At 39.9% G+C, this 72,089-nt stretch overlaps 1 pseudogene; it reads left to right on the plus strand.

Annotated features, from left to right (window-relative positions):
• The first annotated feature begins 30,674 nt into the window (after positions 1-30,674).
• On the plus strand, positions 30,675-52,952 carry LOC138748039 (probable G-protein coupled receptor 139; annotated as a pseudogene).
• Positions 52,953-72,089: the final 19,137 nt, after the last annotated feature.

Raw genomic sequence — 72,089 nt, forward strand, 5'->3', positions numbered from 1 at the left:
TGCCCTGTGAGGAGACATGGGCAAGTAATAGAAGCAATCAGGTAATTATCTCTTATATGGGAATTTAATGGGTACCGATCAATCAGCAACATGAATTGGGCCAGAGGGGATGTCGAGATATTGCAGAGCCTTGTCTGAATGAGTTTGTTGCATTATTGAGAAATCCTAACTTTCCCGAAATATTAAGGGTTTGGGCCGGATGATGGGTGGAGAATTTCCCCCACCAAAATATAAGGCGCCAGGACCGTCTATTCAGGAACAAGAGTGGCGAATGATTGTGCAAGGTCAGTAATGAGCATTTGCAGTCCGTAAAACCGCGCTAAATTGAAGTAATTTATACTAAATAAGGAGAACATGTTTCAAAGCATCTTTATGATGGTCTTATTTTTGATCTCGTATGGATACGCGTCTGGAGAGTTATGGGAACTAAAATACGCCAGTATGCTCGATGGCGTGCAGGATCTTGTTACATTGATACCTATCACCTGGATAACTTCACGTTATACAAGTGGCGTCTATGTATGGATGCCTCAATCGTCTTATTCATCACGCATTCTTCTACATAAATACTGATGAAGTAGATGAGTGCCGCAATGCATTTACTTTAATATGGATCAGTCCACAGATCTGAAGACGATGTGTCTTCAGACCATCGACTTTCACCTCCTCAAATTCTGCCTGTGATTGAATGACTTCAGCATTGCTCCGTTATCAGACTTGCTACGCGGAGGGGTGAGAGGTGCATCGATAGGAATTGTCTTCAGCATGAGTCAGTGATGAAGGGGGCCTGCCGTGACAGAGGGAATTTTAAAAAAACGGTCTTTTTTGACATAAGTCCCCGTTAATTTGATAGCGGCGTCAATATATTTGGTTTATATGCTGTTTTTGGAGAATCATTCATCCAGCACTGGCATTTACTTTGCCTGCAATGGTACATCGTGTTCACTCGATAAAACTGATGTGAAGTCCGAAAGCAATATCACAAGCACAAGTTAAGATTTTATTCCCTGAATTGTAAAAAAAAAAGCAGAAGGGACAATTAATGAAAAATCTAACATTAAAATGAGTATGGATCAATGTTTTTCATCTCTTTTTTGAGCACTCACATTCCACCTTAAGTTACACCTTTCATACCACAGATCACCTAAGGCATCCAATTCATTTTGACAAGTGTGTCACCGCTTATTTTCCAGGTTTGCGAAATCAGGTTCATCACTTTCAGGTACCATGAAAAGTCCTCCATTATTACACAATCATCTTTGTTTTACAAATCTGTGCTACAACACTAATGTCACTATTCATAGAAAGAGGTGACGTTTGAGAAATAATTCAGTGATAAAAATATGTATTATTATTCCCTCACCGGATCAAATCTCATGACATATAATTCACATTGGGACATTTTTCTCCACATATCTATCGAAATAGCATGAAAGTAATTAATGGCCATGGGACCTAAAAAAGTCGATTACAACGTGACATAACCTGTAAACATTGTTAAATTTGTTCCGTAGTTTGAGGCTAATGCGAATGAAACTGCCACTCAATAGCTAAATTAAGTTATTACTGGGGAATATATGTTCCCTGAACTAATGTCAATTGGGCAGGAAGAACCTACCGTTGGTTCAGGCCAAAGATGGTTCATCCAGCCATTTTCCAGATAGAGAGAATTTACAACCCGTACTGGCAGCGGCCGGTTTCCGGTTAAGGAAAGAAATTCATGTGCATCTCTAATTGTCTTACGATTGTTGAAACATAGACACGATATCTCTTTCCTGAAAATTCTTCAGTTCATTTTAAAAAGAGTGTAAAAGGAAAAATGATGCCTTCAATTTTATAAAACTAATTTTGCACATTCAGAGGTGTGATGCCCGTTGATTAATTAAATAGTTTTAAATCTACTATTTTTTAACATTTAATATAAATCTAAGAATACAATTGAAATCTGATTGTATTAATCGCCACCAAGCCATGATGCCTGGACTTGAAGGGTGGAATGATGAGGGCAGTGAAATAGGTTTCCAGTTTATACACTTGAATGTCGAAACATCAGGTGTATAACCTGATGGAAGCATAAAAAATCAGGAGGGGAATAGATGGAGTAAGAGAAAGCAGACATTTTACACAGTGTTGGTTAAATGGAAAGACTTCACGCAGATTGTGGAGAACGTTGCCATATGCAGTCAAAAAAAACATGATAAATGACGACATTTAAGAATGGGTGGGAGAGGCGTGGGGCCCATGGTATAGGTGCACCATCCTCAATTGCTGAAATTAACTGTAGGGCTTTTTCAATCTCTCGTTAACTCTCTTCCAATGCTCCAGTTTTTCTCGGGTTATCTCCCACATTTTGAGCCTGTCTGAGACAAAGTCACCAGTGAGAGGGATTGTCTCCTCTTTACCATTTTCAGCTGCTTTAGATCCTCTGGTTGTTGTCTATTCTCATTTTCTGAATACCCGTAATTCCATACATTGGATATGTGACAACAACCACTTGTCCTTCAGAAAATTTAATAAATCCTTAAAATAACTGTCACATGGTATCTTCACTGGTATTCAACTACTTTTTCATTCATCTCTCATCCAGATTGGTAATTTATCTACCACATTCTGAGGTATGTCATGTTCCTGACCTGAAGATGGCCAATCTCCATCAAGACATTACAATATCCTGTTAGAAAGATGGTGTAAGCCTATATACCATTCGTGGCCTCTGGTATTATTAACGACCATGAAATCCTTTTTCGTACAAGCTGTAGAAATGTATATTTGTCACCAAATTTTATCTCTTGTAACCAAGTCGGCTCTTTGAATCATACATCCAGATTCAGAAGTTGATAACACTTTACGAATTCATGTGATTGTCCTCTCATGACGTGTTGCAAATAAATGTAAAAAATCCTCCGAGATTTGATTCATTTTTTCCGTACTGTTTTTAAAGCTTCTCGTAAACACTTCGAATTTAACACCATAAAAATTGGATTTTTTTTATCATGGGGAGAGGATATAGAGTGTGTAACTTAATTAATTAATTATTCAGCCAAATCATATTGTCTTGTCATCCCAAGGCTTATGTTACTTTGTCCACCTGGGTTTCTAATACTTGCCAGGAGTTAAGAGATGGTATTTGTCTCCCATCTTTGTCCAGTACGCCCATCATTGGTGTTTGATCTCTGGTTCTTTGGATCAACCCAGTTAATTCGGGATCTTGCAAATCGCGCATTTTCGGCGATGGTTCAGCTTACTCCTTTTCCCTGCCTGATCCAAGAACAACCCTGTCTTGTGGCGGTAGCACTGGCTAAACACCGAGACATAATATGCTCAGTCCTTGACCATGTGCTTCTTGGAGTTCTATCACTGGCTCAGCTTTGGTAATTTTTGGATTCTTTCCTTCTCAGCAGTCCTTCATCAAAACTTAACGCATTGAATAATTTACTTGGAGCAACAAATACCACTGAGCGTTTTAATGCTTATGACCTGGCCACATTAGCATTATCTTTGTCCAGTTCCAGTTGTTACTTTTGCTCCATTCTTAGTTGTTCCTCCTGTAGCACCTCTTCCTTCCATCACTTCGTGTCCTACAGCTCCTTTTCTTGTTCTTGCCACACCCGTGTTATTCTTAATCGCTCCTCCTTAACTTCTAAGTCCAATTTGAACTGAAACCTTTTCCACTTTAACAACAGTTGCAACTGCTTGAATCCTCAAATGCATAGAATCGAGGTCTGAATCTCTGGAGCCTGCCCTAAGAACTCGAAGAGTTATGTCCTATTAGGTTCTGTGCATCATGTATTGCTTCAATCTCTGATCATGTCTCTATTTTGGAATATCGTTCCTATCACCACTCTCTTGTGGTATTGCTTCAGCCGCTATTTGGAATTAAATCTCAAATTCAATTAGTGTTTTTTGCGATATTTGTGCAGGATGTGAATCACTAAAAACAATATTCTCTTTCTTGTCTTTATCCTCCCTCAGCCATTTCATTTCCCCTTATATCTAACTGCCGCCTTTGCAATTCATCAAAATGTTCGATTTTCTTCATCTTCTCGGCACATAGCTCCTGAACTGCTGCAGTTACTTCGTTGCACTAAACATGCACAACAATCTCTGCAAACCAAACAGTTCTTTTAGATAAAGTAGATTCAATGCCCCAAAGCGTATTCTACTGTGTAATAAACTTCTTCAATGGTATTAATTGTTGTTTGTTTGTCTCGTGCTCGATCTGCTCTAAACAGGGATCAATTAATACAGTTTTCTTCCAAATTCAATATTCAATTTTTTTTATCTTCGATTCTGTTATATTGACTAATATTTCAATCACCCGGCTTTCTTAAATATAATTGTTTTACTTGAAATCTCATTTTCAATTAATTAATTAGTTAATAAAGATTTATTTGACTAATATTGTGTACATTTCCATTTATAACCGCAGAACAAGTAGGAATTTTTGTTTTTTGACTCATGAAATAATGAAAAGTCCATTCCAAGTTAGCACTGATTTCATTCAATATTTATTCAACTATTGAAACTATAAACTATATATAAATCAATTAATAAATGAACAATAAGATATTAATGCATTCAAAATTAAATGTTCAAAACAATTATCTGAGCATTGCTGCATCCCAGCTTTTATGTTGGAGAACGGGATATATTTTATTTTCTTTACTATTATTTAATCACTGATTTCTACCTGCATCATGTCCTTCAAGTTTGTTTTAGACATGCAGTACGGTAACAGGCCTTTATGGCCCACCAGCCCATGCCAAACAAATACATCAAATAATGTTTTTTTCGAAGATAAGAGGAAATCTGGGCACCCAGAAGAAATCACGTGAAGAATGTATAAGCTCTTCACAGAGATGCCTTATTCCAAAACGTTTTGTGGTTATTATGTGCTGGATATTGTGTGTGCATGTGTGTGTACTTGAATCGAGAGCAAAGTTGTTTCATCTCGTTTAATAGGTACAGTCTATTGATAATAAATGGAATAGGAGCCGAAACCTGCTTGCACTCTTCCAAGTGAGGTCTCAATATTGCATTGTTGGTCTTATATTCAACATCTGCTGTGGGTGTAAATAGAAATAACATTAACATTAACAGGTGGAAGCCAGCTTTAAATATTTTTTTTTATTGCATCGCATAAAGAACATATCACAAAACAGATAATTATTCTTGCATGGTTAACTTGTTCACAAATCTCAAACAGATTGAGTTACCAGTTCCTGCCATTCCTTCACCAAATCTGCATCTCATTACACTCCACCAGAAATTTTACTGCAGTATTTATTTATGAAATCTAGTGGACGAGACTTTTAAATTTTCATCAAAATCACTTCCCTTGATATTAATGAAATATTTTGCAGTTTAATACGAATTCGATGGGGTCATTGGCATTCTAAATTGCTGCCACGCTGTATAAACATCTTCAACTAAAGAAGAAAAAACAAAATACTGCAACTCTGATACATACTAGAGTGAAAATGTTTGAAGGGATATGAAAAGAGAGCACTGCTCGCCGAGCGAAAGAAAGAGGAGTAGACAATGTGGAGTTGGGAAGTTGACAAGTACTTGCAGGCAGTAACTCGCTGGCCATTTGGGTGGGAATGGAAAGGTAATCCTTTACATTTCACGGATTGGTAACACAAATTGAGGCCTGTCCGTCCCAGTGCCAACAACCCTATGGAACCCCTCCTCCCATGTACATACTCTCTCGCTTCGGCATGGCAATTTATGCTACACCAGTGCATCATGGCAGTGGCCACATGGAGAGGGATGAGATGCTGTGCTCCAGCACTGGTTTCCTCCCACCCCTTCCACATTCCTCTCAATGACGGAATGATTTCTGTGTCCAGTTTACTCTGTTAATGCTGCTCACTCACTTCTCATTTTCGTTGTTGATGAAACCCTGCTAAGATTCTGTGCATTATATGAACACTTATCATTGGGATGAAATGGTGCCGGTGAGGTTTCACTCTTGTTAATGGTTTTCGATATGTCTGATCAGTCATCTTCATGAGTGGAATGGATTTGCACTGTTTTATTTCGCCATTCAATTATTGATAAGTAATTGGTTGACAACAATGAATTCTTGTGCCATGTTATCTACCACGCGCATTTATGAAACCAGACCACGGTCATTGAACATATTTTTAATTAAAGTTTCAAAAAGTATTAAATTCTCATCTTTAATGAATTTCGCACTATTCCCATCACGCGATCACAGCATGAAATATGAAGGCAATCAGCAGGGTCCTGTCACAAACTTTGTGGGTCGGGGGCTGAGAGCAGGTGGTGTGAGTTGGGTTGGTGGGCAACAGGCACATACCTGAGTCGCACTGGCAACCCCTGAGATTCACTCCCCTTACAAGATGGACATAATCGCAGAAAGGATGGCCTGGATTTATGGGGTTGGAGTTCGTTAAATTCCTAGCATTTGGGTGCAGGGGGATGTGCTGGAGCCAATGTCAACTCTGGCAAATTTTTCTCCTTGTTGAACTCACATATATTGTGCAGTAGACAACAGGCAAACACAACAACTGGGTCAAAAGCAGTAGCAACATCAAGACACTTTGACAAGCATCACCAGCAAGCTTTTAAATGGCCAAAGGCATGTTGCACCACTATCCTTGTTGTCACTCACAACCCAAGTATTCCCAACAGTGCCATCACTCTGACCCCAAGGATTCCCACCAAAGCTGTCACTCACTATGCAAGAATTTCCAACAATGCCATCACTCTGAACCCAAGGATTCCTACCAGTGCTGTCACTTATAACCCAAGGATTCCCACCAATGCCATCAATTAAAGGTCAAGGTCTTATACCTATGGCGCCATTTCATAATCCATTATCTCAATTCACCTGAAGGCAGCCAGTAATAATCCACGATGGACAAGACAATGAAATTAGGATATGATAGATTAAGGAAAGAGTTGTCAAGAGTCTCAATTTGCAGACCATTTAAAGGTTATCGGGAGCTGACGGCCGTCAAGCTGGGAGAATGGGCAACGCAGGAGCGCTTGATTCCGTTCCGGGTTCCCCACGGGTCCGCACGAGCGGTAGTGTTGCCGTACCAGTAGCTCCCGCTGCGCCGCCATTTTCCATGGCATCGGAGATCACTCATGAAGTATCGGTAGCTTGGGTTCATCGTGGCTTTGTAAATTGGATTCGACATTTGCTCATTGGGAGAAGCCTGATTGTGGTAGTACAATGCTGTCTTTCTGGCTGAAGCAATGTGATGAACACTGCGCTTGGGCATGACATCCATTCTTGTGTGTTATCCATGAGCGCAAATGATCTGGATGATTATTGATACATTGGATTAGCAAGTGGACAATGAGGAAGGTTTTAAAAGATTGTACATGGATCTGGACCGGCTGCTAAAATGTAAGCTATATGTTAATGCAGACATGTGTTAGATATTGTATTTTGAAAGGAGAAATCAGCATGCGATAAATGGCAGGGCCAGTCGATGTTGTTCCACCACGTCGTTAGGACCATCGACTGGCAGATGGCCCCCAGAGTGAACAACTTAATCCACGATCCCCAGAGGTAAGTAAATACCCGGCAGTAAAACGGCTTCTCCTCGGCATATTCGGCCTCTCCAGACCCTAGCGGGCCACCAGACCCATGCACTTGGACAGCCTAAGAGACAGGACAGAGCCACGCTCATGAATGAGATGCTCGCCCGGACAGAAGGCCACAAACCATGCCCCTTGTTTAAGCAGGCCTTCCTGGAACAAATGCCTGACGACATCCAACTATTGTTGGCAGATGAGGACTTCTCAGATTCCACCCCCACACGTCCACCAAATGCTCCCCAAAAGTGTAAGAAATAGAAAGATTAGAAAAAAGGAAAGCGAGGAAAGTCCCAGAAGCACTGTTCACAGCACACATAAATTCTCTATATTAACATTTGACTTTCCATAGAGGCATCCATTTTTTTCACATTTGTATCATATTCATCTCCTAGTATTCTGTATTAATTAAATAAATTTAATAAACTACCTCTTCCATTTATTAATGTTTATCAATTTATTATTACTTTATATCTGGCCATATCATCCTCCAATAATTCCAATATTACCTGGGTTCCTCCCAGCCTCTCATGTTCTTCTGAAATACTTCACCTAATTGAAATCCATCTGATATTTTTTATGACCAACTCTACAATCGATCTATATTGACAAAACATCCAAGCTTCTTTCTGGATGACTCAGAAGAAAATGTCCAGAAATTGGTTCATTTCTCGAAAGTGTGAAGTGATAAATTAAGAAAATAATTCTTGAATCGGGAGTAAATGGTTTGCATTTAGATTCATAGGATTCTGGAGACATACAGGAATCAGTCGTGTGTACCACCAACAAGCTAGCAACTGCAACTTCACTTGTGTTGTTTAAAGAGGGAGCGCAAATTCATTGAGGCCACATGCACCGCGTCGGGGATGAGAGGGATCGGAGACTTCACCACGTGCCTTACTAACAGTTTCTTAAAATAGGCACAGATACTGCTGAAGGATCAAAGGAACTGTTCACACTTAAGATCTGAAAGAATCATCTGTACAAAACAGTATCTATATATTTATTTATTTATTAACATTTATAGATATAGTACTTTTCCCTGCATATGTAATATTTGCCTGTACAGGCACCACGACCCACAGGTCGCTGTTCCATCTAGTTATACTTTTTTACCATCGGATGAAAATAAACTTGACTTGACTTGATTTGCAGGGTCTATGATTCCATCAAGCTATCATCAATATATTGGATAACCTTCCTTTAAAACACAGTCCAGGTAAACCTTATCGATCCATATCTGCACTATCTGCACAGGATGCATTTTGCATGGATTCACCAGCTGAACTGCTTGTAAAATCTACACTTCCTGAGGAGATTGATGAATGCAAGGTTTAAAAACCCCCATCTTGACAACATTTCACAGAGTGGCTCCTGCCGAGCTACATAATTGTGTGCTTATGGGGGCAGAAAAGCATTGGGGCGGAAGTAAATATTGCATCATGAAATCGATCAAAATAATCACTAGAGTCTTCTTTTCCTACATTGATATCGTTCACCTGTAGCATGGCTTTAATATGGATCAAAAAATTACTTGGGAGCCCAGCCTTGGATCATTCAGCGTTGTTGACCAATTTCCCAGAATAAAAGAACTACAGGAACATCGAAAACAGAACAACTATTCTTGGAGGCATGTTCTTCCCACAGACTATGAGATTAGAGAATGGCATCCTGTAAGAAAGTGAACAATTCAAAAAATATTTATTTATTCAATTATGCAGGGAAACTTCATGTATATATGTGATAATTGTTCTTTATTTACTATGTTTCTATGTCTGTGCACCGTAATGGTGAGAAATCGTATTTCTGTTGTATATATATTTATATTTGTCACAGAGTATATAGATGTTTTTGGGAGATAAAATGGGAAAAATTTGCTGCAGTAGGTTACATACAAACACTTCTAAACAGATCGTATTTTAAGTAATGGAGGTCTGCCCCATGCTATGCATATCGGTTCAGAGCTTTGGCAATATATTGAAGGGGCCTCAAGAGCCTTCACTAGTGGATTGTTGTTTACAAAAATCAACAGCTGAAATATCTCATCAGAGTAGCATAGAGTCAGAAGAAGAACTTGTTGTTTTAGGAAGGTGATGTGGATTTTTAACCAGACAGAGTCAAATTAGCTTTCTCAGAGAGAAAGCGAGAGTGAGAGAGAGAGAGAGAGAGAGAGAGTGAGAGAGTGTGTGAGTGAGAGAGAGAGAGAGAGAGAGAGAGAGAGAGAGAGATCATATGTACGGAGTTACACTCAGCAGACAGTGGCTGGCAAACTTGGAATTTGAAAGCAATCCCCGCTCTCAGCTCAATGTTTCACGTTGCGATAAATTTAAATTGTACTTCAAATCCCCATCACTTTGCTTTATGGTTCAAGCGACCGATGTGTAATCACCTCGCAGCTTCGTTGAGCATTACGTCACCTACAAATGTGTGAAATTAATCAGATGTGATTATATTTCTTAAAGGGGTTGTGTATAACTCCACCACGTAACTCAAGTATTTCTTGGTGGATCGGCGAGATATTAATTTGGATGTGAACCGCTCCGTTTTCTGCACTGTGCAGACCCGATTTGCAGGGGACACCGCGATGGGACTGGCTCCGATTCTGGCCATCAAGGACATTTTCTACCCGATTTTGTCCGCGTTTGGAATTCCTGGTAAGCCATATTCCTTCATTTAGCGCATTGCAGAGGGCTTCGTTTACTGACACCGATGCACTGAACTTCTCTCCCAACTGTTAACGCTTACTGACGGCGCTCTTTTGATTTTTGTCTGTCCTTCCCATCTTTGCAATGAGCGGTCTCGGCGTCCATACAGATATAAATTGATTATTCTTTTGTCTCCCTCTGGGCAAAGCTTTCTGTCCCAAATCGTATTTGTTACTCGTGGCAACTAGTACAATCGTTGAATTAAGGTCCAATTTAGAGCCCTGCAATTTAGCGTCTCCGGGACTTCTCTTCCGTAATATACAGCATGATCGGAATGAAAACTCCTTGTCTGTGGATTATGAGGTTCTATATTTTAATCAGAGTGGTATTCAGTAGCAAAAAGCGGCAGCGTCGCCTATTGGATCAATCCCGCACCCAGAAGGAAACTGATACTGCGAGGTGGAGAGTTGGGAGAAAGCGACACTGGCGGAAATACCCTGCCTCTGATTGTATATCATGAGTGGAACCTCTTCCATTTTATTACTAGAAGTAACGTGCTCTGAAGGAAGGTCAATTAATCCTGTTAACTCAGAACATACCTATTCTTATATTACAAATAAAACATGATTTAATTGTGTTAAGAGCCCAGAGGACCTCAAATCCAGCAGAAATTGATATTCACCAAGACTAATGGTTACTTGAAAAAGTTGATTTTAATAATATTTAAACATGAAGATAGGATCACACTGTCTTTGGCTAACTTAACTCTAACTTACTTAACCTAACTTATCCCCTTCTAATTCTAAGCGCACGTCATGTAACGTGTGAGTAAATTCAGAAAAGTTCTTTGCTTCACAGTCCAAACTCACTTCTTATACCTCCACGTTCACTGGTTGCAGGAAATTCTAATACTCTGCACAGAATTCAGCATTATAAAGTCACCAGGATTTAGTGACCAAAAGTTAAATATTTTCCGCTCAGAAAGGTTCTTGTTTGTTTTCAGAGAGAGATGAGCTTTTTCAGGATATCCACAACTCCAGTGACTTGACCATCAGGATTCTCCATATGATAACCCCTTTCTTTCAGGTCACTACAGACTTCCATTTTGTTTCCCTTATTCTAAGTGAAACATGAGACAGCCGTTCTTCTCGTTTTGCATGAACCACCAGGGCTTTGACTTGGCCGTCCTTCCAAACTGGGGCTTCCTGCCAGCTTGTCCTTTTCCAGTTACAGCTTCTCTTACTAGCGGTAACTCTGTCTGTCTGTCTGTCTGTGTCTGTGTCTGTCTCTGTCTGTCTATCTGTCTGTTTGTCTGTCTGTCTGTCTGTCTGTCTCTCTCTCTCTCTCAGAGAAAAGCCCGTTTGACACTCTCTTCTTACAAAACCACAAGACCCTCTTAAGAAAGAAAGATTTCCTGCAGAGAATATGTTGCTACAACAATCATTTTCATCTGTTGTATTTTGTAAACAACAATCCATTAGTGAAATCACTTGAGCAAAAGTTCTGAGAATGTCTAGGATTACCAGTACAAATAAGATCTGTTTTAAAGTGTTTCTATGTGACCTACTCTAACAAAATCTTCCTAATTTATCTCCCACCACATTTCTATATATTCGGTCACAATTTCCTTTGTGGGTGTTGCTGAGACCAAACTATGCTGTTGAAAAATTAAAAAAATAACAGCATAGTGGGTTGGCACACAGGAATATATATGCGTGCATGACGAAACGTGGGTCGGGTTTGAAAAATCAGCTGAATATCAAATCGGAGGTCAAGGATCTTCATGTTATGATGGAGCAGTGTGAATAAAAATATAATATCCGTTATATGATCAAGGAAAAGAAAGGCTTGTGGGGGCCGTGCTGCTTGAGAATTTGTGGCGGAACCTTTATGGAAGTTTAACATTCTGAGATACATGACGTGCATAAAACCGATGGATGACCGTTGCAACGTGCTGGAAATATCTGGAATTCAACCTTCTTTCGGCCAACGAAATGTTTGCAAATTTTTACTCTCAGATTAGGATTGGAAAATGTTCTTTTGTCAATGTATTGTGTTTTTACTTCATTTTCGTGGAGCATCACGGCCATTTTGCTCATGGACGACCCCGCTCAAATATAGCTGTGCAATTAATAACATAAAGATCCACGCACATCCTCTTCGTGAGGGGATGAATTGGAATTCCAGGAGGGACGCCGGGCGCAAATGGGGTGCATCTATAAACTTATTTAGGACCGTTGGAAAAGGTTCGCTGGAGCTGTAAAAGCGCCGTCTTCACCACTACGGTTGGAAGTGGAAAGTTATATAGCACTTGTAAATGATCGATAATCGTGAAGCTAAGTGGTAGAGCTCGTTTCTAGAATGTGATAAGAAGAAGGAGTAGTGTGTTTTCATCTTGCTCATCAGTGCACCTGTGCGGTTCAATATAGCACAGTTTTGAAAGCATTGACTTATTTCTCTGATTGCCAGAAGATGTGCATCACCAATGAGACCGTTGCCAACAGCGGTTGCAATTTCCTCTCTATTTGTGTTGGCGAGTGATTAAACAATAATTTCACTGCATCGTGTCCTTCCTGCAGTGAACATCCTGACGGCTGTGATCCTGTATCGGGGAAAGTGCGTGTTGTGCAGAGGAATCACGCGTTACATGGTGACAATGGCGATCTCTGACCTGCTGGTTCTCATCGCTCATGTGTTGCTCCGAGAAATCTACTTTACTAATCCCCGAACTCCTTCCTGTCCCGGAGCTCCGTGTGTCCTTCATATATACACCTCCGGATTGGCAGTTGCACTACCCCATCTGGTTAACCGTATCGTTCACTTTCGATCGTTTCCTTAGCATTTGCTGTGCGATGATCAGACACAGGTATTGCACGGATCGGGTGGCCGCCGTGGTTGTTGTATCCTTGTTTGCCCAGATAGGATTGAAATACATCCCCTTTCACTTTATGTACGAGCCTCGTTTCACGAAGGGTAACCTGAAATGGGGGTGCCGGCCACGAGCTGCCTACTTCACCTCCATCGGTTGGCTCATTTTCCAATGGTTGACGGTCACCTCACTCTCCTTATTCCCCTTTGCTCTCTTGTTGATTCTGAACGGGCTTACAGTCAGATATATCATGGCGGCCAGCAGGGTTCTGCGACAGCTAAAGAGAGGAGAAGGGAAGGACGGTGAGATGGATAATCGTCGCAAGTCCACCGTCTTACTGTTCACGGTCTCTGGCACTTCCATTGTACTCTGGATGACGGGAACTGTGACATACATCTGTACTCGAGACACGTTCAATTTTGTGGGCGTGGATTCCGAAATCCCTCGGCCGTGGCGAATGAGGTGGGGCTCTTACTGCTTCGCGCCAGTGCAGGTACCAACACGACAATCTACACAATAACCCAGTGCAAATTAAGACAGGAGGTGGTTAAAGTGTTCAAACGTTTAACTCGCATTATTAATCCCAATATGCTAATACCCCAATGATCCAAGTTCCCGAGTGGCAATATAACGGCGAACTTTTTGTTATCCTTGTCAAAATGCATGCTCTAATTTCCGGTCTGGATATATTTCACCGCCATCTCGTTCAATTCGATTACTAATGATGCTTCGCACCAAATTTGTTCTTCATTACAGTTCTGATAGTGCAACATTTGTCCTTTCATTGAGCCGCTTGCTTACACCCAGGGGCTACAACAGACCTTGCAAATGATGCAGAGACATACTGTCTACTCTTCTAAATTTCTGTATTGTGGCTGAAGCCCGCGGTTGCTGTTCTCCTTATTGGAGAGACAAACTACAGGCTGACACAGAAAGACACGCATTTGGGTGCGGAAAAGAGTCTGTTCTCCACTCAAGGCTCCAGCAACATTCAAAATGATCATGGATGACTAACATTAGATTTAATATTTTCTATTTACACAACTCTACTTTAATCATATCTGATGATTGAACCTCCGACTCACTCTCTATTTCGAAATGCACTACCGCTGAAACCATGGAGTACAGTTGTCCAATCTCCAGAACCCAGAACGCCCGTTACATCACTTGAGAATTTTCATTGCACATCCAACTCTCTGGAACATTCAAGGGGCATGTAGTTCCTGTGCGACACAACATACATAATTAATGGGTCTGTAGAGGGCACACAAAAAAGTTAATTTGGAATATTTGATATGCTGATCTCTCCTCCTGTTGAATGTGCTTTTGATATTATTAATCAAAGCAGATTTTAGGAAAGAACAAAGTACCCATCGACAGAAACGTAATAATCCCTGGTATTTATATGAAAAAAAAGGATTACAACATTAAGGGGAGAAAAAAGTGTCTACCAACCGTATCAAAATAATAATGGGGATGGGGCGAGAGTGAAAAATACAGAGAGAGAGAGAGAGAGAGAGAGAGAGAGAGAGAGAGAGAGAGAGAGAGAGAGAGAGAGAGAGAGAGAGAGAGTCTGAGATACGAGAGTGAGAGAAAAAAGAGAATGGGAAAAGAGAGAATAAGGGAGATAGATTATGTGTTTGTGTGTGTGTCTGTGTGTGTGTGTGTTTGTGTGTTTGTGTGTGTGCGTGTGTGTGTGTGTGTGTGTGTGTGTGTGTGTGTGTGTGTGAGAGAGAGAGAGAGATGTGTATAATGGGGAGTAAAATATTGAAGCTAGAGACTCAATCAGCAGTATGTGAAAGTTCAGATGTGAATCCTGATGATAGTATTTCCAAGGTGATAAGCTCAAGCAGATGTGGCTACCGTCTGTGCACTGCAACAGAGGTTAAGGAAAACATACGTGGTAGAGGGTAACGTAGATGAAATCAGGAACCAGCAACTGAGGCAAGAACCTGTTAGCAAAAAACAAAAACTGAAGTTACAAATGGCTAGTGATGGATTATTGAATGGAGGAAAGAAATGACCAGAAGTTGAGGAACAACACGCTATGAATATGGTCAAAGTGAATGTATTAGCTCAGGCTTTTGCAAGATTAGTCAATAAAAGTGACATCACCAAGCGGCTTCTGCCTAACATTTCAGAACACTCATGGGTACTGCAGCCATGAAAATATATATACTCGAGAAAGTGGTCATGGGTGCCGCTGTTAGTGCACAAATGATAATCACAATAGGAATATAGGAACATAGGAAGTAGGTACAAGAGTAGGCCAAAAATGGCCCATCGAGCCTGCTCTGCAATTCAATAAGATCATGGCTGATCTAATGTATGACCTAATTCCACCTACCTGTCTTCTCCCCATATAATACTATGGAAGGAGTTAGCGGCATTCAGTCACTCTGGAGGGCATAATATAACGATATTCCTGAAAGGAAAGTATTTCAAAATATCAACCATGCGATTTGGTCATCAACCTTTGGAGAAACAGTGACAAGTCAAGGATCTCCATCAATGCCAGCACTTACAACCCAAGGATCCCCATGAATGCCATCACGTGCAACCCAAGGATGCCCATCAAAGCCAGCACTTACAACCCTGGGATCACCATCAATGCCATCACTTACAAGCAAAGGATCCCCATCAATGCCATAATTTACATCCCAATGATCTCCACCAATGATAAAACGTACAACCCATGGATCCTCATCAATTCCATCAATTGCAACACAAGGATACTCATCAATGCCATCAGTTACTACTCAAGGTTCTACACCTATGGTACCAGTTCAATATCCTATTTGTCCAGTCACCTCATGGCAACCAGTCGCAAGAAAAGGTAAACAAGACAATGTAATGTCACTTGTAGCAAAATAAAATGAAACTCTGCTATGTTAGTGCAGCAACAATATTCATACAGTCTACTTAAGAAGGAAATTTTAATTTTAATGACGTTCAATGACAATATCTGATGTTAATGAAATCGTTAGAATATTACATTGAAGGTAATATTAAAAACGGTAAAGATCGTCTTTATTACTTGGAACAGCGTACTAGAGGACAGCCGAAGAAGTTAATCAAACTTGGTCAATATATGAATCCAGAACAAGGATTTAAATTGACAAAATAATTATTATTTCACAATTAGGGCGACAAACACAAAATCGAAATGGCCCACATAGACAAGATTTGTTCTAGGCCAGCGTTAAAATGAAAGGATACAAAGGCTACATAAGCATATACATTTTTTTTGTTTGAGAGGATTTTGTAACGCAATGGAAAGTAGTGTACATTTGTACGAGCTGAATTTGCTTGATAATTTGTCGATTATTATAAACAAATTATAACATGAAGGATTTATGGAATACCAAAATTCACAACTTTTGAGGATTTTGTACAATTTTTGGAATGGCATGTGCATGTAAATTCCATGCCAGTGCTTGTAAATATTAGGGATACTTCAATAGCTTTTAAAACATAAAGAAGCATAAGTCATTGTCTCAACAGAATATTGAACAGCCGATTGTGCCGAGTTGCATTGTAATTGTGTTGAAAACATAGAGAGAATATGCACAACTTTCCTTTCCGCTTCGTTTTGGCGACGTCGTCAAATAACATGTTTTGCACATCACCAAACCTTGCAGACTCTCCCATATCAGGTCTTGCCCATTCAGTACATGTACATATTGTACCATTGTTAAGAGCCCAAAGTACCCCAAAACCCAGCAGCAATAGATTGTAGCCGACTGCTACATAGAAACACACTCACTTAAGCTCTGAGATTTATTGAGGCTGGAAATACTCATTTTATATAGTTGAAGTTCCCGGCATTTGTTTAATTGGCTGACATCAGCCACATGCATAACAATAGCGGACGGGAACATTCTTGCATATGAGTACCCTTCTTCCCCAGCCTGCTATTGATCTGTTAGCTGGGCAGCTTTGCCAGTGTCATCTTAGGGCTACTGGTCTTGAACGGCTCCAACGTTTACCCCCACCGGTTCATTGTCCTGGGAGTCATTTTAGCAAACTATGTCTGTGTCTTCTGCTGCACGATGTGCCAGCCCAACCTCCACAATTGCGGGCCACGACAAGATATTCAATATGAAAAATGTTAACTTAAATAAAAATTGTTTTCAATGATCTTTTAACATGAAAATAGAATTTAAATATAACTTAACTATATTAACATAACAAAACCAACTTCACCTCCTCTAACTCTAAGTGCACGTGTAGCTCATGTGGGTGCAAATTTAAGAAAAGTTATTTGGTTCACAGTCCAATCTCACTTCTTATTCCCCGACGTTGTCTGCTTGCAATCATTTATTATACTCTCACAGAATTTAACATGTAAAAGGTTCACCAGGCTTTGGTCCTCGAAAGGTAAATGGTTACTGCTCAGCAAGGTTCTTTTGGTTTTGTAAAGAGAGATGTATGGTTCCTGTATTTCCACAAATGAGGTACCACCATTAGTCACTCAATGTCTTGCTGATGAAATTTTCCCCATCATGCATCTCCAGATGATAACCTGTTTCTTTCAGGCTGCCACAAATTTCCTTTCAGATAGAACTTCCAGCCACCCGCCACTCTGGAGCTCTATTTCAGTTCCAACAAGCTTATCCTGATTTATTATAGATTTTTGGCACACACAAAGACTCCATTCTGCCTCTCCTTCTATGTGAAATTCAAACGGACAGAATCATGTGTTTCTCTCTCACACTTGCAAACCCTCCCACCTTTCTCCAGAAAACAATAAGACTTAGTCTTCTGCTCCCATCTGTTATTTTAGATAAACCATTACCTCACAATGATCTCTAACTGAAAACTTTGCAGAAAGGTCCAAAACAGAAAACCTAGCTCCGGTTGTACTTCCAGGACAACAGTACATTCATTTCATTACATCATTTCAAGTAGCATATCATTCTTATTAGTTTCTGAAAAGTCACTGAATATTAATTCTTTAGTATTTCAAATAAGGTACTTTCTTAAGTATGTAGTTATTAGAGTATTGAACCTACTATAATTGTAATAATTTTTCTCCCAAAAACATTACATTCCTGCCCCCTAAAAGGAATTGTAACTCTTGATTCAGTAATAACTAAACTGTCTTTAAAATCTCTTTGGCTTGGCTTCGCGGACGAAGATTTATGGAGGGGGTAAATGTCCACGTCAGCTGCAGGCTCGTTTATGGCTGACAAGTCCGATGCAGGATAGGCAGACACGGTTGCAGCGGTTGCAGGGGAAAATTGGTTGGTTGGGGTTGGGTGTTGGGTTTTTCCTCCTTTGCCTTTTGTCAGTGAGGTGGGCTCTGTGGTCTTCTTCAAAGGAGGTTGCTGCCCGCCAAACTGTGAGGCGCCAAGATGCATGGTTTGAGGCGATATCAGCCCACTGGCGGTGGTCAATTTGGCAGGCACCAAGAGATTTCTTTAGGCAGTCCTTGTACCTTTTCTTTGGTGCACCTCTGTCACAGTGGCCAGTGGAGAGCTCGCCATATAACACGATCTTGGGAAGGCGATGGTCCTCCATTCTGGAGATGTGACCCACCCAGCGCAGCTGGATCTTCAGCAGCGTGGACTCGATGCTGTCGACCTCTACCATCTCGAGTACTTCGACGTTAGGGATGAAAGCACTCCAATGAATGTTGAGGATGGAGTGGATACAACGCTGGTGGAAGAGTTCTAGGAGTTGTAGGAGATGCCGTTAGAGGATCCATGATTCGGAGCCGAACAGGTGTGTGGGTATGACAACGGCTCTGTATACGCTTATCTTTGTGAGGTTTTTCAGTTGGTTGTTTTTCCAGACTCTTTTGTGTAGTCTTTCAAAGGCGCTATTTGCCTTGGCGAGTCTGTTGTCTATCTCGTTGTCGATCCTTGCATCTGATGAAATGGTGCAGCCGAGATAGGTAAACTGGTTGACCGTTTTGAGTTTTGTGTGCCCGATGGAGATGTGGTGGGGGGGGGGGGGGGTGGCTGGTAGTCATGGTGGGGAGCTGGCTGATGGAGGACCTCAGTTTTCTTCAGGATGACTTCCAGGCCAAACATTTTGGCAGTTTCCGCAAAACAGGACGTCAAGCGCTGACGAGCTGGCTCTGAATGGGCAACTAAAGCGGCATCGTCTGCAAAGAGTAGTTCACGGACTAGTTTCTCTTGTGTCTTGGTTTGAGCTTGCAGGCGCCTCAGATTGAAGAGACTGCCATCCGTGCGGTACCGGATGTAAACAGCGTCTTCATTGTTGAGGTCTTTCATGGTTTGGTTCAGCATCATGCTGAAGAAGATCGAAAAGAAGGTTGGTGCGAGAACACAGCCTTGCTTCACGCCATTGTTAATGGAGAAGGGTTCAGAGAGCTCATTGCTGTATCTGACCCGACCTTGTTGGTTTTCGTGCAGTTGGATAATCATGTTGAGGAACTTTGGGGGGCATCCGAGGCGCTCTAGTATTTGCAAAAGCCCTTTCCTGTTCACGGTGTCGAAGGCTTTGGTGAGGTCAACAAACGTGATGTTTTGTTCTCTGCACTTTTCTAGGAGCTGTCTGAGGGGAAAGAGATATGAATTCATAATATATATATGGTATAATAATTTAACAATTTTGAAAGCATTTTAGTAGCTGATCAATTTTATCTTTTTGACAAACAATCTGCTCTCATGCCATTTGAACCTCTGATATGAATAATCTGCATATTTTATTCTTGTAATATTAAACTCCTATTTAACAATTTTCTGTTTTTGTACTTCATTTTATTAAAACACTCCTGAGCTTTATGGTCATTAAACATCACAATTGGTTCCTGAGAGTTACCGAGATATACATCACAGAAAACACGAGAGAAAACTGTTCTCTTTCAGTAATAGAATGGTTCCTTTAATGAACATTGAGTTCCTTTGAAAATTAGGCAACTGGGTGGTCGATTCCATTATATTTTTGCAATAAAACTTCACCTGCTTCTCCCTCACTAGCATCCAATGCTACATAAAAATGTTTATTAAAATCAGGATATTAACACGGGATAATGACAGCATATCCTTTAAATTTTATAAAGCTCTCTGATACACTTTAGTCCACACGTATTCCTCACTTTTAATCAAAGGATTTGTTAAAGGAAGTGCAACCTCATCAAAATCTCTGCAGAACTTCCTATAATATCCTGCCATTCCTATAAACCTTATCATTGCTTTCTTGCCATTGTGAATAGAAAACTCAGAAACTTTGCTTAAATAGTTGCAACTTTGCAATGACCAACTACATGACGCAGTATGTTACCATGGCATTTGAAAATTCACTCTTTGCTAAATTAACAGTAAGGTTTGCTTTGGATAATCTTGCAAACAATTTTTCCAATTCCATCAAATGTTTTTTTTTCCCCATGTGTCACTTTTTTCTGACCAAGTCATCAATATAAGCATCAGTATGTGTTAAGCCTTCGATTACCGAATTCATCATCCTTTGAAATGTTGCAGGGGCATTTATCATGCCACAAGGTAACACAATATAAGTATATAAACCGGATGGAGTAACAGAATCCGAAATATTTTTTCCTCTCTCAGTTAAAGGCACACACAAGTAACCCATCAATAAATCCAACTTAGTAGGAAATAAAGCTTTTCGAATTTGTAAATGCATTCATCTATTATCAGAAAATGATAACCATCTGTTTTAATTGCTGAATTATGCTTCCTGTAATCTGTCCAAAAGCTAACAGTTCCATCTGGTTACGATACCAAAATTGAAGGAGAGCACCAATCTGAATTTGAACGTCTCATAATATCATTTCCCGACATACATTCCAACTCCAAATCCATGTTTGTACTTTTCTGAATGTTTGTTCTGTGTGGGTGCTGTTTAATGGGAATTGCTTCTCCTACATCTATGTCGTGATAAATTACTCATGTGCTCTTTGGACCATAATGGAACAAACTCATATATTTTCAATTTATTTCCTGCAACTGAATCTTTTCTTTTGAATTAAGATGACGTAAACTTTCCTCAAAAGTTTCCAAAATTGTTCAGTTAGACAGATGCATGGGAACCATAGTTTATTTAAGGTTACCTTCACAAGATTTTCCTCCCATAATCGTATGATCCATTATTTCCTCAACATTGTCAACAGCTAAAACATCTGATACAAATTGTTCTCAACTCATAATAAGGTTTGAAAATATCTATGTGAAAATCTGAGATTTATTCCTTCTGTTGGAGTGTTAACAACATAGTTAACATCATTCAATTTTGTTTTAACTATGTACGGTTATAATGGTTATAAAAACACTTTAATAACCGTGTTTTTTTAAAAAAATTTGCTTGTTTTGGGAATCAGCAGACATAAGTTAAATTCCACTGAGGGGCCAGAGATGCTGTTATCTGACGAAAGGACATCTGTGTACCAAGAACATTTAATCTTCCTGCTTGTTTTGGTCACAGACTGTCTGAAGCCTAGACTTGATGCAAAATAAACCATTGTATTCAAGGTGATAAGCTGGAAATTATGTTATTCGATAGAAGCCTAGCATGCGAGCTGGCTCTCTTGTTTTTCTTGCTGTGCTGGAAATAGGTGCTTGGGTAAACAGTTTTTGGGTAAAATAAGCCATGGTTCCGCTGCTGAAGTTGGAGACTCTCTGAGAGGTGGCAACATCTCTCAGCAAGAAGAAAAACTTCTAGAGTCCAGCCAACGTCACGGTTTGGGGAGATGGAGAAGCTGTTACTGGCACCCTGAGAATCTACTACAAGTGTGCAGTCGTTGCCTCGCTTTGGCAGTTGGGACGAGTCCAGGCGTTGATAAGTATAGTTGGGAAAGGCTTGCTTATTGTAGTTTGAAATCAGCTTTTGAATTTGTAATAAACATTTGTATAAATTGAACTGCTCTCGGTGTGTGTGTGTCTATTTTCTTTAGGTAGCTCAAACACTGTGACCAATCTAAAACGAACAAAATGAGAGGTATAAGTTTACCCAGGACAACGGTCCAGAAAATCTATCTCTCAAAGGATTGTCATGTATTAGAAAGAAAATGAAAACGTTACTTCCTTTCTTATAATTCCTCACATGAGCTTCCCTGTCAAATAAACACTTAATTTTTACATGAGCCATTAATAAATTCTCTTGAGCAAAAGTCAAGAAGTTTTGTAGACTCGCCTTAAATTTACAAACATAATCCAGCAAGTCCAACTGCACAACTTCATTAACCACAGTTCTTTTATCAACATTAAAGGCCCTCTAAACCTGACTTCAAATTTCAAAAGGCTGAAACCTAATGACACCTGCACAGCCTCCCTTGCTGCAAAAAAACAAACAAAAAATGAATATTTTCTTCGCAACCTTTTCCATTCTCCAGACAATAAATTCTTATCATATTTTTAAGAATATAAAGAAATGTTTCCAATCTTCCCTGAGTTTCAGTTTGGTATGCAGATGAAGTTATCAGTTTTATTCCCAACTCATAAATCAATTGTGGAAACAACCCAGGCATAATGTTAGATTCTTGTTCACTGTGAATTTCATTATGTAATCCAAAAAGTGTGAAAAATCATTCAAGAGCCTTTACCACTTTAATATTCCTTAATTTTATAACTTCTGAAAATCTAGATGCTGTACATATAATTGTTAGCAAGTACTGATTTCCATACATAATTTCTGGCAAGGGTCCTATACATTCTACAAAAACTCATGTGAAAGGTTCCCCAAAAACAGAAATACGTTGCAAAGGAGCCACTGGAGGACCCTGGTTAAGTTTCCCTACAACCTGAAAAAATGACATATCCGGCACCAATTTACAATATCCTTGCTCAAACCAGTCCAGAAAACTTCACCTGACGTCTTTCCTTCTTCTTTTCTTCCCATTGTTTTTGCTTTATCTTTCTTTGCTGCCATTTTCTCCACACTTGTATTTTTCATTTTTTATGGTTTCTGTGTTTGTAGCTTAGATTTTTCTTTATTTTTTTACTTTTCTGGAGAGGGCTGGTATTTTATTACCAGTCACTACTCCATTACGTGACTTCCTATTGTACAGGACTTACCTGCATTAGGAGGACCAACGTGGAGAGAGAAGCCTGCTCCCTGAGATCAGTGGAAACCCTGAACTCAGGACTACAAAAATGGCTCACGGAGCCAAACAAAAGTGCGCAACCATGCAGGCGTGAATCCCCACGCATGCGCGATGCACAAGACAAAAACAACACTGATGGGAGGGGGGACCAGCTGAGGAGGAAATCTGAACAGCTGAATCAGACAAATATAACACGACAACAAGACTCCCAACAGGAAAACATAGAAAATAACGTGAAGAAGAAGGAAGAGAATAAAAATAGCAAATCAGAGAAACAACAGATAACCAACCCAGAGGAGAAGACCAACAGCAAGACACCATTAATAAAAAATAATAAAAAACAAAACTAGCCAACAAAATAAAATAAACAACCCAACAAGAAAATCAGAAGAGACAGAGGTAAAGGACACAGATCCTGGAGTGGAGACAGAAGAAGTGGAGGGACAACATCAAACTCTACACAGTGAAATGGAAGGGAGATTACATGGATAAAAAAAAATTAAGAATATATGGAAACATTAAAAGAACACACAATAATTCAATGAAATAAAAAGAAGAATAAAAGATACAGAAAAAAAAGTGAATAGATTAGAGATGGTCATGACAGAAATAGGAAAAAGGGTAGACAAGGGGGAAGAACAAGAAACAGCCATAGAAATGGAGGTAGATGACTTAAAAAATAAATTAGAAAAATCTGATAAAAAAAAGTTAAAGAAACACAGGAGCTGTTAGCTCAGAAGATCTTTGGCTTGGCTTCGCGGACGAAGATTTATGGAGGGGGTAAAAAGTCCACGTCAGCTGCAGGCTCGTTTGTGGCTGACAAGTCCGATGCGGGACAGGCAGACACGGTTGCAGCGGTTGCAGGGGAAAATTGGTTGGTTGGGGTTGGGTGTTGGGTTTTTCCTCCTTTGCCTTTTGTCAGTGAGGTGGGCTCTGCGGTCTTCTTCAAAGGAGGTTGCTGCCCGCCAAACTGTGAGGCGCCAAGATGCACGGTTTGAAGCGTTATCAGCCCACTGGCGGTGGTCAATGTGGCAGGCACCAAGAGATTTCTTTAGGCAGTCCTTGTACCTTTTCTTTGGTGCACCTCTGTCACGGTGGCCAGTGGAGAGCTCGCCATATAACACGATCTTGGGAAGGCGATGGTCCTCCATTCTGGAGGTGTGACCCATCCAGCGCAGCTGGATCTTCAGCAGCGTGGACTCGATGCTGTCGACCTCTGCCATCTCGAGTACTTCGACGTTAGGGATGAAAGCGCTCCAATGGATGTTGAGGATGGAGTGGAGACAACGCTGGTGGAAGTGTTCTAGGAGCCGTAGGTGGTGCCGGTAGAGGACGCATGATTCGGAGCCGAACAGGAGTGTGGGTATGACAACGGCTCTGTATACGCTTATCTTTGTGAGGTTTTTCAGTTGGTTGTTTTTCCAGACTCTTTTGTGTAGTCTTCCAAAGGCGCTATTTGCCTTGGCGAGTCTCTTGTCTATCTCATTGTCGATCCTTGCATCTGATGAAATGGTGCAGCCGAGATAGGTAAACTGGTTGACCGTTTTGAGTTTTGTGTGCCCGATGGAGATGTGGGGGGCTGGTAGTCATGGTGGGGAGCTGGCTGATGGAGGACCTCAGTTTTCTTCAGGCTGACTTCCAGGCCAAACATTTTGGCAGTTTCCGCAAAGCAGGACGTCAAGCGCTGAAGAGCTGGCTCTGAATGGGCAACTAAAGCGGCATCGTCTGCAAAGAGTAGTTCACGGACAAGTTTCTCTTGTGTCTTGGTGTGAGCTTGCAGGCGCCTCAGATTGAAGAGACTGCCATCCGTGCGGTACCGGATGTAAACAGCGTCTTCATTGTTGGGGTCTTTCATGGCTTGGTTCAGCATCATGCTGAAGAAAATTGAAAAGAGGGTTGGTGCGAGAACACAGCCTTGCTTCACGCCATTGTTAATGGAGAAGGGTTCAGAGAGCTCATTGCTGTATCTGACCCGACCTTGTTGGTTTTCGTGCAGTTGGATAATCATGTTGAGGAACTTTGGGGGACATCCGATGCACTCTAGTATTTGCCAAAGCCCTTTCCTGCTCACGGTGTCGAAGGCTTTGGTGAGGTCAACAAAGGTGATGTAGAGTCCTTTGTTTTGTTCTCTGCACTTTTCTTGGAGCTGTCTGAGGGCAAAGACCATGTCAGTAGTTCCTCTGTTTGCGCGAAAGCCGCACTGTGATTCTGGGAGAATATTCTTGGCGACACTAGGTATTATTCTATTTAGTAGAATCCTAGCGAAGATTTTGCCTGCAATGGAGAGCAACGTGATTCCCCTGTAGTTTGAGCAGTCTGATTTCTCGCCTTTGTTTTTGTACAGGGTGATGATGGTGGCATCACGAAGATCCTGAGGCAGTTTTCCTTGGTCCCAACAAAGCTTGAAAAACTCATGCAGTTTGGCATGCAGAGTTTTGCCACCAGCCTTCCAGACCTCTGGGGGGATTCCATCCATACCTGCTAGTAATCTAAATTAAGCAATCACTAAACCCCTCCCTAAACAAAGTAGAACTTACACTATTCTAGCCTGTATTTAAAAATGTTTTTTTAAATAAAAAATAAACTACAAAGAACCTCCCTACTTAACTGGGTGTGGAATGAAATAAAATCCCTCCCACTGGTGGTAGATGACTTCCGAAAGCTTCAGCAACCTCCATCCACCCAATCAGACTTATAAAGTTACAAGTGTAAATCACCTCACAAACCCAATGAATTCAATCTCAAAACTTGATCAGGATCATCAATATCAATCAAGATGTTTGACATATTATTCGGAGATGTTTTCCCGCTTCCATTTCCATTCTTCTTAACAGATGTCTTCCTCTTAGGTGAAGAATGCCTTTCAGTCCCCCTGTCTGGCAAAGAATTGGGAAAAATTAAAGCATCGTGATCACTCTCAAAGCACTGTGAATCGAAATTACCTTTAGGAATCTTCAAAACTTCAGGGTACCTAAAAGAACATTTATAACCCTTCTGCCAAAGCACATCTTTAGCAGAATTAAATTCTTAAGCCTTTTAACAATTTCTTGACTCAAATCTGGATAGTAAAATACCTTATTTCCATGTACCATCAAAGGGGATTGATATCAGCGTGCATTTTGGACAGTTACTCTCAAAATAGATTCCCTATATTGGTAGCATAGACAACTAATCTAAAGAGCTCGTGGAGGTTGAGCCGGATATGGTTTACTTCATAAGGTCTTATGTGCTCTATCTAATTCCAAACCTTCTGGAAAAAGTTCCAATCTCAGTGCTTCAGGAATCCACTTTTTAAATAATTTTATTGGATCCAAACCCTCAATTCCTTGAGGAATTCCTATTATTTTTACATTCCGACAGCTCTGATTTTCCAAAAAGTCTATTTTCTGCATTGTCCTTCTTCTCAATTTCCCATCCATGATATAATTGTTCTTTACAAACTCAAAAGGTACCCTCCATCTTCTTAAAATTGCCTTGAACTGTATCCACCATATTCAAGCATATATTAACATCAGCTTTAATAACAGAAATATCTTACTTCACAGAAGAAACTTCTTCACAGATATTATTCATTTTTTTTCCTTCATGTTCATAAATCCATGGTCAAAGTGAGTAGACGTTTGTATTGATATGTTACCCATTTATTGAGTTATAGATTCTAAAATTGAAACAACAGCATGAAATGTGGTATCACTAGTCTTTCCATGAGGCCTACCTCCTTTCCCTTAAATAGCAGTTAATGACTCTTCCTCTATTTCTTCAGTTTGGCACAAAGCTTTTCCTTGTTGTTCCTATGAATCTGCCATATTCATCACTTTGCTTCTGGTGTGCACACCTGCAGACCAAGACCCGACATGTACACGTCATTGCCTGCCAAATTCGTTGACAGCCCAGACTCTTTGGAGAAGCTTGCGCACTTGCGATGTACCACGCATGCGCAGCAGCGCCTGGCCCGACCCTGCAAGTCTTCCGACTCACTGTCTCGGGCCTCCGTGCCACTGGGATCTGCAGCGGCATCGCGCGTCGGGCCTGACTCTATTACCTCCGGCACTTCTAAAGCGCACCCGACATCGCGGACATGCTGATCAAGATAAGAGGAAACAATTGGAAGCCCTGCGCCATCTTGTGAGTGTGCCAGGGTAATATTTCAACGAGCTGGAGTGTGTTGCTGCTAAAGCGGCTGTCCAATCGATCCGTGCATTCCACTTGGTAAGTAGGCCTCTGTCACATTTGTGGCCCGAAATGTGAAGTTAATAAAACATTAAACACAAGTTTTATCAGGTAAAATTCTCTGTGGCTTTATTCTCCGGTTTCCTTTGTTCTCTTGCTTGTGTTCTTCTCTCTCTCATACCACGTGACTTCCGGTACATCTCATACATATTCATTATCATGACAGCCTCATTTCTTCTGTACTTTTAAGAAGAAGTTCTTCTGAATCTGTGCTTTCGACTTCTTTGTATTAGCAGCCTTTATAATCTTTTAAAATTCACACAACTTACGAGCAAACTTTACAGACTTTTGTTAAGTATATTAATTTGGATATTTATTAGTCCAACTGGGGGAAGACAGAATTACATTTCTTCTGGCCTAAGGGTAAACATTTACGTCCAAGCACGAAAGACTGGTAAACTTCATAAATGTTAAATACAGTATAAAAATTTCCTGAAACGAGTAAACATAGAGGAACAAGAAGTGAGATTGGACCTTAAATCAAAGAACATTTCTGAACTTACACACACACATTACACACACGTGCACTTAGAATTAGAAGGGAATCATGTTATGATAATAAAGTTCATCGTGAAAAGTTAAAATGTGTTACTGTTTTCATGTTTAAAGTTAATTAAAAGTAACTTTTGTTCCAGTAACCATTTGCTTTGTTCAATATCAATTGCTGCTGGGTTTTGCAGTCCTCTGGGCATGTAACATTCCACTTTCATGTATATATCTGGAAAGCCCTCCCAATTTCACATTATATTTCTTATCACGTTTATTCCTGATTGCCAGTTCTATTTCTTCCTATGTTTATTCCTGACATCCACTCTCTGTGTCAAAATCCTTCACCGCACATCCCTTTAAATAATTCCTCATCCTATTAAATGCATGTGTTTTTGTATGTGATGTTGCTAGCCTATTTAATATAGTCTAGCTGTCCTCTCTATTAATATCTCATGTAATTTTATAAACCCGTCAGGTCATCCCTTGGCCAAGAAATCTCCAGAGAAAACCAGATTTCCAAGCCTGTCCTTATAATTCATGTCATCTAATCCAGACAAAAATACTGTCAATTCATACTGCTTCTTTTCAAAAATTTATTTAGTCTTTTCATAGTGGAACCATAATTGTCCAAAAGCAAGGTGACCTTGCTTTGTTGTTAGTATCTAGACCAATGAATGCAAGTGTGAGAACTGACCAAACTTATCACCTTATATATTTGTGATGCCATTTAATAGAGCTTATCGACGTGGGGCCAGTGCACATCAATGCTTTTTTGAGTCCTCCCATTTACTGTAAAGTATCCAGATCCCCCAAAGAACAATATTGCTCACTTGTCAAGATTAAATTCAATTCATCTGTCCATGTACTGTATGTAACTGAACCATATTACATTTTGTTTGATGACTTTCTTCATTTTAGTGTTGTTCCTGAACTGACTAAATACCCAACGACAATTTTAGCCAGATTCTTTAAAAACGAAGTCACAAAAAAACTATCTAACTCAACATGTGTTGCACGACTTTGTAGTGGACTCTACAGGACAACATGATTACCTTCTTTATTATATTTAATAGTTGAATCTTTGTGTTATACTAGTAGCCTGCCAACGGAGGGCATCAATAATTAGATAGTTATATAGTTCTTTCTTTACATCTTTTCAATATAATGTCGGTTCAATACCATTTTATTAGCCAACTATTCTGCACTGAGCTATTATAGACCTCGGTGTTCATTTGTACACGTGGTCGAGTTGGTATACATGCTGTGGAGTCGAGTACAAGACTGACACCTCCAGGCTTGCATGCTGGGCATACACAAGTCATTCCTTCTGTCACTTGGACGGGACGTGACATCATCCATGAAACATCAGGTCAGATTACAAACCTGTGTTAGATGCAGGTCAATTTTGCTAGTTTTACACATGTCCGTGATTTATAAAAATATTTTATATATAACTTATTTAAACCACAATTATAATTATTAAACATAAATCTAAAAGACAATACATTTTTGTGTGTAACCCTTATGCCTACCTCCCCACCGCCAACCAACCCTAAACTCTAATATAATGGAAGAAAAGAGAATGACAAAAATATAAATATAACTAATTCAATAACTGCGGAGCTGAAAATTACCACTCAGATGGCTTATTCAGAGCTCTCAAACCAAAATAATGTACATTTGGGCTTCATATTACAATAAATTGTATTTATTGTGTAAGTTATGTTATATTTTTTCAAGTGGATTACTAGAACATAATTCAGCATGCCATCTCTGTATGCCTAAATCTACAGCTGATTTCCAAGTCATGGTTATGCATTTTCTGGAAATGTCTAAACATAGTTGTAAGAATTGAATTTGATACACAGGTAATCAGACTAATAATTTTAATATTACGCAACAAAAATAAAATTACGTCAAGCGTGAATTTTACATTCAATGTTTTTTCAAGAAATATTTTCATCTCTCTCCAGAAAGATAGAATAAAAATAAGAGCCACCTTCTTGACCAAATCTTAAACAAAAAGCTTATAATGTGGCGTCAAGTACTTTTAAAAAAAATTTTGAGTGGTTAAATATAATGACTCAAAAACATAATTAACATCTATATCTTACATTAATAATTTTTGATGTTGCGTCTTCAAATAACTGCTTCCATTCAAATCTATCTTTCTATCAAAATCAATTAAATCAAATCTAAATTTTGATTTATAAATACATAATTTAGGAGATTTTCTTTGAAGTAATTTATAAATTTTTGAAATAGATTTAATCATATTACATTTAGTAACCAATAATTCTAATTCATACTGTCTGTAATCTTAAATTTGACCTAATTTATCAATCACAAAAGCCTTAACTTGATAATACAACACAAGCATTATTCAGAACATTAAACTTTTCCTTTATTCATTGCAAAGTAATGAATTAAACAGCATCAAAACAATCTTCTATTTTTGAATCCCTATTTGATTCACAATCTTCAAAAATTGATTATTCATAGTAAAATGTAAAACATCAGACACAGTTATTGCACTGATCGGGTGGCCGCCGTGGTTGTTTTGTCCTTGTGTGTCCAGATCGGATTAAAATACATCCCCTTTCACTTTATTTACGAGCCTCGCTTTACGAAGGGTAAAGTGAAATGGGGGTGCCAGCCACCAGCCGCCTACTTCACCTCCATCGGTTGCCTCATTTTCCAATTGTTGATGGTCATCTCACTCGCCTTACTCCCTTTCGCTCTCAGGTTGATTCTGAACGGGCTTACAGTCAGATATATCGTGGAGGCCAGTTGGGTTCGGCGAGAGCTAAAGAGATGAGAAGGGAAGGACGGTGAGATGGAGAATAGTCGCAAGTCCACCGTCTTACTGTTCACGGTCTCTGGCACTTCCATTGTACTCTGGATGACGGGAACTGTGACATACATCTGTACTCGAGACACGATTAATTTTGTCAGCGTGGATCTCCGGAGCCCCTCGGCCGTGGCGAACGAGGTGGGGCTCTTACTCCTTCGCGCCAGTGCAGGTACCAATACACAATCTACGCAATGACCCAGCGCAAATTCAGACAGGAAGTGGTGAAAGTGTTTAAACGTTTAACTCGTATTACTAATCCCAAAATGCTAGTAGGGCAATGATCCATGTTCCCGAGTGACAATATACGGCGACTTTTTTGTTATCCCTCGTCAAAATGACCGGATGCATGCCCTAATTTCATGTCTAGATATATTTCACCGCCATCTCGTTGTTTCTTCGCACCAACTTCATTCTTCATTACAGTTCTGGTAGTGCAACACTTGTTCATTCATTGAGCCGCTTGCTTACACCCAGGGCAAAAACAGACCTTTCAAATGCTGCAGCGACTTACTGTCTACTCGTCTAAATTGCTGAACTGTGGCTGATGCCCTTGGTCGCTGTTCTCCATGTTGGAGAGACATACTACAGGCTGACACAGAAAGACACTCATTTGAGGGCGGGAAGAAGTCTGTTTTCCACTCAAGGCTGCAGCAACATTCAAAATGAATATGGCTGACTAACATTTGATGTAATATTTTCTCTTTGCACAACTCTACTTTAATCACATCTGAAGATCGAACCTCCGACTGACTCTGTATCTCGAAACGCACTACCGCTGAAACCACGGAGGACAGTTCCTCAATCTCCAGAACCCAGAACGCACGTTGCACCACCTGAGGATTTTCATTGCACATCCAACTCTCTGAAACATTCAAGGGATGTAGTTCATGTGTGACTCAACAGACATATTTAATGGGTCGGGAGAGGACACACAGAAAAAGTTAATTTGGAATATTTGATTTGCTGATCTCTCCCCCTGTCCAATGTGCATTTGATATTGTTAATCAATGCAGATTTTACGAAAGCAAAAAGTACCCATCGACAGAAACGCAATAATCACTGGTATTTATATGGAAAAACGGATTACAACATTAAAGCGAGAAAAAGTGACTACCAACCGCATGGAAATAATAGTGGGGATGGGGCGAGAGAGAGAGAGAGAGAGAGAGAGAGAGAGAGAGAGAGAGAGAGAGAGAGAGAGAGAGAGGGAGAGAGAGAGAGAGAGAGAGAGAGAATGGAAAAGAGAGAAAGAGAGATAGATTATATGTGTGTGTGTGCGTGATGGGCATATTGGGGAGTAAAATACAGAACGTAGAGACTCAATACACGGAATGTGAAAGTTCAGATGTGAATCCTGTTGATAATATTTCCAAGATTATATGTTAATTTTGCAAAGAGTGAATTTTCAAATGCCATCGTAACATTCTTGAATCATGTAGTTGGTCATTGCAAAGTTGCAACTATTCAAGCAAAGTTTCTGAGTTTCCTATTCCCAATGGCAGGTAAGCAGTGACAAGGTTTATGGGAATGGCAGGAAGTTCTGCAGAGATTTTGATGAGTTTACTCTTCCTTTAACAAAACCTTTGATTAAAAATGAGAGATACGTTTGGACTAAAGTGTATCAGACAGCTTTAAATCTTGATTTTCATCAACCTTTTTCTGTAGCAGTGGATGTTAGTGAGGGAGAAGAAGGTGAAGTTTTATTGAAAAAATATAATGGAATCGACCACCCAGTTGTCAAAGTTTGCTTTGGATAATCTTGCAAACAATTTGTCAAATTCCTTCAAATGTTCTTCCCATGTGTCACTCTGACCATTTGTATGTGTTAACCGTTCGATTACCGAATTCATCATCCTTTGAAATGTTGCAGGGGCATTTATCATGCCACAAGGTAACACATTATAATTATTTAAACCGGATGGAGTAACAGAAGCAAAAATATTCTTTCCTCTCTCAGTTAAAGGCACATACCAGTAACCCATCAACAAATCCAACTTAGTAAGAGTATGCTACATGATTATTGCAGTTGTTGGAGTTGTTGATGAGTATATGTCAGCGATTTACATTTAATCTCTAATTCACATATGGAATCCCGCCCCCGTGCTCTGAACTTTCTTGAATTCACTTCCAAATCAGAGAACACACAATATTTTTTTACCAACAATGCTGTTCTATTATTATGCGTATAAAACCCCATTTGCACCTGTTTCCATTCACTGAGCGGAGAATACAACTATTGTTCTAATTGTCATTACTGAATAATTCTTGATTTTTAAAATTATTTCAAACCTATCAAACGGCAGAAATGTTATCTTTGTAATACTGTGCAGACCAACATGTTTCATTTTCGAGAACGTTCATTTCGATGAAAAGAGAAAGTTTGAGGGGATTGACAAGGGAATGATGAATGGAGCAGTAGATGCATGGTAAGACGTTCCAGCTGTTCTGGTAGAAGCAGGTAAAATACTAACGTTTCAGATACTTCCAGATATCGAAGCTTTGCAATCATGCCCATGACATGCAAGCGAAAGAACTTAAGTTAATTAGGGCATTTATGCTCGGCAGAAAATGTGTCCGAAATATTTTGTTCCAGTACCGGAAACTTCTATAACCGTATAACCATTAAAAAATTACAGTACAGTAACATGCCATCTCGTCCCATCTAGAGCGATCACCTATTTAATAGAACTCCACTAGTCCTATCTACCTGCTCCATGTCCATAACTCTTCAATACCCTCACATCCACGCACTCATCCAACTTTCTCCTAAATGAGAAAATGTTACCTCTAAACTTTTGCCCCTAAAAATTAACTTTCCAATCTCACCAACCCTAAAGGGGAAGAGCCTTTTTACGTCTCCTCTATCTAGCCCCCTCATAATTTTATACACCTCTAACAAATCCCCCCTCAATCTTCCAAGCTCCAATGAATAAAGTCCCATCTACTCAATCGTTCTTTGTATTCTAGATACTGCAATCCAGAAAACATTTTAGTAAATCTTCTCTGGACCCTCTCTGCTTTATTAACATCCTTCCTATAATTTGGGGTTCAGAACTACACACAGTACTCCATATTTAGCTTCACCAATGCCTTGAACAGTCTCAACATCACCTCCCAGCTCCTATATTCAATGCTTCTATATATAAAGGCCATCATAAGAAAAACCTTCTTTTCCACCCTATCTACAGGAGAATCCACTTTCAAAGAATGACGTCCATTATTCCAAGATTCCTCTCTTTCTCTTCATTCTTCAACGTCCTCCACTTCACTCTACATGTTATATCATTTTGTGGTTATTCACTCAGATTTTTTTTCAATGACCAGCTAAATATATTTTAATAACTATTCCATTGATAGTTGCCCTGAAATGACTAATGTTTTCAGATTACTTTAGTTGATGACATATATAAAGAGTATCGCATTTCTCCCTTCTTCTCATTACCATGAAGTTTCTGATACCACGCTCGGATTCTTTCCCTCAGAATCAAGGAGCATTCTCCAATAACTTCATACAGTCCGTCCATTGGGCGTCATTCAAGCAAAGGACTGAAAACTGCTGAAAATATTCTGGACAGAAACGGGAGGAGGAGGCTGCAGAGGCAGATTCTGTAATCATGGGGATGGTGCGTTTCGTGTCGTTGAATCAAAATTCATGAAGGCTTCGGCTTGAGACATTTGTGTTTATGACAACCATGTACCAACTTTTCTAATAATACAAACATTTAGTTCATATCTTTCTCTTACTGGCGCTGAAATTCCTGTTGAATTTTAAATATTACTAATCACTAAAGTCGAGTTGAATGTAAAATAAACAAACTAAGGGAAGTCAGTGGAAATAACATATTCAAAACCTTCATGGATAATGCAGAGAAAACTGCGATTGAAAGCATTGCCATTGTTTCAATCACGGACAGGTATTTTAAAGAGTATTTGTCAGTTGGGAAAAAAAAATTCCTTCGATCTGTGGATTTGTATTTTCAGTGTATAGTTTAACCAAAATAAGTTCAACGGGAAGTTCTAGTTCAAGTTTATGATTATCTGAACGCTCATAAATAATTGGATGAAACGGCCTTTCTCTCAACAATGGTCCACATAAAGACCTAAAGATATCATGTGTTTCTAACGAATTCAGAACATGACAATCACATTCACAAATTAAACTATAATGTAAAATAAATATGAAAAGTGATTTATTCTCTTTCATTCATAAGAAGGAAGCCATAGCGGTATTGGCTCTTTAATATGCTGGCAATATTCATAAGACTGGGGTTGTGGTTGCAGACAGATTCTGTGGAGGAGAGCTTGGATAATGTGATGGCCTGAAATGCATTTATTTTTTTAATGAAATGTCAAGCAGTTTTGGGCATTGCGGTTCACATCCGACTCGCTTCCACATGTGTCCAAAACGTCGCGAGTGTTTATTCCCGATTGCGTCGAAATCAGCAATGACAACTTTATTCATCTCTATCAAATTTATGAAAACATAAGCATTGCTGTTGATGCACCCGTTAACGTGGGTTCCAGATGTGATGTGATTTATTTCAAATCTCCCCTCAGATTACAGCCAGTATTCACCCATGTCACTGCTTATCGCAGATTTGAGAGGGAGGACGGTTTGTCAGCAATCTGCAATTTAGTTTTCTATTTGTCCAGTTAATCTCCTGGCGATTGTGGTCCTATCCGGGCAAAGTGCGGACTCTCCACCTGCACCACTCGTTACCACGTGTTCATGGCTGCAGCAGATCTAATGGCCGTGATTTCCGCTGTGATATTGAGGCGGATGCATTTCTATTTCTCTGGAACCTTTCTCGATATATATCCGTACTGCAACATTATATTTGTCTTGATGTGCGCCACGAGAGACAGTTCTGTTTGGTTCACTGTCAACTTCACCTTTGACCGGTTTGTCCTCATCTGTTGACGGAAACTGAAAACCAGGTATTGCAGAGGGAAAACTGCGACTATGGTTCTGTCAACAACGCGAGTTCTGATGTCCTTAAAAAACGCAATGTTCTATTTTACATCTGAAGCGCGAATGATAATTGACAACGTGCCTTGGTTCTATGATAGAAAGACATCCTATTTAACAGATCCTGGGTGGCTGCAATATAGCCGATTTGACAAGGTAGTCGTTCCCTTGGTCCCTTTTGCTGTAATATAACTTTTCAATGTTCTGTCTGTGAGGCACATTCTACTGGCCAGTCGCGTCCGAATGGCCTTGAAGGGTCAGAACAAGGAGGAGAATTTTAAAAACACAGATCTGGAGAGCAGGAGGAGGTCTGTGGTCTTACTCTACACAATCTCCGGCAGATTCATTCTCCTGTGGTTAACGACTCTTGTTGATTATTTATATTACAACGTTGCAGTCAAAAATACCAATTATTACAAACCTTATGAATACATCTTTGGACAAGTCAGATATTTATTACAAAAGGTAAGCTTATGTACAAATTATTTTATTTATGGCGTGACTCAGTCAAAGTTTCGGCAAGAATTTGTGAGTGTGGTAAAATATCCAGTGATGGCTGTTGTTCTCCTCATTCGGAAATTAAACAATAAATTAACTCATGAATGGTACAAAAGTCGGAGAGTCTTTGCATTGAAACTCCAAACGAAACATTAAAAGGACATTCTAGGACTGCAAGAGATTAGAGACAATTGATAAATTGGATGATGCTCTTGACACGTGTCCAATAAGGAGAGTGGGTTGGAGCATGTACAAATTGTGGAAACAAGTCCGAAATCCAGAGAAATCTTTGAACAACTGATGATCATTTTAACAGACACTGTTGGGTTAACAGTGATTCAGCGCCTTTGTTCGGCTTTCAGCGAATGGCATTAATTCATAGAGAAATAATTGTACATGTCATGTCCTAGGAAGTTCAGGGTGAAACCAACAGGGCAGAACGTGTACTGTTGTTGGACCAAATTACAACCAGAAAGGAAGTATGAATGTCATGAAAGACTATTCTAACACACCCAGGAACTATCTGAGCTCGAAACTAAATGGTGAGGAAAACATTTTCCCGAGATTCCAATGACCATAATAACTGTATACAGTACTTCTTACAATCCAAAATTATATTTTGACATTTGATGCGTCCTTTCTTCTCAGACAGCACGTAAACACAATTTGGAATCTTGCGAACGCTTTAAAATATTTGGTGCCGATTAATGAACTTTGATTACATCGATTAATTGTACATCAACACCTGTAACATTTCTGCAAAGATGTCACTTACTGAACTTTTCCCTTCTTTACATGCTTCTGTCATTAAGTTCCTGGAATATTCATTCCCCTCGGTTTTTCAATTCGTGAATTATTCAAACTTCGATCTGTTCCTGCTCAATCATCACACTTAATTCCATGTTCACCTATGAAGACAACATCATTTGCTCTCCATGAGTGACATGACTTTAAAATATATACAGGTTATCTACACATTTTAACATTATTGCTTTCACAATTTTCTCCATGCCGAGGCAGATCATGATTAATATATATGGTTTTAAATTTGAACATTCCACTCTTGCATTTCGTTAGTTCCTACAAATGTTCACTTGAATTAGACAACTTTAAGTCGATTCTACAGATCCATTATTTGATGTTCGCTGTTTCAATGCCGTTTCTAAAACACCCATCGTATTTTAAAACATAATACATAGAACTCTGAATATTAACTACTGTCGTTTCAAACCAAGATGCTCCAGCGATCTCTTTAATCCTCAGATCTGCGATAATAACTTAATCCTCAATTTTATGATAGTCAGTGTTCATATATTTGTTAATGTCTCTGATGTACCAGACAGGACCACGACCTTGGCTACGATTTCAGGGAACCTACCATTCATTTTTATATAACCTTACTCTAAGAACTAATTTCCATTTAATTCCACTCACCTTAAACCGATGTCCAAAGGAATTCGCTATTTTAGCGGCAGGGGTAAGGTACTGACTGTCGAATCCATAGACCTTTCATGATATTGTCTACCATTCACTCTGGCTGCTCCGGAAAAAAAGGATCTGGGAGCTCACCATATATATTCTCTTCCTATTCATATCCACACTGACGTAGTCACCTCTAATATTCATCGCTCCAAAGTGGGTAAAATACAAGCTTCCCACTGGCAGTGAGGATGCTGAATACTAAACGATCGGCTCAGACTATCAGAGAATTTCAATTTCATAAAACAATGTTTATTTATTTACTGTGTAGATGAAGTACTTTCCTCGCATGGGTATTGTTTAACTACTGTTACGAGCCCAAACGACCCCAAAATCCAGCAACAATAGATATTCACAACGACAAATGGATATTTATACAAAAGTTGTTTTAATTGTCTTTTAACATGAAAACAGAATCAAACATTAACTTATCTCTATTAACTTACCTACCCCAAATTAACCCCCTTCAAATCCTAAGGGCATGTGTATTATGAGTGTGTACATTTAAGAAAACCTCTTTGCATCACAGTTCAATCTCACTTCGCTTTCTTCCAAGTAGTATAGTTGGAGGCAATTCTTATACTGTGCACAGAATTTAACATGTATAAAGTTCACCAGGTTTTAGTGTTCGAAGGGTAAATGTTTACCGCTCTGGAAGTTTCTCGTAGTGCTTACAGAGCGAGATCAGTTGTTCCAATATTTAAACAATTGAGGTACCAACATTAATTACATCAATATCTTGCTGATCAATCTTGCCCCATCTGGGTTCTCCAGATGATAACATATTTCTATCAGGCTATCACAAGGTTCCTTTCTGTTCTGCTTATTCCAAGAGAAATATCAGGCAGATAGCACTTCCAGCCATCCTCCGCTCTGGAGCTTCTCTTTACTTACAACATTCCTGGCTTGCACTGTTCATCTGTCTTTCAGTTTCACATACACACACTGGCTGAGAGAACTTGTTTTACCGCTCTCTCTCTCTCTCTCTCTCTCTCTCTCTCTCTCTCTCTCTCTCTCTCTCTCTCTCTCTCTCTCTCTCTCTCTCTCTCTTCCTCCCTCTCTCTATCTCTCTATCTCTCTCTCTATTTATCTCTCTCTCTTTATCTCTCTCTCTCTCTCTTTTTCTCTCTCTCTTTATCTCTCTCTCCTCTCTCTCTCTCTCTCTCCTCTCTCTATCTCTCTCTCTATGTATCTCTCTCTCTCTTTATCTCTCGCTCTCTCTCTCTTTTTCTCTCTCTCTTTATCTCTCCCTCTCTCTCCCTCTCTCTCTCTTTATCTCTCTCTCTCCAACTGCTATACATCACTTGCCTAAAAATCCCAGCTTCTCCTGAAAACATTAGGAGTTAGTCTTTTGTTTGCATCTGTTGTCGTGTGTAAACAAAACTTCTCATGAGTGAGCTTTCTGTGCATTTTACAGAAAGATCAGAAGCCTTGTAAAAATGTTCAAACACAGACGACGTGTCTCCAGTCGATTCATTTGATGTTATCATTTTAATTAGCAGCTACCTCTGAAATATGCATAGCACTCTCCATAGTTTCTGTAAAGTCCCTGAATATGAATTCTTCAGTATTTCAAATAATTTTTTTTTAAATGTGTGTATGTGTGTAACCTACTCTAATTTAACCAAATTATCTCCCAAAGATTCCAGTTCACTCTATATTCATTAGGCATGTTCTCGCATGCAGCCAACATCCTCCTGAATCATCGATGCATACTCTCCGAAGTATAACATGCGTTCTTTCAATCGGTAAACAAATCTGCATACATTATTGCAAATGTAATTTCACTCAGTGTTTAAAGTTTAGGTCTATTAATTACTCAAGGCGCATCGAGGCAATCCACCAATGAATGGATAATTGAATACTTATTAACGAACAAATACCTTTATTAAAACAGTGCAATAAACTAATTTTCCATCTTCTATATTCAATTCAGACCTCACACGCATATGCTTCATGTCAGAAATACATATTCTCACACATGAGTCTCTTTAAAATTGATGACACGACAAGCTTTATTTACAAGTCTGCAGAGTTGGACTCAACTGGCTTCTCGCCAAGTCAAGCCCCGATACATACAGTGCATTGATTTTTATACCTTTTTTGTTTGTCCTTCCCCTTCTTTTTAACACTGTTTTAATTGGTTAGTTTTTGCAAAATCATCCTAAGTACACTTGCCTTTGTAATTATCATGTTTGTTACGTACACTACGAACTCTACACACACTAAATTCTGTTTCTCACTCTTTTTATCAATCTTTGGCTCCTACATGTCTCTCTGTGACCATGAAAATCTCTGTTTGTTATAACATTGTCTAACTGAACTTTTATGGTAAGCTCCCTGTCTATTCTGGCTTCCCCTTTTATGATTAATCATCACATTTTAACTTAAGCCCTTTTTAACCTAAATTCTCTATCTATAACAATCCACCCCTTTCTTTCTTTAAAATGTGTGTATTATTTCTGAATGGGGACCTTAACCCAGGGAAGAGAACCATCTTCTGATAAATCAATTTCGTGCTGAAGTTGACCTCCCATGAAACTCGTCCTCATTACCTTCTTATTAATTCTTGTGCAGATGTGGCAGTTCTGCACCTCCTGTTGGGCCAAGGTGTAGATCCCCTTACACACATATTCTCGAAGCACTGTGTCGCACAAGGCCTGGGTGCCCCAGTGGCTCTGATGATGCAGGTGTTTTAAAATATTGCGAGTTATTTCCTTATTTAGAACCATTCTTCCATCCGGTGTCTTCCATGATCCATCAGGCAGCTGGTTTGCGCCCAGCTGAGCCATGTCCTTTTCTTCCTTAGCAGTGAAAATGGGAGCCTTTTTTATACCTTGTCTTATTGGGATTAAGGTCAGCAAACGGACTTCTTGTTGCATGGCTGCCCTTTTGGCCTCTTCATCAGCCAGTCTGTTCCCAATTGCGGTCGGGGTATCTCCCCTCTGATGGCCTGGTATGTAGACCACTGCTATTTCCCGGGGTAATGTCAGTGCTTCCAAAGTCATAGTAATCATCTGTTCGTGTGCCAATTCCTTTCCTCTTGATGTAATCAGACCGCTCTCCTTCCAGATCTTACCAAAGGTATGCACTACCCCGTATGCGTATTTGGAGTCAGTGTAAATTGTTCCAGTTTTCCCTGCTAGTACTCTGAGGGCTCTTTGCAAGGCATATAGTTGACAGGACTGTGCCGACCAGCTTCCGGGTAGCTTCGCAGATTCTACCACTTTCCAAGCATTTCCTTCTATTATGGCATACCCGCTTCTCCTCATTCTGTCAACACATCTGGCGGAGCCGTCAATGTAGAATTCATATTCCTCTCCCAGAGGAGTATCGCAAAGGTCCTCTCGGGTCTTGGTCTGAAGGTCCGTCAACTCGACACAGTCGTGCTCCACTTCTTCCCCTGTTTCACTGCCGTATAAAAACTGAGCTGGGTGCAACTATTATTCTTAGCAAACTGTAGATCTTCACCAACCATTAAAATGGTCTCGTACTTTAATATGCGGGAATCAGTCAGCCATCGATGGGCGGTTTGTGTTAATAGAACACTCACAGAATGGGAGGTGTACACAGTCATCCTTCCTCCAAAAGTAAGTTTACGTGCCTCCTCCACCAACAGAGCAGCAGCCGCTACTCCCTGGATACACGTCGGCCATCCGCGAGACACTGGGTCCATAATTTTGGATAGGAAAGCCACTGGGTGTCGCTGACCGCCTTTTTCCTGCGTTAAAACTCCCACAGCTGTTCCTTGGTTATGAGTGACAAATAGCTGGAAGGGTTGTTTTAAAGAGGGCAGAGTGAGTACTGGGGCTCGCGTCAGGCGATGCTTCAAGTCCTCAAACCATCCCTTCTCCTCCTGGGTCCATTTCAATGGATATTCATCTTCATTTGTCAGCTTTTCATACATAAACTTCACCAACGCTGAGTAGTCCTCTATCCATAACCTACAGTAACTTAAGAGTCCCAGGAATTGTCTTATTTCCTTCTAATTACGGGGTAACGGCATTCTAGTGATTCCCGCACTCCGTTCAGGGGTAATCCGTCTCTGTCCTTTACTTATCTGGTGTCCCAGATATACCACAGTCCTCTCAACGAACTGTAACTTGTTCCTGGACACTCGCAGACCATTTTTCCCCAGATAATTCAAGAGTCTAATTGTATCTCCCCTCATTTCCTGTTCTTTGGGTCCTGATAACAGTAAATCGTCCACATACTGCATCAGTTGGGAATCATCGGATCGTGGATAGTCCGCCAGGATTTGTTCTAGCATTTGTCCAAACAGGTTCGGAGATTCAGTGAACCCTTGGGGCAATACAGTCCACCGAAGCTGCCTCCGTCTACCTGTCCATGGATTCTCCCATTCAAACGCGAACATATCTCTACTTCCCTCTTCTAGTGGACACGTCCAGAAGGCGTCCTTCAGGTCGATAACACTAAACCACTCATGGTCTGGGGGAATCCGACTCATAATAGTATAAGGATTAGGCACCACTGGGTGGCGGGTCTGAACAATAGCATTCAAACTTCTTAGATCCTGAACTAGACGATAGGATCCATCTGACTTTTTCACTGGGAGTATAGGGGTGTTATAGGGTGACATGCATTCCTCCAATTGTCCGTCTCGTATTAGGGTCTCAATTACCGGCTGTAGCCCCTTCCTCCCTTCCAAAGAAAGAGGATACTGACGTTTCCTTACCGGCTGATGACCTGGTATTAATGTGACATGTAAAGGTGGGATGTCCAGACCTCCTCGATTTCCCTTCTTATACCAGATTCTCTCGTCAATCTGCCGTTCATCCTCCTCCTTCAGAGCACAGAGGTGGACTCGCACTTCTCCGTCCACGGGGAGAGCACCCAAACCTAGGAGAGCCTGTAAATCTCTTCCTAGGAGGTTAAATCCGGCCGACGGTAACAACAAGAGGTCCTGTACCCCTTCTCTCCCTTCCAGCTTCACTGTCACTTGGGGAATTATCGATACCATTCTGGGAGTTCCTTCTATCCCAGAAATTTTCAAATTGCTTTTTACAGGCTCGGTCCCGATCGGCACAGTTATTACACTACTTCCTTCCACTCCCGTGTCCACCATAAACACCACCTCTTCTCCCTGGGGACCAATTTTTAGTTTTACCGAGAGTTCCCTCTTATACCTGGTCCCCAACATTCGGAACCCCTGACCCCCCTAATCTTCTTCCATGAGTTCGAGGGTACGCACTTCCCTCTTATATTGGGGGAATTCCCTCTTGAAGTGTCCTTCCTCGTTGCAGTAATAGCACTTAACGGGTCTCCGGGGTCTTCCATCTCTTGGATATCTTGGGTTGCTTAGAGGAAGGTTTTGTTTCCTTTCCCTTCTGGACTCAGCATTTATCTGTCAGATAGTCTGTACCATAATCTTCGCTGCCCTCTTTTGACCTTCCTCTTCCCTCTGCACATATACTCTTTGCGCCTTTTTCAACAGGTCGCTCAGGGGTTTTTCATTCCAGCCCTCCTCCTTTTCTAGTTTCTTTCTAATGTCCTGCCACGATTTGGAAACAAATTCAATTCGAATAAGCTGTTCACCCATTGGTGTACTAGGGTCCACACCCGCATACTGTTGGACATTCTTTCTCACCCTCTCCAAGAAATCAGTAGGGGACTCATCTTTCCCCTGGTGGTTCCCAAATGCCTTGGTGAAATTGTGACCCTTTGGCACAGCCTCCCGTATCCCTTCTATCGTCCACTCTCTATATTGTCTCATACTTGCCAATACCTCGGGTGTTCGTTTGTCCCACCTGGGTTCATTCAAGGGATATTTTTGTTCATGGGGTCTGGGGTCCCCAGGTTGTTCACGTTCCCACATGAGGAGGGCAGCCTGTCGAATCATCTGCCTCTCCTGGGGTGAGAATAATGTTCCCATTATTACGTGCATCTCTTCCCAGGTATATGTGTTTGGTCCCAGGAACTGGTTGAACTGTTCGGCCAGTCCCATGGGATCTTCCAATAGATTTTTCATTTCCTTCTTAAATCCCCGCACCTCCGAACTAGTTAAGGGAACATTTACATATCCCGTTCCCCCTCCCGGTCCTCCCATAGGAACTTCCCTCAGGGGATTTAGGCTTACTGAAGACTTCGATGGTCCTGGACCAGTCTGGGATCTGGTCCAGGGTCGGTTTACCGGTGGAAGTTTAGGGTTCGACTCCCTTAATTCATCCCTTTGTTCCCGGCCCCTTCCGGGGCAATCAGATTCATCACCTTTCCCCTCCAGCAGCGAGCTTCCCTCGGGCGCAGTGGGCACCGGGGGAACATAAGGAGGGGGGAGGTTGTCCAGAGGTTCCCACTTCTTTTCTCCCGCTACCCTCAATTTAAAACATTTTGTTAAGGATCCTGGCCAGGGAACCCAACAAAATGCATATGCTGACTCTTCTTGACTCACCTTTTGTCTCGAATTTACATATATGTTTAATGCTTGTCTAACCCAATCCTCATCAGATCCAAATTTCGGCCACCAGACCGAGGAACCTTTGATAGGCTGTTTAGACCAAAGAAGACAATATTGAACCATCTTTTTCTTGCTTTTGTCTCGATATCGTTTACTATCCCAATTTTCAAACATTCTCCCCAAAGGGCTGTCAAGGGGAACTCCCGGGAAATGTCCTGATCTTTCAGACGAGCCCTTAGATTTTGATCCTCCAAGTTTTCCCACCTAGATCCGTTTATCGTTGCTGAGGACCCTCCCGTTCGGGACCCTACTCCCTTTCTTCTCAGACGCCTCGTCGGAGGTACTATCCCTCCGCCGGTTCATGCCAAGGTTTCCCTGGGGTCTATCCTAGGGTCCCACGACAGGGTCCTCACACCACGACAAAGGCTCTACACCTGATTTATCGTTTTATAGTTTTTTATCCCGTCATGACCGTTACCTGGGTGGTCTCATCCGTCAATCCCCACACCACAATCGTAAGTTGTCACTTACCGGTGTCTTCCTGGGGATTGAACCGTCACCCCTCTCCTTTTCGTCTTGTCGTGTCACCTTGTCCGGATACCACTCGGTCAAGCCGCCCGAGGCGACAAGCAAGGGACTAGGAGACGCTGAACTCAGCGGGGTGCACCACCTCCGATGTCCCTCTTTCTCGCCTCCTCCCACGGCTGGAGTGTAGATCCCGGACGAGTCCCCAATTGTCAGAAATACAAATTGTCACACGAGTCTCTTTAAAATTGATGACACGACAAGCTTTATTTACAAGTCTGCAGAGACCGCCAAGTCAAGCCCCGATACATACAGTGCATTGATTTTTATACCTTTTTTGTTTGTCCTTCCCCTTCTTTTTAACACTGTTTTAATTGGTTAGTTTTTGCAAATTATCATGTTTGGTATGTACACTACGAACTCTACACACACTAAATTCTGTTTCTCACTCTTTTTATCAATCTTTGGCTCCTACATGTCTCTCTGTGACCATGAAAATCTCTGTTTGTTATAACATTGTCTAACTGAACTTTTATGGTAAGCTCCCTGTCTATTCTGGCTTCCCCTTTTATGATTAATCATCACATTTTAACTTAAGCCCTTTTTAACCTAAATTCTCTATCTATAACACTTCATTACCAGCACCACAGTCCCGACACGTTTCGCCTCCACAAGAAACAATAACAGGATGACCCCTGTCCTTTTGTTACACCCCACCAGCTTCATTATCCAAAATAACGTTCCCTAGCATTTCTAACAAGGGCAAATTGATCCACCACCAAACCACTCCCTCCGTCTCTTTTTCTCGTTCACTCCTTTCTGAATCTATCATTTGCTTTATCAATCTTCTTATATAGCTGCCTTGCCTGTTGTGTCAATCACCGTTTCCTACGTATTTTCCACGTGTCAGTGGGACACACCTATACGGTACTTCAAATGTTAACGCTAAACACCCTCTACATTACTTCAGTGCATTCTTCTCAGAACTCCAGTTCCATTGATCCTCTCTGCCACTCTTGCAGTCCTGTGGATTGACCGCTGATCAGTGTACCTGCAAAATCCGTACCACACTGTGATGCAGCCAGGCAGAATGGTCAGAATATAGCGGCTACAGAAGATTTAATCCCCTTGGACCTATGGTATTCTTTAAACTCAGCAATCTAAACCTTCCCTGTTTCGCACACAAAACACTCTATGAGGTTCCATCCATGCTGTGTTTCAAATGTAACAATTGCAATGAACTCCACCACCGCAATGCCAACTCTTTATGCAACCGCTAAGCTTTGCTCCCCTCGCCTTAAACACAAATCTTCTATTTTAAACTACCGCACTGGACAAAATGCGTTCGCTGTCGCATCTATTTCAACATATCATTATCGTAACCTCCTCGATTAGGTCACTTCTCATCATTCCTCGCTCCACGGAGCGATCCATTTCTCTCTGTCCTGGCCTGTCAGAGATTGGACAAACGTGGGACATTTTGTCCGGATGCATTGTGGATGGGGGTGAGGGGTGACCGTTATGTAATTTTGGAAAACCACAAGACGAATTGTCAGGCTAGGCAACCAGAGATTTTCACAGGGAAGGATTTTCACACAGAAGTGAACATTCGTTAAAATATTTAATTTATAGAATTATCAGAGTTGCCGGGGTTAGGGGTCAAAATATGGAGGATTTCGGTGGCGCAGTCACGATCCTCGTTAGGTCGTCCCCAAACAAAGTCTTTGTGCCTTAGGATTCGAGAATAGCAAATGTCTTGTTTTGTATCGTCCAGGCGACGTGGTGGGCAAACTCTTAGTTATGATCTATAGGACCCGATTGATTAATATTCCAAGAAAAAATTACATTACATCACAGTGGTAGTAGGACTATTTTACAAAGGTCATGCCTCACGATTCAAATTGAGGTTTAGGAGGTGTTGACCGATGAAATTGAGGAAGGTAGGGCGGTTGATATGGTTCATGCGAATATATGGAAAAATATTTTAACGGCTTCTTAATTGCCATTAATTGAGAGAGTCCGGAGGCATGATGTCCGTTTAAACTTGTCTGTGTGGGTTAAAATTTACGGGTCCTCAAGGCTGATATCTTTAGTAGATGGGAGAATTTGTGGCTGTAGTTCCGTGACTTCCTCTATTACGCTTGGACCTCTTCTGGCACTCCCGATTTTTTGTGAATTATATAAATTACTTGAGGAAGTAGTGGAGAGGAGTGTCCGTTAGCTTGCAGATTAAACGGATTTTGGATAGGTTTTGGACAATCCAGAAGATTCAAAATTGAATTAGAGTTTAAAAAAAAGAATTAAGAAAGATGTAGTGCTGGGAAGATAAGGGGCGAAAGGAATTCATCCAAAATGTGTGAAGATAAACACCTTAGAATGCCCAGTATGAACGTGGAATGTCTGTTCAGCTCGATCCTGGGGTTCAATCCCTATATAATTCGACATAGCTGCGTAGGGTCACAGGTTATGCATGAATGTGCAAGGTGTGTTGGCTTTAGTAATCGAAGGATTTGAGTTCAAGGGTCACATAGAAATGTTGCTTGTCTATAAATATTTGTCAGGAAATTTTAGAGTGAGTATAGAAGAGATTTATCAATTTGGTACCGAGATTGGAGATAATGTTTTCAGGAGCAATGTTGGCACATAAATTCCTAAACGTGGCTGTGCAATTTCAGAGAATGTGTTGGAAGGTGTTTTCTGTGCTGAACATTAGTAGTCTTGGATTTGAGTTCAAAGGCCGCGAGAAATTTTGTTATGGGTTTTGTTATGGGAGACTTCCAGTTCGTTAATATTGACTGGTACCTCCTGAGGTAAAGAGTGATAGATATATCAGAATTTGTCAGGTGTGTCCAAGAGGGTTTCCTGACACAGAATGTGGAATGGCCGACTAGAGGGGAGCCCACACTGGATCTAGTACTGGGTAATCAATCTGGTCCGGCGGAAGAACTCTTACTGGGTGAGCATTTAGGAGATAGTGACCATAATTTCCTGAGCTTTAGTACAGCTTGATACAAAAATAAAACCACCAAAATGGTAAAATTATTAATTAGAGAATGGCTAATTGTAATGGGACGAGGCAGAATAGATACAGTAAAAAGGGGAAAGGGATTCACGGAAAAATACACGGAAGTGGTATGGAGGGTGTTTAGCAATAACTTGGGTGAGCTTCTGTATAGGCGTGTGCCACTGACACAGGGAATATATGCAAGGAAGACAGGGCCTTGCCTGGTACACAGGTGAAGCATCTACATAAGAAGATGAAGGAAGCAAATGTTTGATTCAGAAAGCTGGGCTCGAGAACTATGTGCTAGCTCGGAATGAACTCAGAAAATTACCTGCAAGAGCTCTAAGGAGATTGAGAAGTTCTTGTCGAATAATATTAAGCAGAACTCCAAGGTGTTCTATGTGTATGTGAATAACATAAGAATGAAGATAATGAAGACGAATACACCTATGTATAAAGGGGGCAACATGTGCCTGGAATCTAAAGAATGAGGCCATAATCTAATTGAAAACTTTGATTGGTCGGGGTGAGTTCAAAATAGTACAGGCTTGTGGCCTGGACCAAGTTGAGATTATGGAAGAGAAAGTATTTGATCTTCTTAAATGATTAAGATTGATCAGTGCCCTGGGCCGGACGCGAGATTCTGCAGGTTACCTTTTGAAAGGGGGAAGAGATAGGGCGTTGGCAACGATCATTGGAATTTCCATGGCCAGAAGGATGGTTTTGGTGACTTCTAGAATGAATAACGTACTATATTTGTTTCGAAATATGTAAGGGAGTTCCCTGGGAATCTGAGAATTATAGACTGATGAGTTGTACGTCAGTGATGTTCAGAGTAATGGAAAGGTTGCTGACGGATTGGATCTATAAGCATTTGGAGAGCAGAGTATGTCTTTATCAATATTTAAATTAACATTGAAATTTCACATCCAAAATACAGAGCACATAAGGATATTTTTTAACATTCAAAAAGATACATAAAACTTAAATCATATCATTTCATCGAAAATACTCCACATTTTAATCAAACGGATTATATTGAATTGATATTATATTATTTTATTATATTTTTAAAGAAATCTAAACTAACTGCCAACAAAGATTATGTTTGGCCATAAATAAAGAAAATAAAGAACGCTTCTCAGAGTGATAATTTACATCATTAGTCAACATACCTACCTTCATAACAAAGATGACAAAAGTAATTAAAAAGGTGTCAAAAATGTGGATGAAACTTTTCATCCAAATCAGAAATTGAGCATCCTGGTTAAGTACAGTCCACTCAGGGATAGTCCACGTGGCTTTATGAAGGGAAGGTCGTGCCTTATGAGTATAATTGAGATTTTAGGGGGAGGTAACAAAAGAAATTGATTAGGCTAAGGTGGTCGATGTAAACGATATGAATTTTAGTAAATCATCTGACAAGTTCCCCCACGAGAGATCATCCATCAAGTTACAAGGCACTGCATCAGCAGATCATTGGTTGTGTGGATAATAAGTCGGTTTGTCGGACAAAAGCGTAGAGTAATCGTGGAAGTAAAATATTCTGCCTGACGTTCAGTAATTATAGAAGTGCAACAAGGATCTGTTCTTGGACCCTTGCTCTTTTTTGTTTTATGAATGACCTGGATTAAGAGTCAGGATGTGTGAGGACGACACGAATATTGGAAGAGTTGTTGAATGTTATAAGAGGATATAGATAAGTTACATGGGCAGAAATGTTGCAGATGGACACAATTCCAGATAAGTGTGACGTGATACATTTAGGAAGAACAAACCAGAAGGCTGAGTACAAGGTTAACAGTCAGTTACTCTTGAGTGTGGATGAAGAGTGGAGCCTTAGGGTTCAATTCGAAATATCATTAGCCAGGCAGGTTGATAGGTTCTGGACACCTCATTATAGGAAGGACGTGGAAATTATGGAGACGGTGCATAGGAGATTTAGCAGGATGTTCCCTGCATGGCGAAGCAAGTCTTATGATGCAAGGTTAGAAAAGCTGTGATGCTTCTCACTCCGAGCTTTGAACGATGAGAGGAAACGTGATAGAGGTCTACAATATTGTGAGTGGCATAGATAGGGCGGACAGCCAGCACCAGTTTCCCAGAGCAGGATCCCAAGCACCAGAGGACATGTGTTCAAGTAGGTCGAGTTGGGGGCGGGGGTTAATGGAGACATCATGCTATATTTTTTACACAGCCTGGATTGACTTGCCGGCGACCCTGGTGCAGGCTGAAGGTAATCTAAGAAACTCTTTGAGACAGACACGTAGATGAAAGAAGAATAGAGGGTTATGGGGTAGGGAGGGTTTAGTATAGTTTTTAGGAAGGAATACATGGGTCGAGGGCCGAAGGTTATGTACTGTTCTTATTTGTTCCATGCTTTTTTATTTAGTATGGTGGATGTCAGTAGCTATTATAATACCTGCATTTTCTTCACTTTCGAGTTTGTACGTTCATCATTCCCTGAGGAAACTGCATAATCTATTGAATCCTGCCGGAAACTATATCGCACACGGTTATACCGTGTAAAATAATTTAGCGTCGACAAGAAAATTATAGTATTTTTGAGCACGTCCTGACGATGTATATGGCTCCGAAAACATACAAGCGTTGAAATGTTAAACAATAAAGCCTGAAGATGCTTGATTGAAATGTATGAAAAAAAGCTTCCATATAGATTTTGTCCATCTTGGTGATGTAGATCGATGTTTTGGAAGCTGTTCGCTGGAAGAAAGCGGATATTGGCAGATGTCTTCTCCTTGCTCTCTACAAAGGTACTGAATTATAAAAAAAATGGTGCCGGGAAAGTTGATCAAGACGTTGCCTGGCTCCGATGAAAGAAGTAATGGAGAGATATTCAACAAGCTTGTATTGTTTTCTCTGCAGCGCCGATGGCTATGGGTAGACAGATTGGAATGTTTTCAAAGTAATGAGCGGCGTTTGCAGGCTGTCAAGTCATAATCTGTGTTCATTTCATGGTGTAAAAGCATCACATACCTGAGAAATTGAATTTATGGGAGCGGTGGTGGAAAGGAGAAGGGCATTCAAAGTTGTTAGTCAGAGAGTGATTTGTGCATGGAACCGTATCCATTGCTTGTGCTGGAGGTAGATACAACAATAGAGTCTCCAATAGATATCATGACAGACAGATTAAAGTGAAGGGATTAAGTGAAAATCAGGTGTGAACGTCATAAAAAGTTTGTAATCCACATCATTCTCGGCTTAGACACGTGTGTCATGGAGATTGTCCACCTTTGATGTTACGGCTATGCAGTGGTCTGAGGGGTTTTGTGGTCTCAATTCAACCTTTAGGCTGGATGAAAACCTGGGAATTGTGAAACATGCAGAGAATAAAGACAGGGCTTAGATATAGAACAGTATTTGAAGCACGAGACCTATTGGGGACAATGTCAGATTCACCGCTGGTTTTAGATTAACTATAAATGACGTATAAAATCAAAGTAAGTTACAAATTCCGGGAATATTTTCTTCAAGTGAGACCAAACATTGAGAGCATGAAGTATGAAATTAGATATTGTTGGCACGGGCAACATAGCAGACAAAATAGGTAGACAATGGGGAAAGGATGCCATGATATTCCATCGTGCCTATTGTGGTGGTGGGCTATCGGTTCTGTGGGACATAACTTTAAGAAGTATTGGAATTTGATCCGACTGAAAAATTATTGCTGTATTGATCACCGATTGGCTATTCAAGATTATGTTTTTCCTACTGTTCAAGCATCACTTACATTACATGTACACACAACACTGTAGAGCAGGGGAGAGTCATATATGTTGTGTCAGAGTATCTAGATATATTTTAGGAGATACATTGGGAAAGGTTTGTTAGAGTATGTCACATACAAACGCTTTAAAACAGATCTTATTTGAAATACTGGAGCTCTGCCACATGCGAGACATATTGGGGCCAATGCAAGACATTGGGAAAATGATCTGGATAATTCATTAATGGATTATTGTTCACAACAATGCGACAGAAGAAAGAGCTTCTTGGAGCCGCAGACAGTCTACATGGACCTTCCTGTTCTAGAAGGACATCTAGTTTTGCAAACAGAGTTAAAAAAGCTTTACTGAGTGTGCGTGTGTGTGTGTGTGTGTGTGTGTGTGTGTGTGTGTGTGTGTGTGTGTGTGTGTGTGTGTGTGTGTGTGTGTGTGTGTGTGTGTGTGTGTGTGTGTGTGTGTGTGTGTGTGTGAGAGAGAGAGAGAGAGAGAGAGAGAGAGAGAGAAGAGAGGAGCAGACTGTCCGTTTAATGTTGCACTTGGAATAACAGAAACAAAAAGGAACACTGTGGTGACCTGAGAAAAAGAGGTTATCATCTGGAGAAAACTGAAGGGGGTACGTTTCATCAGCAAGACACTGGAGTGGCTGATTAAAAATGAAGCAGTTGTGGATGACCTGGAACAACAAATCTCTCTCTGAAAACCGACAAGAACATTCCTGAGTGGTAACAGTTACCTTTCAAGCACCGAAGCCTGGTGAACGTCATAAATGTTAAATACTGTGCACATTATAAGAATTGTCTATAACCTTAATTGGAGTAATGGGAAGTGAGTTTGGACTCTGAACCAAATAACTTTTCTGAACTTACACACACATTACATATTCGTGCGCTTAGAATTACAAGGGGGTTAAGTTAGGTTAATTAAGTCAATAGAGATGAGTTAAAGATTGAGTCTGCCTTTTTATGTTTAACGATACATCAAAGCAACTTTTGTTTCAGTAACCATTTGTCCTTGTGAATATCTATTGCTGGAGCGTTTATGGGTCCTCTGGGATCGTAACAATGGTGTCTTGAAATCTGAATTCCAGACGTTAAAAGGTGGAGTTGAGCGTAGATCGCTTTATGTGAAAACTAAATGTCGCAGGGGATTTGGTGAACAATTGCACTGAATTAAAAGGATAAATCACTATACAGTCCGCCTGGCTCGGAGGGTTGCGTTATTAAATGTATTTCTGAATGAAGCAGATGGAATATTTAACTGCGCTCTTCAACTCTTCCCTGAACTTTGACTGGGTTGCTGCATAAATAAACGTGTTCGTGCAGCAGTTTAGAGTTCGCAGCAAGTATCCGACAAAGTTAAAGACCATTTGTGATTCGTTTTCGTTTCCTCCAATGCCTGCGATTCGAAAATAAAGGCATTGTAAAACGTTCGCCATCCACAGCAAGAGAAAGCTGCCGGAGATTGTGAAGAGCAGAAGCACAGACTTCCTCCTGCCCTCCGTCTCGGGATCACTGCGGTTCCTCCACTTGTTCTGACCGATCAGTCCCTTGCGGACCCGACTGGCCACAAGAATGTGCCTGATTGTCAGGCCGTTGAACAGCAGGATTACAGTGAAAGGAAATAATGGATTTAAACACTTATCACACTAGTGAAATCCGATCCATCCAGGGTCAGTGTAAATGCTTAGCTTCACTTGACAGAGCCATGGCACATTATCAATAAACACCAACGGCTCGAAAAAAAAGTAGTAAGGGATGCTCTTCGGGAAGAGTGTAACGGCAATTGCTGCCAGAACAAACGCCGCAGTTCTACCAGTGCAATATTTAGCTTTTAGATCCAGGCAACAAATGGCGACAAATCTATCAAATGTGATAGAAACCGTAAACCAGACCGAATAGTCCGTTGCTACACGAGCAAGAACGAGTAAAACACCGCACACGGGGGTGATATCCAGGAAACACACGGGGAAATAAAGGAATTTAATCCGACTGAAAATTACTTCGGTAATGATCACCATCAGGTCCGCCATTGCCATGGCCACCAGGTAGCGAGTGGTGCATGTGGAGAGGCCGCACCTTCCCCGGGACAGGATGGCAATCGCCATCACATTCACTGGACAAAAAGACAAAAGACAGGTAATCAGAATGACATATTCAATACTCTTTCCACAAAAATGAAGTTAATGAAGCCTGATACATACCTATACTTCCACGTTCTCCGTAAAAAAATACTCAAATAATTAAAACGGGGATTAAGGGCGGTACTGGTGAAATTAGCAGACGAGCACACACAAAAAGCACAGTTAAAATTCCAAATATGCTTAGTGATAAGTTAAGAAGTTAAGTGATTAAGCAAAAAGTTCATACCCATTTCTGGCCTGTTCCCAAAACCTTGGGTAGATGTGACCAGATGATTCAATTTAGTAACAATGTCAACTCCCTTGCAATATTGTCCCCTGCTCTGATATTACCGAGAGCAGTGGATATGCCCTACGAAGAGCGATAGCGCTATTATCCTGGTCCGTTGACCAACAGAGATTTGAGTTCATATTATTTTTCAGTCTGCTTCCCGCCCATGACACTGAGCCGTTCGAACAAGTGACCAATTAAGCAACTGATCTGCTAATTTTTCGGAACAAAGGTTGAAACAGCAGCACTCAAAGGAAACCCGTGCAGTCAGATTTCAGATTCAGATTTCAGATTGCCACCAGAGGAGGAGAATTTTTAACAGCTAATAGCTTCAGATTCAAAACGGATCGCTCTCGCTCAAATAGCACTGGCCGAATCGTTGCTCTACGCCCGTGACAGTGAAGGTACTTCTTAAAAAAATAGCTACTTGCTTACATCATTACAGAGAAAAAAATGAAAAGAGTATTAATGAAATATCCATGCGCAAATGTATGTGATACAAAAATATTTTATAAATTTTCTCCCCATTACCCCCTCCCACCCCAAAGAAAGAAAAGAAAGAAACACAGACCATTTAATATACAATAATATTATTATCATTAATTGGTATTAAATTACTGATTATGAGGAGTGGATAAGATAGAAGTGGTGGACGGAAAACTATCCATAAAATCCATGATGGTTTCAAAATACTATAAACATGTTCAACTCGATTCCTTAAACTATACGTATTTTTTTCCAAAGATATACAATTTCACATCTCAAGATACTATCTACTTATATACACTCCTCTATCATCTTTCCATGTATCACAATACATTCCTTTGCAGTGGCTATTGCAATATTTTAAAATGTTCTCTTGGTATTTGTCCATTTTCAATTTTATATAATTTCATAAATATCTCCAAGTAAAAATATTATTTGATCCTTTTGTATCTTTATCTTAATAATTTACCTTAACAATACACTCAGTTCATTCCAAAAACTTTCCACATTTTTACAAGACATCACTAAATGCCGAAAATTCCCAATTCCTTTCGCACAGTGAAAACACATTTCAGTAATTAGGATTAAGTCCGTTTAAGTGAATGTCCGTTTAGTGAAGCTGAATAGTGATTTAGGAGATAAATGTTGAAAAACAGGTGTTGCTGAAAGCTATGTACGTATTACAAACAGCAGAAAATCAAGCAAAGGAAAATGAATAGAAGCAAAAGTCGGCCACTCAGCGCCTGTCATTCTATTTGCTCAAGTGTAATCCTCTGCACCGACTCAATGTTCAAATCCAGAATCCCTCCCTCTCTTTTGTATGCACTTCCTCCTCTCCTTCTCTTCCTCTCCCCTTTCTCTCCGTCTGTGTCAATTTTTTTCTTTCTTATACGTACACTCTCCCCCTCACTCTCGCTCTCTCTCTCTCTCTCTCTCTCTCTCTCTTTCATTTTACTGGATTTCATCGATATGGTTTCCACACAACTTTTTTCTTTATCAGGTTTCCATGTGTTTGACTTTTTTCGAGTTTCTAAATTATTTCTCTACTTCATTCATCCACTCCAGTGTTTGATGTGCCCACCAAGTATTCAACTTCTCGCGTCTTGTAAGATATCCAGAAAGATTTATGACCGTCTCCCGGGCTCTCAACACCGGAGTAACAAGACTCGTACAATATCCCGCTGTTGGCGGTTGCTTCCGAAATTGATGTGGAAAAAATCTATGAATATCACAGTTCCTGTCTGAGGAAATTAGCTGAAATCCAAAACACATGACAAGATCTGGTTTTGATGACTTGCAAAATGATTCTTTGCAGATAGCAAAGAACGTTCTTTAGAACGCATTCCTTTCTTACCTCCAATCACTCATAATAATTTCACATGGTACCATAAGGAAAGCAAATGTAAACCACAAATTACATTTGAAATACCTCTACCTCCAATTTAGTCCATTTGAAACTGCGGAATTTTAAATCATGATTTAAAAAGTTACATTTATACGTGCTGCGAGGTTAGAGACGTTTCTGTCCCACAAACACCACAAGTTAGCCTGCAGTTTCCGTGTGATTTTGATGGGTGGCTGGAAATCGGAGTACCAGGGTCGCCCACACAGACTCGAGTAAAATTAGAAGTACTTTAGAGCCGGCGCCGCCGTGCACTGTTATAGATTTGTACCAACGATGACGCTAACTGTGCCACACATGTTCATAAATGGCTGTCAAGAATTCATGTAAACTTTGCGGAACATCTCCGGCCACTTAAAATAAACGTGTTAAACTACCCTATGACACAAGAAACTATGAACAATGCCAACAATTTTTTTCTATTCTTTGAATAGCTACTACTTCAGAATTTCTGCTATCGATATACCAAAATTAAATTAAGTTGCACTGCCCTTCGTATTACTCAGAATTTCGGACAGGTGGTTTTCTGCGTTTCTGTTGAGAACGAAAAACAGCAGCAGGTCATACTGTTCTTTTTTTTCAGCTGTCCATCCCATGCGTCCGACTATGATTCGGGATTGGCATTGCTCTGCCAAAAAAGGCTCGGAATCCATGTCAACACCCAAAAGATCGACCCGACTTCAAAGGACGCAAGTATTCGTAGAGAGTTACCAAGAACTCCGAAGACAGCGATGATCATGTACAATATTTTCTCCACACTTAGATAACGCTCCCACATGTTCTATGCGAGGCGATGTGTTCCTTTTTGCCGAATTTACCTCCTCCAAATGGAGTTTAAAAGTCGCATATTACAGATCTCCGACGGGACATTTCTGTTTCAATTAAGTTCAAAATACATTTGAATAATGTGCATAAATTAATTACGTCAGCTGATCTAATCCCCGGCCGTGATATGTTGTGCTCTGTTCCGTAATTTAATTGAGAAACGCTGCAATGTGGCAAGTGCATGGTTTTAACTGGAAGCGGTGTTGCCTCAGCAATTGGATATCATTTCAAACAAACTCGTACTTGATAACTTGATATTAACCCATATTCTATTGTCAACACAAATCAAAAATGAGATAGTGGACAACCTTGTCGAGATTATCTTTCCAACGGAAAAAAATGTTATTTGCCTGTTTATAATTACTCTATCCTTTGGGAAATTATATAATGTACCGATTCAATTTATAAAATTTATTGGAATTCCAAAATATTCAATTCTTGAAATAAATAATCCCATTCTAATCTATCAAACTCATTTTCTGCTAATAAACCAAAGCTATTGGTGGTATTTTTTAAAATTTGTGCTATATTTAACAAACTTAAAAATCAGGTTATAATGAAAATATGGATAAAAGTGTGGTAATGAAAATGACTGAGATAGATTACACTAAACATAATAAAGTGACAAAATATAAGTGGCAGAGGGAGACGGTCAAATGTCTAGGAAATAATAATGATAAGAATATAATTAATTTATTTACATTAAATTACATACCTTCGTTGAAGAAAATTCAAGAAGACTTTATAAGATGGAAGGATTTTCCAATTTCTTTAATAGAAAGGATAAATAGTGTGAAACTTTGAAACATAGATAAATAGGTGCAGGATTACGCCATTTGGCCCTTCAAACCTACACCACCATTCAATATGATCATGGCTGAGCAGTACCCAATTCCTGCCTTCTTCCATTACCCCATGATCCCCTTAGCCACAAGGGCAAAATTTTGACAAGGAACCAGCCTCAACTACATCCTCTGGCAAAGGATTCCACAGATCCAACGCCTCTGGGAGAAGAATGTTTCGTTTTCTCAATCCTAAAATACTTCCCTGATCCTTAAGATGTGACTCCTGGTTCTGCATTTTCCCAGCAATCGAAACAAGCTATCTAAATCTAGTCTGTCTAAACCCTTACGATTCCCCTTCAATCTTCTAACTTCTGGAGATTATAAGCCTGATCTTTCCAACCGTCCATCCTTGCTATCAATCTAGTGAAACTTGTCTGCATATTATACTCAAATGCAATACCTATTACAATAATTATCAATTTTTTTACCAACAATATTTTTAGAAGATTTAAATAAAAGTCCAAGACGGTTTATTTGCTGAGAAAACATGCCTGGGATGTTTTGGAAAAACAAACCTGTAAATATGGTCGGGGGGACTACAATTGCCTAATTTTTAAAAATTATTGTAAAGCAGCTGAATTAGAAATTGTCGTCCTGTTATCAGACTGGTGAAGAGATAATGTGAACACAAATTGAAATTAGTAAAATAGGAAAAAATAAATGTGAGCATATTTTGTATAAATAGCATGAAAGACTGTTGAGAGGGCAAATTGATACACCAAGTTTGAAACATATATTTAAATCGTGGAATAGAATACATGTAGAAAGAGGAATGAAGAATTATCAGTTGTATCGAATGTTATTAAATAAAAATCTTTTGATTCCTTTTACGGTTAATAATGTCTATTTTGAAATGTGTTATAATTGCGAATTTCAATAAATGATAGTTTTTAAAGTTTTTTCTAGACTTTTGGCCAATTGAAAGATAAGTAATAAATTTAAGAAGGCAGGAACAGGGTACTTTTTTTCTTATTATCATCTTAAATTATATTTTAAAAGAAAGTTAGGGACGAATTTTAGACTATTTAATATTTAATCAATGTGAATATTAAATAATATTTAATAACGGATCCATTTATCAAAAGATTTATGACTACTATGAATATAGAATTGCAAGAGACTGCAGAAAGTGTCTATTTAAATCTAAATTGAGATGGGAAAGAGATTTAATTATACATATTCAAGAAGAAATATGAACAAAATTATTTCAGGAAAGTGTAACATACAATTAATGTTAGATACGAAATGGTGGAATTTAATTCTTTACATCAATTATATTATACGCCATGTAAATTGCATAGAATTAATTCAAATTGTTCTGATAAATGTTTAGATGTAATAAAGAAGTAGAAAATTTTCTCCATGCATTGGCAATTTTAAAAAGTAGGAAAATTTTGGGAAGATATAAGTATTTTTTGTGAGAAGTTATGAAGATGCACGTTTTGAAACATCCCAATTTTTTTTAATTAGGAGATATTTTTTGATAGAAATTCAATAATTTTCAGAAGAATTTTTGTGTGTGTAGTATTAGTAATAATAACGAAATGTATAGTTGTCACGTGGATATTAGACAATAATGTAGTGTTGAATAAATAGCAAAGAGAACTACTAAATTATATATCATGACAGAAAATAACATAAAATTTACAGAATCAACTTGAGAAAATTGATAAGATTTGGAAACCTTATATGGCTTTTATTGATATGACTTCATCTACTATGTCCACTATTCGCGCTACATCTCACCTTAGTCAATTCCTGGTTGATATGGTTATATGATTATCAGCCAGGATTTTATTTCTTTTCTTCAACCTTTCCAACTTTTTTGGGGAGGGGGGAGGGTTGTGGGGGAGAAATACGAAATTATGTATTCTTTCCATCATCATTTTAATTTTACTTACGATATTGATAAATACCGTACATGTATGGATGCAAATTAAAAGTAAAATTTTAAAAAATATCACACTTATGTCTTCAACTCACTTCTCAGGCTGACGCCTTTCAACATTTGAATTCAGCTTGGGTATTCCCAATTCAAAGGGGTTTTTCAAAGCAATAGACTTCGAGTAAATGCTATATGTTGGGCGTTCCTTGCTTACGTTCAAAACATACTAATGAACAACATTAATAAAGCACATGTCACCAGACCTGTCAGTGTTTCAAATAATGACCCATCTTCAAGTGATGCCAATTGCCAGACACAAGACAGTTCATCGGCATATTTTATTGTTTGCTAAGCACGCAATATTAATTTGATGCAGTCCTTCAGACAGACTCAGTTGCTCCTTCCATTTACAGCACAGGAAAAAATCTATCGGATTCTATTCGTGTCTGAGACAAATGATGACATTTGTATGCAGAGTATATGCAATATATGTATCTGCACATTGTAAAGGTAATCTCGTCAACAACAAAACATCAGGTGACTGACATCGTTAGGTGAACAAGGTAGCAAGAAAGATACTTCAACCTAGATATATACGGCTATTTAGTAATTTAGGTTGAAATAGAAATATATCTGAAGGATGTTGTTTCGCTAATTGTTACATCCTTTCCTCTGCAGTTAACCTTCTGACTGATAGATTTTCTCCAGCTTGGATTGGGAAGTCAGTCCTACGAGACAAGATTAGCAAGAAGGATGAGTGGTGATTTAATAGGTTAATACTGAGAGGCATAGAGAAGATGGACACAAGCTCATTTGCTAAAGGGAGGAATAGTAAACGCCAGAGGAAATATGTTAAATGTAAAGAGAGGACAGTTCAGGGAACACATCAGGGATACATCTCTATACAGAGAGATTATTAGGTCACTGAAATGCATTGATTAGAGGTTGCAACATTCGCGACATTAAACAAACTCTTAGACAGTCACGTGGAAGAAAGGAAAACAGAGGGATTATATTTTAACATCACTCCTTTCTGAAAATCATCAGGTTTTACAAAAATTATTATTCTTATTTTAATATATATCTTTTATTGAATATTTTATATTTATCGCCCATTCTGTCACTGAATTTTATTTCTTGTGATGCAGATAACCTTTTGATCAATGGATTGGGGTTATCTATTTGCGACCATAGAAAAAAATATTTTTTTACCTTGATTAAATTATTATTCATGTCACACTGCATTAATTCATACATATTTGCAACAATAAAAACTTTGTATTCTTCAACGGGGCACTTTTCAAGGTTGTTGTTTGATTTGATATCCAAAACATTAGCAATAGCTCTTCGGGAAAGTCGAGATTTTACGGCGATTTAGAGGAGGGGCACTGAGCATAAGTTTCCTTTTATGCAGATGATCTTTGGCTTTTTGAATCTAATCATGATATTTCTTTAACAAGCAGATTATCCTTGCAATCTCAGTTTTGTAAATTTGTATATAAACTGATTCAGCACAAGAGTGCACCTTTTCCTCTAAATAGTACATTAAAAATGTATTTAATTTTCCTTTGAAAATTATGAAGAATCAATTTGTTTATCTTGGTATTATAATTACTACGAGTTGTAAACTCGCTTATAAGGAATGCTTTTCTGTTTTATTTAAATATATTAAATTATTCATTCTTAGGTTGTCACCTTTATCTATTTCCATTATTGGCGAAAACAATTCAATTAAAATGAAAATTTTACCGAAATATTTATATTTATATCTGAACCAATTTGTATTCCTAAATCTTTTTTCTATTTACTGATTCATATAAACCTTATATATGGCAAGGAAAACGGCCCGGCTTACATAAATCTCATCTTACAAAAGCTAAAATGAATGGTGGCTTTGCGATTCCTAATTTTAGATTTTTATTATTGGGCGGTTAATATAAGTAACTTGAATCATTTGCTACAATTTGACAATCGGGTTGACAAGCTCACATGAGTAGAAATGGAACTGAATTTTGTTGAGAATGCTTCCGTGTTGGCAATTCTAGGCTCAGTGTGGTATTTATTTGACATACTTGGAAACAAAATAAAGGTTGCTGCTCACAACTTCAAGTTAGCATCCAAAGTGGTTGATTGGGAGTAGGAGCAGTTGTCAAAATATTCGGATCTTGGCTTATAAATGAGGGCATGAGGAGTAGGCAGCTAAATGATATCCTTTCAAACATACTCATAGAGGCATTCGGAAGGGAGTTTTTTTTCTAAGAAGCCTGATCTTGACAGCCAGCTTCGGTACACCACTCACGTTCGGTCATCATCCCATTTCCTTATTACCAAGCTAAAGGATCATCTATCTGTAAGGCTCGTGGGAGAATAAATTGGAATTACCGAGGGCAACGAATTAGAATCGTTGCGCACTGGTGCTTTTAAGTTATGAGTATGTGAGAAGTCAGGCTTCAGCTGCACAAGAAAGGATGCAAACCCATATTGTTATATCCACCTCATCTGCCGTCACTTTAGAAGACAGTCACAAGGAATTTTTGAAACTGGTGGAAGGGGCATTCAATGTTTTCAATGCGTCTCTCTCAAATTCGTCTAATATGAACCAGTAATTAGTACCTGAACTTTAATAAAATCTGAAGGCACCTTTTTTTTTTGAGTGGAGGAGATATGGCTCTTTTCTTGTTAATTGAAGGGGTAATGTTTTGTTCCTCGATGGCTAATATACGTTGCATTTGTAAGATATTTGTTTTCCTTATTTTGTTTCTGTTTGTCAGTAAAAACTTAAATGGAATATACTCGCTTTACTTTATAATGTGGATGGCAATTACCTATTTCGTTTTTAATTTATCTAGAGCAAGTAATCTAGTCTACGTAGTGTACTATCAGACCGTGAGGAACTGGGGTTGTGCACTGAGTTTACTAAGTGATCGTTGGAAAAAAAAGCTAATATTCGAATAATGCTCATGTGCATGGTCTATTAAAAATGTGAACTACATATATTAATCAAGTATAGGTTTTAGATATTGCGTTATTAATCTTGAAAAGTAATAATATTATTATTAGTATAAATAATATTATTGGGATGTTTTTATTTTGCTATTAATAATATGGTATCATTTTGAATGCTGGCCATCTGGATGTTTTGATGAATTTAAGGCATCTGCGTACATATTTTTTTTTCTTTTCTGCTGATAGTGTGAAGGGAATTGAGTTACAGGGAAAGATTAATAAGGTTAGGACACTTTTCCTTAGAGTGTAGAAAAATGAGGGGAGACTTGAAAGAATTTTACAAAATAATGAGAAGCAAATGCCAGTAGGAGGCTCTTTTCACTAACATAAGGAGGGATAAATACAAGAGGACATAGACTTAGGGTGAAAGATGAAATGTTTAAGAGGGACAGTATGGGGAAATTTTTCACTCAGATACTGGTGGGAATGTGCAGTGTTGCCATCTGACGTCGTAAATACAGGATCACTCTTAAGTTTTAAAAATTGTGATAGAATATATATATATATATATATATATATTATATTGGGGGAGATAAATAGAAAAATGTAGAATAGGATACATATATACACTTTAAACAGATCTAATTATAAAATACTGGACATTTGATGAACAGAGTACTTTGCAGAAACTGTGCAGAATCCCTATGGATTCCACAAGTGAGTTTTAATTGAATTGAAGTCATGAATGAATCGACTATTGTCTTTGAAGCCACAAAGCAGACAGGCTGCCCACTGATACATTTTCGCAAGGCCTTTTACAAGATTGCAAAGATGTCTTGAAGGGTACTTGTTTACCTAAAATAAACACAGAAGACTAACTCATATTGTTTGCAGGCAAAGGTTATGGGTTTTTCAAGTAAGAGTGGGAAGGACATAGGCTTTCTGGCAGGTAGGGTCTCAGAGTCTCAAAGAAAGAGAAATAGAAGTGAGTCTTTGACTCTGTGTGACACAGAAATCTGTAACAAGGTAGGAGAAACTTGTTGGAACTGAAAAGGAATCTCAAGAGTGGCGGGTGGCTGGAATGCAATCTGCCTCATCCTTTTCTTGGAATAAGTGGAACAGATAAAAATCTCTGTGATAGCCTGAAAGAATGAGGTGATTATCTGGAGAACCTTGAAGGGGGCTAGATTCATCAGTAAAACACTGAGGTGACTCATTTGTGGATGTCCTGAAACAACACATCTCTCTCTGTAAACATGCAAGAACCTTCCTGAGTGGTAACCCATCAAGCCCCAAATCCTAGTGAACTTTATACATGTTACATTCTGTACACATTTTAAGAATTCCCTGCAACCAGAGAACTTTGAAGAATGAGAAGTGAAATTGGACTGTGAACAAAAAATATTTCTTACATTTACACATACTTTACATACACGTGGGCTGAGAATTAAAAGGAGGTTATGCTAGGTTAGTTCAGTTAATTGTGATAATTTAAAGTTTGATTCTGTTTTCATGTTTAAAAATAATTTAAAACAACTTTTATTTAGGAAGCGATTTGTCATGGTGAATATCTATTGCTGCTAAGTTTTGGGGTCCTTTTGTCTCGTAAAAAGATAACTCGAGATATATATGGGAAAGATAGGTCTGGAGGGTTATGGAATTTGTTCAGGTCAGTGTGACTAGCGGTATGAAGTTTTCGCCACGTAATAGAAAGGCCGAATGGCCTGTTTTCAGGGATGTAGTGTTCAATGGAACACGACTTCATTATGATTTATGCTTGTATTGTATTTCTTTACTGCAGAATTTATAATTTTTACTTTGGTTATATTATTTAATATAATTATTTATTGTCTGGAGAAAAAATAATTAACTATGATTTGTTTCTAAAATAAGGAGCTATGGAACGATTCTACCGAAATCGTCCAATGGGTTGAAGAATAAGATTTAATTGCTGGAACATACTGTCTAGCCAGTGAATGAGTAACAATGCCACCGACCAGACCATCCAGATATTCGATATTCAGCAATTTGAGGGTGGTCAGCACAATTCTGAAAGGAGCAGATTACTTGTGAATGTACAATTTGTGACTGATCATGTACATTAAGTTCGTTAGGTAGACAGTATGAAGACGGGAATAACATGCGAAGGAAATGGATCAGTAGGAACTTTAGAAGAGGAGCATAAAATTTCGATACGAAATTATTATATAACTTTCAGACGGAAACATTAGATTGACCTCACATTTCATTATTCAAATCACTTCTGAAGTTTGAAGCTTGTTTGACTCATTATTTTCTCAATCGAATTGGGGGCGAAATGTTTGAGTAAAGATAAGAAAAAAAGAATCTCACTCCACCGGAACAGTTGAGGAATATTTTATCTCCACCTGCGCACGCAGGGCCAATCATACACGTGGCAGCAAACAACACTACCAAGAACAAGGAAGTGAGCGTTTATTCCTCGGACACACTGAATTAAGCGGTCATCGGACAGTTGGTTGGACACGAATAACAAATAACAGCATGGAAGATCTCCAGGGAAATCCAGTCCGAAACTCCTTGTGACAGTCGCCTCTACTATTACGGACCTTGTCTCTTTCACCCTTTGGGGAAGCGAGTAAGTAAATTTGAAGGTGCTGCCTTCAGTTTCAAAATAACGTGGCGAAGCGGATCAATGAAAAACACATGTCATTCCCATTACACTTCAGGGTGGTTTATACTAAATTCGCGCTGAAAACATCTCTCACTGCAATGATGACACCCGAAAAGTCCCAGGGTTTGGAGAGCACCAGCATAAAACGCTAGGTCTGGTCAAAAACGTACTGCTCGGATTCAGAATATAAGGAGGACTGTACCGTATTAAACCAAGGAAAATTACAGGGTGATATACCGTGAGTGCAAGCGAAAAGGTTAATTGCAGATATGGATTGCCGGGATAGTCGTGAGCGGAAACTCTCTGCAAGTTGGACAATGTTATTGACAGTGGAAAGGAGAAAAAGAAAATTGTAAAACCGATTCAATGTAATTTGAACGAAAACGCCGCTCCCCCGTCTCATGAATGTGGTTCTGGTATCCATTCTAACATATTGAACGCGGAACTTGAATTTGAATCACACGGGATTATCAACAGCACTTTATTAAATAACTCAACATCCCTCGGACGATCGAGCAGATGGAAATAACGAAAACATATTTTCCACAGATGCAGAATATTGTTGTGGAATTAAGGTGCAATTCGCGTGTCCTTTTCTGAATCCTACCTTACTGAGGAATGTAGTTTTGGATTCCATTCTTATGACAGGCAGCTGCTTCAACAAGGCACTGAAAATTATATTATGCAAGATAACAAAAAGCACCTTCCGAAACAATTCAACATCTCTCAGCTGACTGATCAGATGGAAAAGACGAAACCCCCCACAGGCAAATAATATTACTGTGGAATTAAGCTGAGAATGTGAATTTTGTGTTAAACGTTTGAATATCATACGGGCTTCCAGCAGCATAAGGACGTCCAATCTCTCCAGCTCTACTCATTGTTATAAATTGAGGGAAGCGCAGGGATCGATATTCAATGAAAGTGGAGGATATTAAAGGAAGGTGGGTGTCTGGAACTTTCTTTCGATTTAATTTGTAATCAATTGAGAAGATTGTAGAATCCAGGTCACGTTACCCGGCCAATAAAAGGAACAGTGATCTTTAATGAAATGACCACTGAGAAGCAGCTACTGAGGAAGTGGCCAGTGGATCTGAAAGCAGTTGACTCATCACGCTTGGGCGAGAGTAGTCTAAGGATTGGTGCACGACTTTATAAAAACAACATCCCTATTGGGAGAAAAATCAGCAAGAAAACAGCGGTAAGCTAGTTGAGGTCAGGAAAGATTTTTTTTTAATTCCTTGTGCTGCTGATGAGTGATTTAATTCAACCGTTTTCCAAAGCACTCAATAACGAAGTGCAGGCAGTAGTTGAGGCAGGTCAAGTTTAATTTCCTGGTCAGCAGATTAATGGTTGTTGTTTTAAACTATGTGCGGCAGACAGGCCGCAGCAGTAAGGTGAAGAAAATCTCTCAAACCCGAGAGATTAATGCCCTGTGATTAAACTGTCACAATAGTTTAATGAAATGTTCAGGCACCCGTATTTGAACAGATGATTTGTGATGATTAACCCATCGGTTGTCTGACATTTCTAAAGGAATTGGACGCGTAGTGCCACCGAGGCCTGCTTGCATACGTATGAGTATGCATTCATTTATAAATCAGTGAATTATTTTGAAAAGGTAGGCTCACTGTGTATTTGTCACTCCCTCTTATCTCTACCCCCATTTGCTTTGTATGTGTGTTTTTATGAGTGTGTGAATGTATTCTTGATTGTGTCTATGTGTGGGTTTGCATGTGTGCGTGAATGCGCGTGCACTGGTGTTTATTTCTCAATCGGTGAATGATTTCGAGAATCTAGGCTCACAGTGTATTGTTCCTCACCCATTGTCTCTCCATCCCTTTGCTTATTTCTCCCTTTTGTCTCTCTGGCTTAATCAGTCTCTTTAGTTCTTGATGTTTACATTGTGTTTCGCTGTGACTGGTTAATCATTTCTCGCCACCTCACTTCATTTAAAAAAAGGTGATGGTCAACAACTGGTCAAACAGGAAAGTGCTCTGGCAATCAAAGTCGGACCCTACTGCTGTTTAGACCACTTGCTGAATGGTCAACGGCCTCAATTGAAATCACGCGAGGGCCTCAGACATGCTTCAGGCCAGGTGCATAGCAGCTGTGCACATCAGCTCAGATGCTCTGGTTGGTTTTTCTCTCAATGAAGGTCAATGTAGTGGCAGGTGTGCTTACTCACGAGTGGAACGCCAACAAGCAGGTGAAGAAATTCTGCATTAGGAACAGTAGACTCGGACCTGCAGTTGGAAGAAATTCCGATTTTGCCAGGGAGCTCAAACTCCCGTGTGATGTCTCAACAGGTCGTCCTTGCTCCATCATTCCAAGGGCTTGAAGAGGGCAGGTATTTGACGCGGTACATGGGTGTGCACATTCATCAATGAGAAGGACTGTCCAGATCTTAGCCAACAGATTTGTGTGGCATTGCCTTCGAAAGCAGGTCAGCATTTGCGTGAAGACTTGCACACATCGTCAGACATCAAAGTCCAGAAACACTCAAAACACCCACTATAATTGTTCGGGCCGATATATCAGAGGTTTAATGGTGGATACATGGACATTTTAGGCCTCCTATTGATGTCATATGTTTCCTATTTTCTTCCCACTATAGTGGATGAGGCCACGCGATGGCCAGAGGTGGTTTCATTGGAATACATGATTACTGACACCTGTGCCAGGGCCCTCATTTCGGTCTGCCACCTCACATTGTGTCTGACAGGGCTGCCCAATTCACATCAAGCCTGTGATCAGCAGCAACCATCCTGCTTGGAAACAAGTTGCACCACACAACTGCATATCATGCACAATCCCACAGACTAGTAGAAACGTTGAACAGGCATATAAAACTGGCCCTTATGGTGTGTCTGTAGGGACCAATCTGGGTTGACAAATTGTCATGGGTATTCTTGGGCATATAAACAGCACCTAAGGATGATATAGGTGCCTTGAAAGCAGATCTGGTCTATTGTTACTCCTGATGGTTGCAGGAGAATTTGTATTAGATTCACAGGAGGGGAGTGATATGCACAGCGGTCCTAAGCACGCTCCGTGGGAACCTTGGTTTTTGGCACTTATACCAACATCTCACCATGATCAGGCTAGGTCCGATATCCCGCAGAACTTGCAGGACTGAAAGTACGCTTTCATACATAAAGGACCATACTGAACACCATTGCAGTGTCTAATTGTGAGGGCCCCTTGGTGGGACTAAAATATCAAGGTTCAACATACCTTTTGGATATCAGAGATAAATAGGAAGCTTTTGCAATTGACCACCTCAAGCCCGCCCATCTGGATTTGGATGGGCCAGTCATGGTTTAGGCGCTTCGGTGGAGAGGAAGGACACCCAGACAAAGGAAGTATGCAGACTTTAGTGGTCAGCAGCAGGATTGTCATTTATGGGCAGTTCATGTGGAGACCCACTTACCAGTAAGCGAACAGCCTCCCAAAATCTCGACGTGCTTTGGAAAAAGTGGGAAATTCACCTGCATCCAACACAAGTTTTTAAACTGCGCTAATGACATCAATGATAATGTCACTTCCCATCCAAGCAACAGATTCAGAGGTGCATATTAGCCTAACATGCAAGCCTGGTGGTGTCTGTCTTGCACTAGATGCCGCAGCATGTATATCGACCTCCCATCATATGCATCAACTGGACAACATGCACAGTGATTGCAATACGTGTACACGTGTAGAATACTTCCATAAATCACTTTAATTATTTAATAAATATGCCATCGTTGCTCTGTGATTAGTAAGGGTTTGCATAAGGAGAGTGGGAAGGGAAGGTTGAAAACAACTGCATTAGACCCCGCCGCACACACAAACACACACACACACACACACACACACACACACACACAGATGTACATACACACAAGCACACTCACTAGCACACACACATACACATACAGAGAAGCACACACACATACCCACAGACACACAAGCGCACATACACGCAAACACTCAAGTACACACACATACACACACATACACACAGACTCATAACCATTCACACAAGCACACACAAGCACACACACACAAGCATACACACACATACACACAGAAGAACACACACAAGCGCACACACATACACATACTCACACACGTACACACCAGCAAACATACAAGCACACACACAGATACACAAGAACACACCAACACACAATCACATGCACACATACACACATAAACATACACACATGCACACACACATACACATACACACAAGTACACACACATGCACACACACGAGCGTGCACGTGGATGCACAAATATTCACATACTCAAACATTCACGTCCACGCATGCACCTCCATATAAAGTTAAAGAGTGAAGAAAAAGAAAAATTAATGACTAACAGACAGAATAAGAGTTATGGAACAGAAGGAGGAAGATAAATAAGTTTGTATGCATGAGATAGAGAGACAGACGGAGAGACAACCAGACAGAAAAACGGACGGAATAAACACAACATCAGACGCATTCACACACAATTTTACAGAAATAGTACTTGTTGAATCACAGCGTTTAACAGGCATTGTCACCGGGAGAGAAAATCAAATATACAAGGAGAAAAAAGTTCAAAGGGACATTTTGGAAGAATAAATAATCCAACAACTCAGTGCTCAGCTATCACTCCTGGTGCCTCTCCAACATCACCACCGGACCCAAAAAGCATCACCTTATATTTCTTGGGATAGAAGCTGATCGGTAATGTCATCAGTGAATTTCACCAACGCTGTGGTCTCACTCGCTTCACCCCAATCAAACTCTGTCGTTTTCTTCTTGATGGCCAACAGTGCCTGTAGTCATTGTCCATCCTCCGGTGCCTTCCTATTCTGTTACTTCGTTACCGTCATGTCCTGGCAGTACCGGGGATCTGGATTTCTAAGATGGCATTCTCAAGAGAGGGCTGAGTAGCCACATCTGGTGGTCCACAGAGCGACCAATCACGTGGGTCGATAAGTGATGAAGTCCTCAAAGTGTGTTCGTGTTATGAAAGTGAAGCACAGGATTCCCAGGGTGGTGATTTCACGACCGCTACCCATGACACGTGCTACTCAAGTTCGAAATGGAGGAATAATGCAGCTTACCAGGTAAATAAAGAGATGGTGCAGGAATAAAGACCCCAGAGTTCTAGATCAGTGGGCAGGCCAGTTTATATATTAACTGCAGAAGGAATAATGGGCTTGCCGGAAAGTTTGTTCGTGCTGTTCCGGGGTTTCTGAACTAGATTTGCACGGGGATGGGAGCCAGATTTCTGGAGCAGATAGTGGAGTTGAAGAGAATAAATATGATATGACTTGAAACGGAGAGACAAATCAAATTGATGTCCGTGCATCTATTTAAATGCAAAAAATATCATAGGAAATGAAGACGATATTGGTGCATGGATTGGCATTGTGGCCATTAGAGAAACTTAGCTGCAGGAGTTCAATATCCCAGGTTCTGTAGTTTCAGGCGCGAGTGAGTGGGCGGAATGAAAGGAGTAGGATTGTCATTATTTGTCATGGAAACTATCACAGGGAAGCGGAGACAGGACAAAGTAGAGTGCTTTTCCACTGGGGCTCTATGGATAGAGCTGAGGAATGGGAAAGGTATAAATAGTTTACGATCTTTTATTGTAAAAGATTGAATAGTCATCAAGGATGGGAAAATCAAATTTGTCAGGAGCTGGCAGACAGCTGCAGCAAATATACATTTATGATAGCAGGTGATTTTAACATTCCACATATCGACTGATATTCCCATACTGTAAATGTCATTGATGTTTTTGGGTCCTCAAATGTTTTCAGAGATTTTATAGATCAATATATCGAAGAACTAAGTGGAGATAATGCAATAATTGGGAATACATTTGAGGAGGGAAAAACTTTAGGTCCAGTGATCAATGCCTCTAATTTTAATAAATTATGGAGAAAGATAGATATGGTCGTTTATGTGAGGTTCTCAGTTGGTGAACGATCACTTTTAGGAAATGTGAAGTGATCTACAGAACGTGATAGGTCAAGTTTAACAAATCTGATAGAGATTTGGAGGATGTAATCTCGAAGGTTAATGGAGGAAATGATGTGAGTGTTGTCTGCATGGACTTTAGTAAGGCCTTTGAAAATATACCACATTTAAGATTCAAGTTTTAACATTCCATTTATTCTCATGAAATGAAGAGACTGCAATATTACACGAAGTATGTTTTCTTCTGCCATAAGGCAGACAGGTTCGCCATCTGTAGAAAGTGCCTGAATCGCCTCGAGCAGTCAGAGAAAGAGAGCAAAGAATTGCTGTGTGACATTGGATATGCCCCCATCAGTCTTACATCCGGGATAACAACTCAGATGCCTGCTTAAACCAGGATCACCACAGCTCAAGATCCAAAGCTCTGAAACAATCAGATATGCTTCGGCACACTTGGCACCTCTCGCATCCCACTTCAGAAATCTTGTATCAAGCCCAGACTGAGCAAATGGCTGAGTATTAAAAATCTGTGTTAAATATCCGACCATAATATTCATAGAGGACATCAATATTTCACTCCAGCAGGGCATGGTACCCACCCGTTCCAAGAAGTCATCAATCATGATAAATCGGTCTCATCAGCAGAATAAAATATTTTCAGTGTTGTACATGATATGTATATACTCTGTCAATCCATCTGTAATCTTGTGCCCTTTCAGCCATTTTTGAGCAGTCTTCAGAAGTCTGCAGCCGTTGTGAATACCTTGACTTCAGTGTCCAGCAGCCCACCGCTGTAGTTCAATTGCGTGGCTCCTCACCTCCAATCGATAATAGCCAATTACCTGTGTGCTCTTCAGCCACCGAACCTCTCAGTAGTCCTGCTTCATTGTCATATTCCTGTGGCTTCGTTTCCTCTGCTTCTCCTTCTCAAACTGTTTTGGATTCCTCATGTTCTAGTCTCCTGCACCAGTCCTCTGCTTTATCGGATTCGGTGGGTTTTCCTGAATGCTGCCGATCATCGTGCTGCCATGTTGAATGCAGACACGGCAGTTAAATAAGACCACAACATCTCTATAAAGGGTAAACCCTTTAGCTTTTGATTCTTAGTTAATTTTGTGCCTGTCACTTTAAGATAACTAATTTTTGTTGTGTTACCATCGTGACTATCGTGTTATATGTCGTAATATCCGCCCAGGTTAATGGCTTGCTCTTTCATTCTATAAGATGTGTGAGCACTAGAAATCTTTGTATCTCTTTAAAATGTTGTATCTTTATATTTTTATAGCAGATTTTAGCTATTGATTTGTTATTCAAAGTTATGTAAGCCTCGTGGCGAAGAAATGCA

The sequence above is a fragment of the Narcine bancroftii genome, chromosome 13 (genome assembly GCF_036971445.1).
Source record: "Narcine bancroftii isolate sNarBan1 chromosome 13, sNarBan1.hap1, whole genome shotgun sequence".
In the NCBI taxonomy this organism is placed as follows: Eukaryota; Metazoa; Chordata; class Chondrichthyes; order Torpediniformes; family Narcinidae; genus Narcine; species Narcine bancroftii.